The sequence below is a fragment of the Salvelinus namaycush genome, chromosome 9 (genome assembly GCF_016432855.1).
Source record: "Salvelinus namaycush isolate Seneca chromosome 9, SaNama_1.0, whole genome shotgun sequence".
Taxonomy (NCBI): Eukaryota; Metazoa; Chordata; class Actinopteri; order Salmoniformes; family Salmonidae; genus Salvelinus; species Salvelinus namaycush.
In genome coordinates this window covers 23,913,249-23,985,337 of record NC_052315.1, presented here as the reverse complement: position 1 = coordinate 23,985,337, position 72,089 = coordinate 23,913,249, and the positions used below count along the sequence as shown (strand labels likewise).

Here is a 72,089-nt window from a genome sequence, read left to right as displayed (position 1 = left end):
CAAACAGGCAGGATATAACCCCACCCACTTTGCCAAAGCACAGCCCCCACACCACTAGAGGGATATCTTCATCGACCAAATTACTAAACTAAGACAAGGCCGAGTATAGCCCACGAAGATCTCTCCCACAGCACAAACCCATTGGGAGGGGGGCGCCAACCCGAAGATCACGTCAGTGACTCAACCCACTCAAGTGACGCACCCCTTCTAGGGACGGCATGAAAGAGCACCAATAAGCCAGTGACTCAGCCCCTGTAATAGGGTTTGAGGCAGAGAATCCCAGTGGATAGAGTGGAACCGGCCATGCAGAGACAGCAAGAAAGTTTGTTGCTCCAGTGCCTTTCCGTTCACCTTCACACTCCTGGGCCAGACTACACTCAATCATAGGACCTACTGAAGAGATGAGTCTTCAATAAAGACTTAAAGGTCGAGACCGAGTCTGCGTCTCACATGGATAGGTAGACCATTCCATAAAAATGGAGCTCTATAGGAGAAAGCCCTGTCTCCAGCTGTTTGCTTAGAAATTATAAGGACAGTAAGGAGGCCTACGTCTTGTGACCGTAGCGTATGTACGGCAGGACCAAATCAGAAAGTTAGGTAGGAGCAAGCCCATGTAATGCTTTGTAGGTTAGCAGTAAAACCTTGAAATCAGCCCTAGCCTTAACAGGAAGCCAGTGTAGAGAGGCTAGCACTGGGGTAATATGATCAAATTGTTGGTTTCTAGTCAAGATTCTAGCAGCCGTGTTTAGCACTAACTGAAGTTTATTCAGTGCTTTATCCGGGTTGCCGGAAAGTAGAGTATTGCAGTAGTCTAACCTAGAAGTGACAAAAGCATGGATACATTTTTCTGCATCAGTTTTGGACAGAAAGTTTCAGATTTTTGCAATGTTACGTAGATGGAAATAAGCTGTCCTTGAAACAGTCTTGATATGTTCATCAAAAGTGAGATCAGGGTCCAGAGTAACGCCGAGGTCCTTCACAATTTTATTTGAGACGACTGTACAACCATCAAGATTAATTATCAGATTCAACAGAAGATCTCTTTGTTTCTTGGGACCTAGAACTAGCATCTCTGTTTTGTCCAAGTTTAAAAGTAGAACATTTGCCGCCATCCACTTCCTTATGTCTGAAACACAGGATTCCAGGGAGGGCAATTTTGGGGCTTCACCATGTTTCATCAAAATGTACAGCTGTGTGTCATCCCCATAGCAGTGAAAGTTAACATTATCTTTCCAAATGACATCACCAAGAGGTAAAATATATAGTGAAAACAATAATGGTCCTAAAACGGAGCCTTGAGGAACACTGACATTTACAGTTGATTTGTCAGAGGACAAACCATCTACAGAGACAAACTGATATCTTTCCGACAGATAAGATCTAAACCAGGCCAGAACTTGTCCGTGTAGACCAATTTGGGTTTCCAATCTCTCCAAAAGAATGTGGTGATCGATGGTATCAAAATCAGCACTATGGTCTAGGAGCACAAGGACAGATGCAGAGCCTCGGTCTGACGCCATTAAAAGGTAATTTACCACCTTCACAAGTGCAGTCTCAGTGCTATGATGGGGTCTAAAACCAGACTGAAGCATTTCGTATACATTGTTTGTCTTCAAGAAGGCATTGAGTTGCTGCGCAACATCTTTTTCAAAAATGTGTGAGAAGATTGGGAGATTTGATATAGGCCGATAGTTTTTTGGTTTGGCTTTTTCAAGAGAGGCTTTATTACTGCCACTTTTAGTGAGTTTGGTACACATCCGGTGGATAGAGAGCCGTTTATTACAGTTGAACTCGTAAGTTTACCTACACCTTCGCCAAATACATTTAAACTCAGTTTTTCACAATTCCTGACATTTAATCCTAGTAAAAAATCCCTGTCTTAGGTCAGTTAGTATCACCACTTTATTTTAAGACTGGTAAATGTCAGAATAATAGTAGAGAGAATGATTATTTCAGCTTTTATTTCTTTCATCACATTCCCAGTGGATCAGAAGTTTACATACACTCAATTAGTATTTAGTAGCATTTCCTTTAAATTGTTTAACTTAGGTCAAACATTTCGTTTAGCCTTCCACAAGCTTCCCACAGTAAGTTGGGTGAATTTTGGCCCATTCCTCCTGACAGAGCTGGTGTAACTGAGTCAGGTTTGTAGGCCTCCTTGCTCACACACCCCTTTTCAGTTCTGCCCTCAAATTATCTATAGGATTGAGGTCAGGGCTTTGTGATGGCCACTCCAATAACTTGACTGTGTTGTCCTTAACCTTTCTAGGACACACGTTCCGCTAGCGGAACCCCCCCCCAACATTCCGCTGAAAAGGCAGAGCGGGAATTCAAAAATATTTTCACACATTAACAAGTCCAATACAGCAAATGAAAGATAAACATCTTGTTAATCTACCCATCGTGTCCGATTTTTAAAATGTTTTACAGCGAAAACACAACATATATTTATGTTAGATCACCACCAAATCCAAAAAACACAGCCATTTTTCCCAGCCAAAGATAGAGTCACAAAAGCAGAAATAGAGATAAAATGAATCACTAACCTTTGATAATCTTCATCAGATGACACTCATAGGACATCATGTTACACAATACATTTATGTTTTGTTCGATAATGTGCATATTTATATCCACAAATCTCGGTTTACATTGGCGCCATGTTCAGAAATGCCTCCAAAATATCCGGAGTAATTACAGAGAGCCCTGTCAAATAACAGAAATACTCATCATAAACTTTGATGAAAGATACATGTTTTACATATAATTAAAGATACACTTGTTCTTAATGCAACCGCTGTGTCAGATTTTTAAAAAACTTTACGGAAAAAGCATACCATGCAATAATCTGAGACGGCGCTCAGAAATACACAATATTTCTCCGCCATGTTGGAGTCAACAGAAATACGAAATTACATCATAAATATTCCCTTACCTTTGATGATCTTTCATCAGAATGCAGTGCCAGGAATCCTAGTTCCACAATAAATCGTTGTTTTGTTCGATAATGTCCATTACTAGTGTCCAATTAGCTACTTTTGCTAGCACGTTTCGTTCACATGTCCAAACGCTGGCGCTGGTCCAGGCGAACTCGGACGAAACTTCAAAAATGTATATTCCAGGTCAAATAAACTGGTCAAATTAAGTAGAGAATCAATCTTCAGGATGTTGTTATCATATATATCCAATAACGTTCCAACCGGAGCATATGTTTTTGTCTACAGAGTAATGGAACGCATGGCGATATCATGAGTAATGCACGTAACCAGGAACTAGCAATCTGCCAGACCACTGACTCAAATAGCTGCCATCCGGCCCCACATCACACTAGAGGCTTCATTCCACGTTCTACTGACTATTGACATCTAGTGGAAGGCGTAGGAAGTGCGAACAGATCCATATCTTACTGGGATGTGTAACGCTTGTCGTAGTTGGAAGAAGAGGAGGACAAATGCGCAGCGTGGTAAGTGTCCATATGGTTTTAATACGAAGATAAATGAACACTGAACAAAAACAATCAAACGACAAACGAACACTCCTGGACGGTGAAACAAAAACCAGCACAGAAAATATAATCACCCACAAAACACAATGACTGACACCTGCCTCTGATTGAGAACCATACTAGGCCAAACACATAGAAATAGAACAATAGAACAAAACATAGAAAAAACAACATAGAATTCCCACCCCAACTCACGCCCTGACCAAACTAAAATAAAGACATAACAAAGGAACTAAGGTCAGCACGTAACATTACTCCCCCCCCCCCCCCCCCCCCACAAAGGTGCAGACTCCGGCCGCAAAACCTGAACCTATAGGGGAGGGTCTGGGTGGGCATTTACCGCGGTGGCGGGCTCTGGAGCGGGACGAGGACCCCACTCCACCATAGTCTCGGCCCACTTCTGTGACACCTTAGGAGCGGCGACCCTCGTCACCGACCCTGGATTGAACACCATAGTAAAGGGCACCACTGGACTGAGGGGCGCCTCTGGACTGACGGGCACCGCTGGACTGACGGGCGGCTCAGGCGGCTCCTGACTGAAGTGCGGCTCAGGCGGCTCCTGACTGAAGGGCGGCTCAGGCGGCTCAGGACAGACGGGCGGCTCAGGACAGACGGGCGGCTCAGGCGGCTCAGGACAGACGGGCGGCTCAGGCGGTTCAGGACAGACGGGCGGCTCAGGCGCCTCTGGACTGAAGGGCGGCTCAGGCGCCTCTGGACTGAAGGGCGGCTCAGGCGCCTCTGGACTGAAGGGCGGCTCAGGCGCCTCTGGACTGAAGGGCGGCTCAGGCGCCTCCTGACTGAAGGGCGGCTCAGGCGGCTCAGGACAGACGGGCGGCTCAGGCGCCTCTGGACTGAAGGGCGGCTCAGGGGCCTCTGGACTGAAGGGCGGCTCAGGCGCCTCTGGACTGAAGGGCGGCTCAGGCGGCTCTGGACTGAAGGGCGGCTCAGGCGCCTCTGGACTGAAGGGCGGCTCAGGCGCCTCTGGACTGAAGGGCGGCTCAGGCTCCTCTGGACTGAAGGGCGGCTCAGGCGCCTCCTGACTGAAGGGCGGCTCAGGCGGCTCCTGACTAAAGGGCGGCTCAGGCGGCTCAGGACAGACGGGCGGCTCAGGACAGACGGGCGGCTCAGGCGGCTCAGGACAGACGGGCGGCTCAGGCGGCTCAAGGCAGACGGGCGCTCAGGCGGCTCAGGACAGACGGGCGGCTCAGGCGGCTCAGGACAGACGGGCGGCTCAGGACAGACGGGCGGCTCAGGCGGCTCAGAACAGACGGGCGGATCTGGCCTGGAGACAGAACCTGGAGGGAGGAGACGGAGAGACAACCTGGTGCGTGGGGCTGCCACAGGACCCACCAGGCTGGGGAGACCTACAGGAGGCCTGGTGCTTGGAGGAGGCACCGGAAGGACCGGGCTGTGGGGGACCACTGGAGCTCTCCCTTAGGCTCAACTCCCACATTCGCCCGGCACGAGCGGAGCGCAGGCATAGGACGCACTGCACCCTCCCAGCGCCCCGGAGACACAGCACGCAGAGCCGGCGCAGGATACCCTGGACCGAAACGGCGTAACGGAGACCAGACACGCTGAGCAGGCACAATACGCCCTGGCTAGATGCCCACACTCGCATGACACTTTCGGGGGGCTGTCCTATAGCGCACCGGGCTATGGACACGTACTGGCGACACCGTGCGCTTAACCGCATAACACGGTGCCTGACCAGTAACGCGCTGCTTACAATAAGCACGAGGAGTGGGCTCAGGTCTCCAACCATACTCTGCCACACTCCCCGTGTGCCCCCCCTGCCTCTCGTGCCTGTTGCGCTGCCGTGTTCTTGTCACCAACTCCATTCTCCTGTATCCCTCCTCGCACTGTTCCAGAGAATCCCAGGCGGGCTCCGGCACTCTCCCTGGATCGATGGACCACCTCTCTATTTCCTCCCAGGTTGTTACATAGTCCAGATTGCACTGCTCCAATTTACCACGCTGCTTGGTCCTTGGTTGGTGGGTGATTCTGTAACGCTTGTCGTAGTTGGAAGAAGAGCAGGACCAATGCGCAGCGTGGTAAGTGTCCATATTGTTTTAATACGAAAATATAATCACCCACAAAACACAATGAAAAACAGGCTACCTAAATATGGCTCCCAATCAGAGACAACGAATGACACCTGCCTCTGATTGAGAACCATACTAGGCCAAACACATAGAAATAGAACAATAGAACAAAACATAGAAAAAACAACATAGAATGCCCACCCCAACTCACGCCCTGACCAAACTAAAATAAAGACATAACAAAGGAACTAAGGTCAGAACGTGACAGGATGTGAATAGACGATGAGTTTAACATCAACCAGCCCCAGAATTTCCTCTTCCTGTTTGGAAGTTTGCCTGCCATATGAGTTCTGCTATACTCATAGACATAATTAAAATAGTTTTAGAAATTTCAGAGTGTTTTCTATCCAATAGAAATAATAATATGCATATATTAGCATCTGGGACAGAGTTCACTACGGGCACCAATTCATCCAAAAGTGAAAATGCTGCCCCATATCCCTAAAAAGTTAAGCCATTTTGCCACAACTTCGGAAGTATGCTTGGGGTCATTGTCCATTTGGAAGACCCATTTGCGACCAAGCTTTAACTTCCTGACTGATGTCTTGAGATGTTGCTTCAATATATCCCCATACTTTTCCATCCTCATGATGCCATCTATTTTGTGAAGTTCACCAGTCCCTCCTGCAGCAAAGCACCCCCACAACATGATGCTGCCACACCCGTGCTTCACGGTTGGGATGGTGTTCTTCGGCTTGCAAGCCTCCCTCTTTTTCCTCCAAACATAACGATGGTCATTATGGCCAAACAGTTCTATTTTTGTTTCATCAGACAAGAGGACATTTATCCAAAAAGGACAATCTTTGTCCCCATGTGCAGTTGCAAACTGTAGTCTGGCTTTTTTATGGCGGTTTTGGAGCAGTGGCTTCATTCTTGCTGAGCAGGCCTTTCAGGTTATGTCGATATAGGACTTGTTTTACTGTGGATATAGATACTTTTGTACCTGTTTCCTCCAGCATCTTCACAAGGTCCAATCCAAACAATTGTTGGAAAAATTACTTGTGGCATGCACAAAGTAGATGTCCTAACCGACTTGCCAAAACTATAGTTGGTTAACAAGAAATTTGTGGAGTGGTTGAAAAACGAGTTTTAATGACTCCAACCTAAGTGTATGTAAACTTCCGACTTCAACTGTATATACAGTGCCAGTCAAAGGTTTTGACACTTTTGGACACCTATTCATTCCAGGGTTTTTCTTCATTTTTACTGTTTTCTACATTGTAGAATAATACCAAAGACATCAAAAATATGAAATAACACATATGGAATCATGTACTAACCAAAAAAGTGTTTAACAAATCAAAATATATTTGATTTTTGAGATTCTTCAAAGTAGCCAGGCTTTTTTAAAGTGACCAGTGTTCCATTATTAAAGTGACCAGTGATTCCATGTCTATGTACATTGGGCAGCAGCCTCTAAGGTGCAGGGTTGAGTAACCGGGTGGTAGCTGGCTAGTGACAGTGACTAAATTCAGGTCAGGATACTGGGAGGAGGCCTGCTAGTGATGGCTATTTAACAGTCTCATGGTATTGAGATAGAAGCAATTTTTCAGTCTCTCGGTCCCAGTTTTGATGCACCTTTACTGACCTCGCCTTCTGAATAAGGCCCTTGATGATCTTTTTGGCCTTCATGTTACATCAGGTGCTGTAGATGTCCTAGAGAGCAGGCAGTGTACCCCCAGTGATGCGTTGGTGTAATGACACAAGGCGAGACCCAGATGCAGACACAGGAGGCAGATGGTTGGAGTTTAACTTTTTATGGCTGCAGGGGCAGTATTGAGTAGCTCTGATTAAAGGTGCCCATTTCAAACGGCCTCGTACTCAATTCTTGCTCGTACAATATGCATATTATTATTACTATTGGATAGAAAACACTCTCTAGTTTCTAAAACCGTTTGAATTATATCTGTGAGTCAAACAGAACTCATTTGGCACAAACTTCCTGACCAGGAAGTGGAAAGTCTGAAATCGATGCTCTGTTCTACTTCCTGCCTATACATGGGCATGATACGTAAGAGTATACGTGCACTTCATACACCTTCCCCTGGATGTCAAGAGGCGGTGAGAGAAGAAATTTCGTGTTTATCTTGGTCTGAAGTGGAATAAATCCTCTTTGTATGACGTGTCCCTCATTTCCGGTTTTCTAGAGAGCGCGCAGGGGGACATGGATTTGCCTTCTGTTTAGCTGCCGTTATAGTCGACTAATATCTCCGGCTTTGATTTTATTTGATACATGTGACCATATCATCGTAAAGTATGTTTTTTCAATATAGTTTCATCAGATTATTGAAAATTTTTCGGGAGTTTTGCCGTGTTCCGTTCTCTTCCGTTTGTTGACATGGAGAGCGTCGTGCCACCTGGCTAGTGTGCTTGCTAATTGAAGAGGGAAAGTTGCCGTTCTAAATCCAAACAACGATTGTTCTGGACAAAGGACACCTTGTCCAACATTCTGATGGAAGATCAGCAAAAGTAAGAAACATTTTATGATGCTATTTCATATATCTGTCGTACATGTGAACTAGTCGTGGGCGCCCAACGTTTGGGTACTCTAGCTATACCGAAGCTGCATATCGTAATGAAGTTATTTTTAGAATTCTAACACTGCGATTTCATTAAGAACTAATGGATCTATCATTTCCTATACAACATGTATTTTGTAGTTATGTTTATGAATAGCTATTTGGTCAGAATATGTGTGTCAGAAAAAGTGTCAGGAAAAATCCGGACGTAGTGGGAAAAAGTAGCTAAGTTAGCACAATGTGTAACCATTGATTTCAGCTCTAAATATGCACATTTTCGAACAAAACATAAGTGTATGTATAACCTGATGTTATAGGACTGTCATCTGAGGAAGAAAATCAAGGTTAGTCAAAAATTATATATCTTTTGCTTGTTTGTTACGATCGCTTACTTTTGCTACTGGGAAATTGCTTTTGTTTTTGGCTATTGTGGTAAGCTAATATAACGCTATATTGTGTTTTCGCTGTAAAACACTTAATAAATCGGAAATATTGGCTGGAATCACAAGATGCCTGTCTTTCATTTGCTGTACACTATGTATTTTTCAGAAATGTTTTATGATGAGTATTTAGGTATTTGGCGTTGGTGTCTGTAATTATTCTGTCTGCTTTCGGTGCAATTTCTGATTGTAGCTGCAATGTAAACTATGATTTATACCTGAAATATGCACATTTTTCGAACAAAACATAGATTTATTGAATAACATGTTATAAGACTGTCATCTGATGAAGTTGTTTGTTGGTTAGTTTGGTTGGTTCTTGGTTAGTTAGGTTGGCTTTGTGCATGCTACCTGTGCTGTGAAAAATGTCTGTCCTTTTTTGTATTTGGTGGTGAGCTAACATAAATATACGTGCTGTTTTTGCTGTAAAACATTTTAAAAATCGGACATGTTGGCTGGATTCACAAGATGTGTACCTTTCATTTGCTGTATTGGACTTGTTAATGTGTGAAAGTTAAATATTTAAAAAAAAATATCTTTTGAATTTCGCGCCCTGCACTTGAGCTGGCTGTTGTCATAAGTGTACCGATGTCGGGCTTGCAGCCATAAGAAGTTAATGAACAACATTCTTACATAGGTATTCATCTTGTCCAGATGGGATAGGGCAGTGTCCAGTGCGATGGCAATTGCATCGTCTGTGGATCTTTGGGGCTGTATGCAAATTGCAGTGGGTCTAGGGTGTCAGGTAAGGTGGAGGGGATATGATCCTTAACTGGCCACTCAAAGCACTACATGAAGACAGAAGTGAGTGCTACGGGGTGATAGTCATTTAGTTCAGTTACTTTTGCTTTCTTGGATACAGGAACAATTGTGGACATCTTGAAGCAAGTGGGGACAGTAGACTGGGATTGGGAGAGATCGAATATGTCCGTAAACATTCCAGCCAGCTGGTCTGCGCATGCTCTGAGGATGCGGTTAGGGATGCTGTCTGGGCTGGCAGCCTTGCGAGGGTTAACACGCCTAAATGTCTTACTCAAGTCGGCCACGGAGAACGAGAGCTCACAGTCCTCAGAACCGGCCCGCGTCGGTGGCACTGTGTTATATTCAAAGCAGGCGAAGAAGGTGTTTGTCCGGGAGCAAGGCGTCGGTATCTGCGACGTGGCTGGTTCACCCTTTGTAATAAGTGATTGTCTGGAGTCCCTGCCACATACATCTTGTGTCTGAGTTTTTGAATTGCAACTTCACTTTGTCTCTGTACTGACATTTTGCCTGTTTGATTGCCTTATGGAGGACATACAGTAACTGCACTGTTTGTATTTGACCATATCCCTAGTCACCTTGCCGTGGTTAAATGCGGTGGTTCGCGCTTTCAGTTTTGAACAAATGCTGCGATCTATACACGGTTTTTGGTTTGGGTAGGTTTTAATAGTCATAGTGGGAAAAACATCCCTATACACTTCCTGATGAACTCAGTCACAGTCTCAGTGTGTACGTCACTGTTATTCTCAGAGGCAACCCGGGAACATATGTGACTCGTTTCAGGAAACTAGGCGTATGTTGCATGTCACTACTTCACAGGAGCGGCCTTTGAACGTAAACATAATTTTTTTATCAAAATGCTTTTTTTGGCAGAAATACCTTCTGGAACATTTGAACTTTCATGTGCATTAATAACATACTTGTATTGCATCCATAAATACAAATAAAATGGTTAAATTACGAGCCTAGTTGGTTTAGCCAAGAAAAATCCAGGAACCTTCCTGTTAGCCATGATTGGCTGAGATAATGGATGGGCTGGAGTTTGGATTGGTCTGCTATGTACAGTAGCATGCTTCTGTCTATAACGTGAGCTTTTCAGTATCTGTTGACAGTCCTTTTTACCGCATCATTTTTTAAAGATATAACGTTAGCCATCAAAAATGACGAAAGTTTTGCCACTTTCTCAACAACATCGATGCCCTGAATTTCGCAGGCACTATCGACAGATCAGTTGGAAAAAGGGATGGGTTACTTTCTGCACACGCCACGGTCAGTGTGAACCGGATTGACGTGACACAACGATGGCCAAACAAGATGTAGCTACAAACAAAGGTTTCAGTCTGCCGTGAAGCATTCATCCATGTAAGAGTCTAGCTACCTTTTCAGATATAAGTTTCTAATTTTTCAGAAAGTCATTTTTATTGCAAGTTAAAGCGTACTGTTAGTTAGCTAGCAAACGTTAGCTTCCTTGCTCGCTAGCTAACGTTACGTGTATGATCTGTGTAGTAATATTATTCAAATCAGAATACCATTTGCATTGCTAGTGATAGCCTAATGTTAGCTAGCTAAGATTGAACCTTGTTTGTTATCTTTAGCTACCTGCAGATTTATACTACAGCTATGACAATATTTGTATTGGTAGTAGTATGAGTTGGTATTATGCCAGCTCATTGTTTAGCTAGCTAGCTACCTAGCTACATACATTCTTAAACAAAATACTCCACTTCGGACAGATTATTACATGACCCATCAAATTAGCAAGGTGTGTCTGGGGGTGATTACGGCCATCTATTGTATTTCATAAACATGTGTACATGTCTTGACAATAGTGGCCCGTCCACTGGTTATAGCATTTCCTTCACTTGACCCATCAATTTAGACAAGTGTGTGTCGAGTAAGCGTCAGCTAATAATTATAAAATATTTATAAAATATTTTTATCTGGACACTGTTTTTGATATTGCTACTATGCAAGTAACCACTTCACAGTACCGTTTACACCTTCTGTATACTTTGCATGTGACAAATAAAAGTAGATTTTATTTGATATAGCGTGTGTTTACCACATGGCCTCACATGTGAATCCTTAAAGAGATGGATGGGGCTAAGGCTTAAGAGGGTGTGAACGATGCTGAATGGGTGTAAACCAAGAAGAGCTGTCCAGTGTACCAAAACATTCAAGGGCCATTTTCTCAAAAGTGCGGTTACAAGTTTATCAGGATATGCAGGGGGACACGGGAAGTGACGGGAAGGTAGTGATGTCATTTTGATGAGTGCTGGTAGTTATGGTAATGATGATCCAATGGGGAGTAATATAGTGATACAGTTACAGTTTGAGTAAGGGATAATGAATGATGTACCATGCTGCTATATAGGAATATAGGAATATCTCCCTCTCTCTCTCTTTCTCTCTCTCAGAGTAGAGCTGAGGCCATGGTATGCTACTGTGGGGCTGATTGCCTGCTCAGCACCAGTCCTTTTCCTCAGGCTAGTGGTGGTAAGAAAGCGATCACGCTGCTTGTGGTATAACATAGTAACATGATTTAAAGGGACACTGATTAATAACAGGTACACCTGGGCTGACTCAAGAGTCTGCGCATACAGTAAAAACATGCAAATATGTGAACACACACACACACTCAAACACAAACACACACAAGCATCCACACCCGCACAAACATATACACTCACTCTCTCTCTTTCTCCCTCTCTTTCTCTCTCTCTTACACACACATGCAGATGGATACCCCATGCCCTTGACTCCTATTTAGAGATGAATGTTAATCAAATACACCTGGTATATCTAGATGTCTGCCACCACCTTAAAGTATTATAACATACGTTTTTTTCCCCCAAGATGTCGTAGCAGTCTGTTTTGACTTGTTTTATATTTTTTATCTCAATTTCCATCTACGGACTGAACATACCCGCTCCACCCAATGTGGTACGGATCTGCTAGCTAGTAGTCAGTTAGCCACTGCTAGTGGTTATCACCGTTAACTCGGACATCAGCCAGCCTCAGCCTGGTCAATTCGGGACAGTCTGCACAGCGTAATATCAACCCAGAGCATATCGAACTGCTTTTTCTCTACCACATCTCCGGATTCATACCGCAAGCTTTGAACCTTTACACCGGATCATCGCAGCTAGCTAGCTGCTATCTGAGTGGCTACTCCTGGCTAACGCCTCTGTCCCGAAGCAAGCACCAGTTAGCCTGGTGCTAGCCTCAAGCTAGGCCCATCTCCCGGCTAGCCTCGAGCTAAGTACATCTCCCGGCTACAATACCTCTTTTGCCAATTGGCCTGGACCCTTTTACTGCGGACATGGCGCCCCGCCAATCCATCACGACTGGTCTGTCGACGTAACCGTCCGAGGGGGTTTCAACAGCTTCTTCCGTTGTGACGTCCCCCAGAGGCCCATCTGCTAACCTGCTATCCCCGGCCCGCTAACTGTCTGAATCACCGTGTCTCCAGCTCGCCTAGCTATTCACTGGACCCTATGATTACTCGGCTACACATGCCTCTCCATTGCTGTTTTGGTTAGTGATTATTGTCTTATTTCACTGTAGAGCCTCCAGCCTTGCTCAATATGCCTTAGCTAGCCCTTTTGTTCCACTCCTCACACATGCGGTGACCTCACCTGGCTTAAATGGTGCCTCTAGAGACAAAACCTCTCTCATCGTCACTCAATGCCTAGGTTTAACTCCACTGTACTCACATCCTACCATACCCTTGTCTGTACATTATGCCTTGAATCTATTCTTCCTCGCCCAGAAATAAGCTCCTTTTACTCTCTGTTCCGAACGCACTAGATGACCAGTTCTTATAGCCTTTAACCATACTCTTATCCTACTCCTCCTCTGTTCCTCTGGTGATGTAGAGGTTAACCCAGGCCCTGTAGCTCCCAGCACCACTACCATTCCCCAGGCGCTCTCATTTGTTGACTTCAGTAACCATAAAAGCCTTGGTTTCATTTATGTTAACATTAGAAGCCTCCTCCCTAAATTTGTTTTATTCACTGGTTTAGCACACTCCGCCAACCCGGATGTCCTAGCCGTGTCTGAATCCTGGCTTAGGAAGGCACCCAAAAATCCTGAAATTTCCATCCCTAACTATAACATTTTCCAACAAGATTGCAACTCCGCCCCCATTGGCATTTCTATCTACTGCATAGATAGCCTGCAGCGTTCTGTCATATTATCCAGGTCTGGGCCCAAACAATTCGAGCTTCTACTTTTAAAATCCACCTTTCCAGAAACAAGTCTCTCACCGTTGCTGCTTGTTATAGATCCCCTTCAGCCCCCAGCTGTGCCCTGCACACCATATGTGAATTGATTGCACCCCATCTATCTTCAGAGTTCGTACTGTTAGGTGACCTAAACTGGGATTAACACCCCGGCCATCCTACAATCTAAAATAGATGCCCTCAAACTCAAAAAGTATCAAGGAACCTACCAGGTACAACCCTATATTCGTAACCATGGGCACACTCTTAGATATCATCCTGACCAACTTGCTCTCTAAATACACCTCTGCTGTCTTCAACCAGGATCCCAGCGATCACTGCCTCATTGCCTGTGCTCATAATGGGTCCGTGGTCAAACAACCACACCTCACCACTGTCAAACGCTCCCTACAACACTTCAGCGAGCAGGCCTTTCTAATCGACCTGGCCCGTGTGTCCTGGAAGGATATTGCCCTTATTCCGTCAGTAGAGGATTCCTGGTTGCTCTTCAAAAGTGCTTTCCTCTCCATCTTAAATAAGCATGCCCCATTCAGAAAATGTAGAACTAAGAACAGATATAGCCCCTGGTTCACCCCAGACTTGACTGCCCTTGATCAGCACAAAAACATCCTATGGCGTTCTGCATTAGCATCGAATAGCTCCACGCGATATGCAACTTTTCAGGGAAGTCAGGAACCAATATACTCAGTCAGTTAAGAAAGCTAAGGCTAGCTTTTTCAAATAGAAATTTGCATCCTCTAGCACTAATTCCAAAAAGTTTTGGGACACTGTAAAGTCCATGGAGAATAAGAGCACTTCCTCCCAGCTGCCCACTGCACTGAGGATAGGAAACACTGTCACCACCGATAAATCTACGATAATCGATCATTTCAATAAGCATTTTTCTATGGCTGGCTATGCTTTCCACCTGGCTACCTTTACCCCAGCCAACATCTCAGCACCCCCTGCAGCAACTTGCAAACCCCCCCCCCCCCCCCGTTCTCTTCTCCTTCACCCAAATCCAGACGGCTGATGTTCTGAAAGAGCTACGAAATCTGGATCCCTACAAATCAGCTCGGCTAGACAATCTGAACTCTCTCTTTCTAAAATTATCCACCGAAATTGTTTCAACCCCTATTACTAGCCTATTCAACCGCTCTTTCGTATCTTCTGAGATCCCCAAAGATTGGAAAGCTGCCGTGGTCATCCCCCTCTTCAAAGGGGGAGACACTCTAGACCCAAACGGTTATAGACCTATATCCATCCTGCCCTGCCTTTCTAAAATATTTGAAAGGCAAGTTAACAAACAGATCACTGACCATTTCGAATCCCATCGTACCTTCTCCACTATGCAATCTGGTTTCTGAGCTGGTCATGGGTGCACCTCAGCCACGCTCAAGGTCCTAAACGATATCATAACCGCCATTGATAAATGACAGCACTGTGCAGCCGTCTTCATCGACCTGGCCAAGGCTTTCGACTCTGTCAATCACCGCATTCTTATCGGCAGACTCAATAGCCTTGGCTTCTCAAATGACTGCCTCGCCTGGTTCACCAACTACTTCTCAGATAGAGTTCAGTGTGTCAAATCGGAGGGTCTTTTGTCCGGACCTCTGGCAGTCTCTATTGGGGTGCCACAGGGTTCAATTCTCGGGCCTCCTCTTTTCTCTGTATACATCAACGATGTCGCTCTTGCTTCTGGTGATTCACTGATCCACCTCTACGCAGACGACACCATTCTGTATACATCTGGTCCTTCTTTGGACACTGTGCTAACAAACCTCCAAACGAGCTTCAATGCCATACAACACTCCTTCTGTGGCCTCCAATTGCTTTTAAATGCTAGTAAAACTTAAGTGCATGCTCTTCATCCGATTGTTGCCAACACCCTCCCACCCGACTAGCATCACTACTCTAGACGGTTCTGACTTAGAATATGAGGACAACTACAAATACCTAGGTGTCTGGTTAGACTGTAAACTCTCCTTCCAGACTCACATTTAGCATCTCCAATCCAAAATTAAATCTAGAATCGGCTTCCTATTTCGCAACAAAGCCTCCTTCACTCATGCTGCCAAACATACCCTCGTAAAACTGACTATCCTACTGATCCTTGACTTTGGAGATGTCATTTACAAAATAGCCTCCAACACTCTACTCAGAAAACTGGATGCAGTCCATCACAGTGCCATCCGTTTTGTCACCAAATCCCCATATACTACCCACCACTGCAACCTGTATGCTCTCGTTGGCTGGCCCTCACTACATATTTGTTGCCAAACCCACTGGCTCCAGGTCATCTATAAGTCTTTTCTAGGTAAAGCCCCGCCTAATCTCCGCTCACTGGTCACCATAGTAACACCCACCCATAGCACGCGCTCCAGCAGGTATATTTCACTGTTCACTGTTCAAAGCCAACACTTCCTTTGGCCACCTTTCCTTCCAGTTCTCTGCTGCCAATGACAGGAACGAATTGCAAAAATCACTGAAGCTGGAGTCTTATATCTCCCTCTCTAAATTTAAGCATCAGCTGTCAGAGCAGCTTACCGATCACTGTACCTGTCCACAGCCAATCTGTAAATAGCACACCCAACTACCTCATCCCCATATTGTTACTTATCCTCGTGCTCTTTTGCACCCCAGTATCTCTACTTGCACATCATCATCTGCACATGTATCACTCCAGTGTTAATTGCTAAATTGTAATTATTTCTCCTTTATGGCCTATTTATTCACCCTACCTCCCTACTCTTCTACATTTGCACACACTGTACATAGATTTTTCTATTGTGTTATTGACTGTATGTTTGTTTATGTGTAACTCTGTGTTGTTGTTTTTGTCGCACTGCTTGCTTTATCTCGGCCAGGTTGGAATTGTAAATGAGAACTTGTTCTCAACTGGCCTACCTGGTTAAATAAAGGTGCATTTAAAAATAAAAATAAATAAAAACGTGTTATGAGTTTCTGCAAGCAGATTGTGGAGTGGTGGAATCAAACTCAGTAACCCCTTTAGGATGATTACAGCATTATCATTTCTAGCACTGTTTATATAATGCCCTGATTTGATCCTGAGGAGACGAGAGACAGGAAACACTAGCTGGCTGACTGGAAGATGAGCCATCAGCCACAGAGTTCATGTTTCGCTCTCAGGTTCTCACTCAGGCATGTCTATCTCATTACAGGCAACATTAGACACAGGAGTAGGATAGGGGATCAAAATAGAGCATCTTGATACAGACAAAGCACTGAGTACATTAACCTTATACAGCGAGCACATGAGAATGTTCCTCATTAATTTACGTTAATTGACTTGTAGATCTAAACCTGTGGAGAGGATCCTCTATTGCCTTCTGATTCAAGCATATGATCAGTATAATGATCAGTATAAATCCTATATATATGCAGTGCCTTCAGAAAGTATTCACAAACCTCAACTTTTTTCAAATTGTGTTGTGTTACAGCCTGAATTTAAAATGTATAAAATTGACATTATGTGTCACTGGCCTACACACAATACCCCATAATGTCAAAGTGGAGTTATGTTTTTAGAAATTTTCACAAATTAATAAATTTGAGTCAATAAGTATTCAACCCCTTTGTTATGGCAAGCCAGGGAGGCTTCGCCTTTCAGCAGTACAATAACCTTACAGTTTTGACTTAAGTTGGCTTGAAAATCTAAGGCAAGACTTGAAAATGGCTATCGAGCAATGATCAACAACCAAGTTGACAGAGCTTGAAGAATTAATTAAAAATGTTAATATTTTATTTAACCTTTCATTATCTCGGCACGTCAGTTATTAAGGTTCCGCATCTTTTTTGCAATTTTCGCCTAAAATGACATACCCAAATCTGACTGCCTGTAGCTCAGGACTTGAAGCAATGATATACATATTCTTGATATCGTTTCTTAATACTGAGATGCAGTGCCTTAGACAGCCGACCCACTTAAAACATGATAACATGCAAATATTGGACAATCCAAGTGTGCAATACTCTTAGAGACTTACCCATAAAGACTCATAGCTGTAATCACTGCCAAAGTTGATTCTAACTCATAGCTGTGAAAAGTTATGTAAATGAGATATGTCTGTATTCCATTTTCAATACATTTGCAAAAATTTCTAAAAACATGTTTTCACTTTGTTATAATGGTGTAGTGTCTGTAGATGGTGAGAAAAAAATATTTCATCCATTTTGAATTCAGGCTATAACATCATGTGGAAAAAGTCAAGGTGTATGCACTGTAATTGAAGGATTAGTGAGTATGATGAGGATGTGCATCTTGAATATTATGTGATGAGTGTAAGATAGTCTATTTGTGAGGAGCTGACTCAGATGCCTGACTGTATATTTAGCATCAGAAACGGGTGGTATTTGTAGCCATCTTGTTGGAGGGCTTTCCGGTCCAGTCGCTTGAGAGGCACACAGGGAGAGGAAAGTGGGGAGGCAGGAAGGACTGTCTGGGCTGAGACTGAGGCTAAGGCTGCAGTCTACCAAGCGAGGCCATGGCCCGTATTGTATTCCCTTTTATGCTCAAAGAGATTTTGATGTCGGCAGGGAACCTTGTTGATAGAGCCTCTTCAGCCTCCAATATCAATATTTCACACTGAGCAGTGTGTCAGACTTTTTCTATTCGCCTGTTTCACCCCAACAAAAAGCTTTTCTGATTTACGTTTTGATGACAGGTTTTGACTACAGGTTCAGGTCTCAGGTGACTGGCAACTACAGTTGAAGTCGGATGTTTACATATACTTAGGTTGGAGTCATTAAAACTCATTTTTCAACCACTCCACAAATTTCTTGTTAACAAACTATAGTTTTGGCAAGTCGGTTAGGACATCTACTTTGTGCATGACACAAGTCATTTTTCCAACAATTGTTTACAGACAGATTATTTCACTGATAATTCACTGTATCACAATTCCAGTGGGTCAGAAGTTTACATACACTAAGTTGACTGTGCCTTTAAACAGCTTGGAAAATTCCAGAAAATGATGTCATGACTTTAGAAGCTACTGATTGACATAATTTGACTCAATTGGAGGTGTATCTGTGGATGTATTTCAAGGCCTACCTTCAAACTCAGTGCCTCTTAGCTTGACATCATGGGAAAATCAAAAGAAATCAGCCAAGACCTCAGGAAAAAAAATTGTAGACCTCCACAAGTTTGGTTCATTCTTGGGAGAAATTTCCAAATGCCTGATGGTACCACGTTCATCTGTACAAACAATAGTACGCAAGTTTAAACACCATGGGACCACACAGCCGTCATACCGCTCAGGAAGGAGACGCGTTCTGTCTCCTAGAGATGAACGTACTTTGGTGTGATAAGTGAAAATCAATCCCAGAACAACAGCAATGGACCTTGTGAATATTCTGAAGGAAACAGGTACAAAAGTATATATATCCACAGTAAAACGAGTCCTATATCGACATAACCTGAAAGGCTGCTCAGCAAGGAAGAAGCCACTGCTCCAAAACCAGCATAAAAAAGACAGACTACGGTTTGCAACTGCACATGGGGACAAAGATTGTACTATTTGGAGAAATGTCCTCTGGTCTGATGAAAGAAAAATATAACTGTTTGGCCATAATGACCGTCAGTATGTTTGGAGGAAAAAGGGGGAGGCTTGCAAGCCGAAGAACACCATCCCAAACGTGAAGCACGGCGGTGGCAGCATCATGTTGTGGGGGTGCTTTGTTGCAGGAGGGACTGATGCACTTCACAAAATAGATGGCATCATGAGGATGGAAAAGTATGGGGATATATTGAAGCAACATCTCAAGACATCAGTCAGGAAGTTAAAGCTTGGTCGCAAATGGTTCTTCCAAATGGACAATGACCCCAAGCACACTTCCGAAGTTGTGGCAAAATGGCTTAAGGACAACACAGTCAAGGTATTGGAGTGGCCATCACAAAGCCCTGACCTCAATCCTATAGAAATGTTGAGGGCAGAACTGAAAAAGCGTGTGCGAGCAAGGAGGCCTACAAACCTGACTCAGTTACACCAGCTCTGTCAGGAGGAATGGGTCAAAATCCACCCAACTTATTGTTGGAAGCTTGTGGAAGGCTACCTGAAACGTTTGAACCAAGTTAAACCATTTAAACGCAATGCTACCAAATACTAATTGAGTGTATGTAAACTTCTGACCCACTGAGAATGTGATGAAAGAAATAAAAGCTGAAATATATCATTCTCTCTACTATTATTCTGACATTTCACATTCTTAAAATAAAGTGGTGATCCTAACTGACCTAAAACAGGGTATTTTTACTAGGATTAAATGTCAGGAATTGAGAAAACTGAGTTTAAATGTATTTGGCTAAGGTGTATGTAAACTTCCGACTTCAACTGTATATCCCCTGGGAGCACTGATCTGAATGAGTCTTTATGAATAATACACGTGATTATCAAATAATGGGTGGCGTGGTCTGCTATTTACCTGGGAGCTAATTAAATGTCCGGATGGTAATAACATAATACTGTAGTTAATTTATAATTACCCTTTGTTAATTAGCATTGTTTCTATAGCATTAGTTAGATCAAGTGCCATGTCCCATTTGTCAGATTATCACACAATGTTGTGTAACATTTGTCTGAGGCCCTTTGAACTGTATCATCTGTTCTCTGAGTCAGGCTGAGCTAATAGAAGAAGGCAATTACAGTGCCTCCAGCTAGCAGGGCTCCTGCAGTAGCCCGCCTGACTCCATCCTCTTAATCTGTCTATTCACACAAATCTGCTTTGAGGGCAATTAGCCTGATATAACCTGGAGATGGATCAAACGTATGTCAGTCAGAGTGTGGATCTTTGGGCTGCCAAGGGCTTTTCAGAGATGACTGCACTCGTACACAGCGCCTCATGGCTCATCAGACCCCTGCTGTCCCAGCATGCTCGCTGTTCCGATCTCATCTCCCCAATGCTGGGGATTATGGCCTAATCCCTGGACTGGTTTTTTTTATATCAAAACTAGGATCGCTGTTCTGCCGACGTCACCGGCTACAGTCCCTCTAATGAGGACACCCACAGTGCACGGCTGAGAGAGCAGGGGGCCACCGTGGAACATAATCATTTAGGCGTGTGTGTGTGTTTGGTTTTACTATCCTTGTTGGGACCAGAAGTCTTCATTAGGATAGTAAATCAAGGACAATTCGGACAAGTAGGGACATTTCTCTGGTCCCAACAAGGAAAAAGGCCTTTTTAAGGCTTAGGGTAAGGGTTACAATTAGGGTTAGGGTTAGAATTAGGTTTGGGGTTAGGTTTAGGTTAAAGTTAATGTTATGTTTAGGGTTAGGGGTTAGGGAAAATAGGATTTTGAATGGGAATCAATTGTTTGGTCCCCACAAATCTAATAAAAAAATGTGTGTGTGTGTTTGCCCATATCTCTTTCTCTGCAGGTGTATGGAGCTACCATCCAGTTCTATGAGCCATACCCAGAGGAGTGGCTGAGCACGTATGAGTCTGTTTGTTTGTGTTTGGTGGATGGGCAGAGTGGTGGAGATTGCATAATGGTCAGACAGAATGAAAATGAGAGGTATTGTGATGCATATAATCTATTCAATCATGTTGTTTGCGTTGCTATTTCCCTTTGTCACAAAATGCTGACATGAAATGTACAGTGTATGCATGATTAATCTCATGTTTCCTATACGAACAACCCTAGGCATACAGTGACGGAGGGTACAATAAGCTGTGCCTGGGTCACTGTCTGTCTTGCCCACTCTTACTTCTCATCTCTCCCACTAATGTATCCACTCCTCAACTCAGCCTGTCAACCATAAGGATTGATACATAAGTGCTTGCTTGTTTTAGAATGATGATAATGAACTTTCTCAAGGATAAAGTGGGTGTGGGTATAATTGGTGCCACAATTTGTTTGTAAAACTGCACTTAGTGCATGCATAGAATATTACATGAGTCTGGTGATTGAGGATCATGTGAGTGTTTGCATGATGCCGATGTACTGTTGATTAGGTGATCTGATCTGAAGATGCGTACTGTACATCACAATGAGTGTCTGGATGTTATTACTCTGAGGTGTATGATAGCAACATGATGAGGTGTGTTTGGTTGGCGAGATCACTGTATTAGATGTAAGTAGGCTAAGCAATCCATAATATACACTGAGTGTACAAGACCTTCCTAATATTGAGTTTCACCCTTTTTCCCCCTCAGAACAGACTCAGTTGGGGCATGGACTACAAGGTGTTGAAGGTGTTCAACAAGAATGCTAGCCCATGTTGACTCCAATGCTTCTCACTATGTCAAGTTGGCTGGATGTCCTTTGGGTGGTGGACCATTCGGGAAACCCAGCAGCGTTGCAGTTCTTGAAACACTCAAACCAGTGTGGCTGGCACCTACTACCACTACCGTTCAAAGTCCCTTAAATATTTAGTCTTGTCCATTCACTCTCATCAAGCTAACGGAGTTAGTCCCAGATGAGATTTCCAATGGAGCCCTCTTTGTCTGTAGAGGTAAATTAACGTTTCCAGCGGTGTAGAAGCTGTATCTACTACGCTTTGTTTCGGGACAAACTGGTTCACACAGAGTTCAAATTGTTTGCTTACCGAGGATTATAGGCTTGAGGTGGCTTCCTTGATCACGCAGATAGTCAGTCTACGTAAGAAACTGGGTAAAACAAAGGTTAAATATAATAAATAAAGGTTCAATAAAAAATATAATAAAAAGCACAGTGGAATGTTTACCTTTTCTATGCCAGTGGCTGGACGGCGTTCACGCATGTATGATGCTTTTCTGTCTTGTCGTTTGTCGTTATTCGACTGGCCGTTGTTGCCCGGAATTCATTCGCCAGGGGAGCTATCTCTTGCCTCTCCTCCCCCATCTGATAGCGGAGTCAAAGGAGCACAGCAAGAGGATCATGGCAATCAACGATGGTCGCATGTCACGAGCCGTGGAAGCCGAATGACAGTGGCCTGCCGCAAAGCAGCCTACCCTCCCAACGAGAGGCATGGAGCAGATACAAACAATGAATAGTTTTGCCGCCCTGGAGCCTGATCTTCCTGCACCTTCGTCGCTGGGGGTACCTGTCCTGCGGTCGCTGTGCCTACTCCGTCCCCTACGATTTCGAAGTCGAAATCGGCAACCATCCGTCCCTGCTCTGGATCGAGGGGGGCTTCTTCATCAGTCGGAGGCCTGCACCATCCTGGGAAGCATGGGAGTGGGCAGATTTCCTCGTCCTTTTTTGGGGGGGAAGAAATGTGACTCCATGGTAAGAAATGTGACTGTTCCTGGTGCAAAAACAATGTCCTATCCCGGGGCTTGAGTAAATTACATTACTAAGCTGCTCCCGAATGTACTACGCCAGGACATGGACATCGATTATATCGTAGTCCACGTGGGTTTTAATGACATTATGAAGGGCAGCTTTAATCAGTTGAAACTGGATTTCAAAGAGCTGATTGCCTCTCTGCTAGACACTAATAAAAGACCCATCATATCTGGCCCTGGGTCCTCTCTGAATCGTGGCATTAAACGCTTTAGCAGGATTCTTTCTCTTCACAACTGGCTATGTGATTATTGCAGCTCAATGGGTATAACTTTTGTTGACAATTTCGATACCTTTTGGAAACAAAACACTTTTTATAAGGAGGATGGGATCCAACCAAATAATTTGGGTTCCTGGATCCTTTCACATCATTATAAAGTTCTGTTGAAACAATGACTTATCAATGACCCAAACCCAGCTCAGTTAATCCCTACCATTGTGTTGCTGAGTCCTCATAATGCTTTAGCAAATGTACATTGTACCAGGGGCATTGGTAGACACAATGTATGTAACCTAATGTATGTCCCTCAAACTGCCCTGAATGCCTCTGCTGATCCTACAGCTATTGTATGCAGCAATCACGTGTCTATGAACCAAATGTATGCTGTTAGCACTGAGGCGGTGTGCCCTAGTAGGAAGTCCACTGTGTGCAGTTCACTCTGCACTAACATAAATAACATGAGAATATCTACTTCTGCTAACCTTCCCAGTAAAGCAATGAAAACAAGAAAGCATCCCAGAAAAGTGCTCAAAATAGCTCATGTTAACATGTGTAGTTTAAGGTTCATACATATTAATAAACTGCTAAAAACAGATTACATTCATATTCTGACTCTGAAACTAATTAAGACAATACCTTTGATGATACGATGGTACCAATACAAGGTTATAACAGAAACGACAGAAATGCCAGTGGTGGAGGTGTTGCTGTTTAGATTCAGAACCACATTCCTGTAAAGATTAGAGAGGATCTCATATTAAATAGTGTTGAAGTAATATGGCTACAGGTTCATCTGCTTCCCCTAAAGCCCAATCGTGTGGGAAGCTGCTATAGACCACCAAGTGCTAAAAGTCAGTATCTGGATAACGTGTTAAATGCTTGATAATGTATGTGATATCAACAGAGAGGTATATTTTCTGGGTGATTTAAATATTGACTGGCTTTCATCAAGCTGCCCACTCAAGAAAAATCTTCAAACTGTAACCAGTGCCTGCAAACTGGTTCAGGTTATCAGTCAACCTACCAGGGTAGTTACAAATAGGACAGGAATGAAATCATCATCATGTATTGATCACATCTTTACTAATGCTGCAGAAATGTGCTTGAAAGCCGTATCCAGATCCATCGGATGTAGTGATCACAATATAGTAGCCATATCTAGGAAAACCAAAGTTCCAAAGTCTGGGCCTAATATAGTGTATAAGAGGTCATACAATAAGTTTCATAGTGATTCCTATGTTGTTGATGTAAAGAATATTTGTTGGTCCATGGTGTGTAATAAGGAGTAAACAGACGTTGCACTTGACACATTTATGAAATTGCTTATTGCTTAATTGCTTCAAAACTCATGGATTGATGTGAAATTTAAAAACTGTATGGTTGAGAAGAATGAGGCAAAAGGAATGGCAAATAAGTGTAGCTACTGCAAATTGAGAAATCATGTGACTAAACTGAATAAAAAGAAGAAGAAACTACACTATGAAACAAAGATAAATGACATAAAGAATGATAGTAAAAAGCTTTGGAACACCTTAAATGAAATTTTGGGAAAAAAGGCAAACTCAGCTCCATCATTCATTGAATCAGATGGCTCATTCATTACAAAACCGACTGATATTGCCAACTACTTTAATGATTTTTTTTATTGGCAAGATTAGCAAACTTAGGCATGACATGTCAGCAACAAATGCTGACACTACACATCCAAGTATATGTGACCAAATTTTGAAAGACAAGAAATGTAATTTTGAATTCCGTAAATCAACAATGACAAGCCACCGGGGTCTGAAAACTTGGATGGAAAATTACTGGGAATAATAGCGGGCGATATTGCCACTCCTATTTGCCATATCTTCAATTTAAGCCTACTAGAAAGTGTGTGCCCTCAGGCCTGGAGGGAAGCAAAAGATATTACGGTACCTAAAAATAGTAAAGCCCTCTTTACTGGCTCAAATAGCCGACAAAGCAGCCTGTTATCAACCCTTAGTAAAGTTTTGGAAAAGAATGTGTTTGACCAGATACAATGCTATTTTACTGTAAACAAATTGACAACAGACTTTCAAATCGAATCAAATTTTGTTAGTCACATACACATGGTTAGCAGATATTATTGCGAGTGTAGCAAAACGCTTGTGCTTCTAGTTCTGACAGTGCAGCAATATCTAACAAGTAATCTAGCAATTCCACAACAACTACCTAATACAAACAAATCTAAGTAAAGGAATGGAATAAGAATATATTCACATAAATATATAGATGAGCAATGACCGAGCAGCATAGCAAGTTGCAATAGATGGTATAAAATACAGTATATACATATGAGATGAGTAATGGAATGGACATGTACATGTACATGTAAACATTATTAAAGTGTCATTATTAAAGTGACTAGTGATCCATTTATTAAAGTGGCCAATGAGTTCAAGTCTGTATATAGGCAGCATCCTCACTGTTTTAGTGATGGCTGTTTAACAGTCTGATGGCATAGAGATGCTATTTTTCAGTCTCTCGGTCCCAGCTTTGATACACCTGTACTGACCTCGCCTCCTGGATGGTAGCGGGGTGAACATGCAGTGTCTCGGGTGGTTGTTGTCCTTGATTATCTTTTTGGTCTTCCTGTGACATTGGGTGCTGTAGGTGTCCTGGAGGGCAGGTAGTTTGCCCCGGGTGATGCGTTGTGCAGACCGCACCACCCTCTAGAAAGCCCTGCGGTTATGGGCGGTGCAGTTTCCATTCCATGGCGGTGTGTCAGCTCGACAGGGTGCTCTCAATTGTGCATCTGTGAGGGTTTTAGGTGACAAGCCAAATTTCCTCAGCCTCCTGAGGTTGAAGAGGCGCTGTTGCGCCTTCTTCACCACACTGTCTGTGTGGGTGGACCATTTCAGTTTGTGCATGATGTGTACGCCGAGGAACTTAAGACTTTCCACCTTCTCCACTGCTGTTCCATCGATGTGGATAGGGGGGTGCTCCCTCTGCTGTTTCCTGAAGTCCACGATCATCTCCTTTGTTTTGTTGACGTTGAGTGAGAGGTTATTTTCCTGACACCACACACCGAGTGCCCACACCTCCTCCCTGTAGGCTGTCTCATCGTTGTTGGTAATCAAGCCTGCTACTGTTATGTCGTCTGCAAACTTCATGATTGAGTTGGAGCTGTGCATGGCCACGCAGTCATGGGTGAACAGGGAGTACAGGAAGGGGCTGAGCATACACCCTTGTGGGGCTCCAGTGTCGAGGATCAGCGAAGTGGAGATGTTGTTCCCTACCTTCACCACCTGGGGGCGGCCCATCAGGAAGTCCAGGACCCAATTGCACAGGGCGGGGTTGAGACCCAGGGTCTCAAGCTTAATGAGGAACTTGGAATATACTATGGTGTTGAATGCTGAGCTGTAATCAATGAGCAACATTCTTACATAGGTATTCCTCTTGTCCAGGTGGGATAGGGCAGTGTGCAGTGTGATGGCGATTGCGTCGTCTGTGGACCTATTGGGGCGGTACGCAAATTGAAGTGGGTCTAGAGTGGAGGTGATATGATCCTTGACTAGGCTCTCAAAGCACTTCATGATGACAGAAGTGAGTACCAATGGGCAATAGTCATTTAGTTCAGTTACCTTTGCCTTCTTGGAAACAGGAACAATGGTGGCCATCTTGAAGCATGTGGGGACAGCAGACTGGGATAGGGAGAGATTGAATATGTCCGTAAACACACCAGCCAGCTGGTCTGCGCATGCTCTGAGGACGCGGCTAGGAATGCCGTCTGGGCCGGCAGCCTTGCTGGGTTAACACGTTTTTTGTCTTACTCACGTCGGCCGCGGAGCAGGAGAGCCCACCATCCTTGCTAGTGGGCCGCGTCAATGGCAATGCATTATTCTAAAAGCGGGCAAAGAAGGTGTTTAATTTGTCTGGAAGCAAGACGTCGGTGTCCGGGACATGGCTGGTTTTCTTTTTGATTGTCTGTAGACCCTGCCATATACGTCTCGTGTCTGAGCCGCTGAATTACGACTCTACTTTGTCTCTATACTGACATTTTGCATGTTTGATTGCCTTGCGGAGGGAAAAACCACACTGTTTGTATTCGGCCATATTCCCAGTCAAATGCGGTGGTTCGCGCTTTCAGTTGTGCGCGAATGCCGCGATCTATCAACGGTTTCTGGTTCGGGTAGGTTTTAATAGTCACAGTGGGTACAACATCTCCTATGCTCTTCCTTATAAACTCACTCACCGAATAAGCGTATAAATCGATATTATTCTCTGAAGCTACCCGGAACATGTCCCAGTCCGCGTGATCAAAACAATCTTGAACGGCGGATTCCCGATTGGTCAGACCAGCTTGAAGTAACCCTGGATTGTAACCTGTCATGGTCAAACATATTGATACAACAGTAGCTAAGATGGGGAGAAATCTGTGCATAATAAAGCGTTGCTCTACCTTCTTAGCAACACTATCAACAAAGCAGGTCCTACAGGCTCTAGTTTTGTCGCACCTGGACTACTGTTCAGTCGTGTGGTCAGGTGCCACAAGGAGGAAAATTCCAATTTGCTCAGAACAGGGCAGCACGGCTGGCCCTTGGATGTACACAAAGAGCAAACATTAATAATACTCTATGCATGTCAATCTCTCCTGGCTCAAAGTAGAGGATAGATTGACTTCATCACTAGGTAGCCTAGTGGTTGGAGCATTGGGCCAGTAACCGAAAGGTTGCTGGAACAAATCCCACAGCTGACAAGGTAAAAATCTGTTGCTCTGCCCCCGAGCATGGCAGTTAACCCACCCTTCCCCAGGTGACGAAGGCGTGGATGTTGATTATGGCAGCCCCCCGCACCTCTCTGATTCGGAAGGGTTGGATTAAATGCAGAAGACACATTTCAGTTGAATGCATCCAGTTGTACAACTGACTAGGTATCCCCCTTTCTCTACTTGTATTTGTGAGAGCTATTGACATGTTGAAAGCACCAAGCTGTCTGTTTAAATGACTAGCACACAGCTCAGACATTCATGCATACCTCACAAGACATGCCACCAGAAGTCTCTTTACAGTCCCCAAGTTCAGAACAGACTATGGGAGGCGAACAGTACTACATAGAGCCATGACTACATAGAACTCTATTCCACATCAGGTAACTGATTCAAGCAGTAGAATCAGATTTAAAAAACAGATCAAAATACACCTTATTGAACAGCGGGTACTGTGAAGCAACACAAACATAGGCACAGACACATGCACACATATGCACTATACACACACGTACACATGGATTTCGTGTTGTAGATATGTGGTAGTGGAGTAGGGGCCTGAGGCACTTAGTGTGTTGTGAATTCTTTAATTAATGTATTGTAACGTTTTAAAATTGTATAGCTGCCTTAATTTTGCCGGACCCCAGGAAGAGCAGGTGTAGCAGTGTGATGTTGTTCCCCTAGATTATGCACCAAGTTGCACACAAGGACCAATTCAAATAGGCCAGGTCAAGAGGGGATGTTAATAATTTGATAATAATAATAATAATTCAGTGTATTTTTAAAATTTAATTACAGCTGCATAGCTAATGTTATTATTTGGTGTACAAACACTTTTTCATATCAATATTGTACATACAAAAGTTTGTAAAAGTTTGTAAAAGATTGTAAAAGTTTTGTATATTTTGGTTTGGCCCATCGCGGGTTATCTGTATTTCCGTACCCCCTTATTGTTCTCTTTTGCCTGACCTTAGTTATGTTGTTCTTGGCTCCGAAATTGTTCAATATAAAACCGTGGTAATGTTACACAATGTGCTGTTTGTTATGCAACCATAAGTTTGTTACAATGTGGACAATGAGTACTTGGGACAGTGTTTGAGTGAGTGTCCATGTGCTTGCGCAGGTGCCTGAGAGCTATGACTGCGCCAAGGGCTAAAATATTGTGTGTTGTCTCTTCGTGTGCAGGTATCTCTTATATTTTGTCCGAATTATGTTCTATATCATTTTACTTGTATTGTATGGTGTGCTGTTGTGCACTGAATGTGTCCACGTAGCACCTGTTATTTCTTTTTAGCGCTCTCTTTTGCCTGACATTCGGCTAGCAAGGTGCCTGAGAGCTATGACTGCACCAAGGGCTAAAATATTGTGTGTTGTCTCTTCGTGTGCAGGGCAAATAAAAATTATTCAACCAGCAGACCTCCAGTTGTGGCAGTGTCCTAATTAAAAGTACATAACGCAGAACGAACCACGCTACACAGGCAGCATGTAACGGCTCTCGTTTGTAGAAGCTGACCAAGGCGCAGCGTGGTAGGCGTACATTGTATTTTTATTGACGACACCAAACAAAATAACAAAGACAAAAAAACGAAAGCGCACAGTTCTGTCAGGCTCAGATACTAAACAGAAAACAAGATCCCACAAAACCCAAAAGGAAAATGACAACTCATATATGATCTCCAATCAGAGACAACGATAGAGAGCTGCCTCTGATTGGGAAACAAAGAAATAGAAAACAGAGAACTTTCCCACCCGAGTCACACCATGACCTAACCAAACATAGAGAATAATAAGGATCTCTAAGGTCAGGGCGTGACACAGCAGCTTCCATGGCAGCAGCTAATGGGGATCCATAATAAATACAAATACAACAATACAAATACCTACCCTTCATCTACACTGATTGAAGTGGATTTAACAGGTGACATTAACCTCTCTTGGGTATGTGAGACGTTAGCGTCCCACCTCTTCAACAGCCAGTGAAACTGCTGGGCGCCAAATTCAAATACAGAAATACTCATTATAAAAATTCAGAAAACAAAACATATTTTACATAAGTTTAAAGATTAACTTCTTGTGAATCCAACCACGGTGTCAGATTTAAAAAATGCTTAACGGTGAAAGCATACCTTACGATTATTTGAGAACATAGCCCACTAGACAAATCATTACAAACAGTAACCATCCAAGTAGAACAGTTACACAAGTCAGAAATAGAGATAAAATTAATCCCTTACCTTTGATGATCTTCATATGGTTGCACTCAGCAGACATTCATTTACTCAATAAATGTTCCTTTTGTTAGATAAAGTCTCTTTATATCCAAAAACCTCAGTTTTGTTCGCGCGTTTTCTTCAGTAATCTACAGGCTCAAACGCAGTCAAAACAGGAAGACAAAAAAATCAAAAATTGTATCCGTAAAGTTCATAGAAACATGTCAAACGATGTTTATATTCAAACCTCAGGTTGTTTTTAGCCTAAATAATCGATAATATTTAAACCGGACAATAAAGTCGTCAATTTAAAAGGTAAACAAGAAACGCACTCTCTCGGTCTCGCGCATGAAAAAGCTCTGTGACACTTTAGGGTCCACTCATTCAGACTGCTATTACTTCTTCATTTTTCAGAATACAATCCTGAAACAATTTCTAAAGACTGTTGACATCTAGTGGAAGGCATAGAAACTGCAATTTGAGTCCTAAGTCAATGGATACTGTAATGGCATTGAATAGAAAACTACAAAAACAAAACAAAAAAAACTTCCTGAATGGATTGTTCTCAGGTTTTTGCCTGCCAAATCAGTTCTGTTATACTCACAGACACTATTTTAACAGTTTTGGAAACTTTAGAGTGTTTTCTATCCACATCTACCAGTTATATGCATATCATATCTTCTGGGCCCGAGAAGCAGGCAGTTTAATTTGGGCATGCATTTCATCCAAAATTCCGAATGCTGCCCCCTACCCTATTAATAAGGGATTATAGCTTTCACCTGATTTCATCTGGTCAGTCTATATCATGAAAGAGCAGGTGTTCCTAATGTTTTGTACACTCAGTGTATGTTTCTGTGAATAAATCTTTGGTAGACTTTTGACTTCTTGCTGTTTTGTGATGATCATGCAGTGTTTCCTGTACAATAGGTAATAGTTTTCAGGTTGGCCCTGTAAGGGAGCAGTGCTGATACACTGACTAATGACTACACCAACTGTACTAGTCATGATGTTTGTAATAAAGACATGTCTTAAAACTTCAGTGGTCAGACATGATCAAATCCTTTACCAAATTCACAACATTGACCATGTTCAGTACCACCAATGTTGCGGTAAGACATGATGAAACCCTTTAGCAGAATTCGTCACATTGACCTTAGCCTTTAGAATGGTTTAAAAATATCATAATAACACTTATCTTATATTTTACAAGAGCATACCTATAGGTGTATATTAAACTCATGCCTAGTAGTATCAGACTGTGTAGCTGATTCCCCACTGCGACCGTAATCCACCGCTGCATAAAAACATAATTGGGATCGAAATGATCCGCGCTCGCAGCTGGGAGGTTTGAAGAGTGTAAAAGCAGCAGAGCAGCTTGCTAGTTACGGGATGTTAAAGGTTAACTCGGCTCCATAGTTTGTCAGTCGAACAAAACTACTGTATCTGATAACGCAACAATACGTTGGGATAGCTTACATACTTTATTTTTTGCTGGGGCTGTGTGGCACAAGAGGGCATCGAATCTTTCCCGTGGTATTACCGTAGCAATTCGCAGTAAAGGGAAAGGCAATATTTATTACTCAAAGTTAGGCTTTGTTAGGTGACTTGGTAAGGGAAAGTCACTTACGTTACTCACGATGCTCACCTAGCCTACTCTTCGCAAACTTGAAGTACCCTACCCGTAACGTAACACATCTGTGCAGTGCGCGCGCATCGCACAGCCTCTGCAGTACGGATCTGTAACGGGACACTCAGCTCGAATCATTTTCTCTCTTCGTATTTTGAAGAGTTTTTAATCGAGTTTACAGGTTGGGACACTGTACAACATGTGGCAGCTGATATATTTCGGTGAGACTTGTGTGACTGATATTGAATGATCAGACGGACTGACAACTAGAGAGGTGATCAGCTGCTCTCTTCACTAATATGGTACGTGACAAGTTTCTGTAGTCTTCATTCTTATTATTCAACGTTCACTATCGAATAATGTAGGCCTATATTCGTCATGATCATTGCGCTTCTATTGAAGTTTAATGTCAACTACTAATCTGATCATAATATTTAGAAAATATTGATATTATTGTGATAGAATAGCAAGTAGCCTAGATTTGATATAAAGCCTAGATTAGATCAATTGGAATAACCAAAACAGCTATTAGAGCTGTTCCTAGCAGCAACCATATATCTGAATGAGTAGTTAGAGCAGCCTCCCCTGTTTAAAATTGTGTACCATATTGTACAGTGATGGCCAACGCTTTAGTGGGACGTTGAAGACAACAAGACAAGGAATGATTAAGCACATAGCCTACCGGTATGCTTTATAATAAAACATGAAAGGTTATTATGTGTTCCATAAAATACTCTTAACTGTAGTCTATATTAGCCTAGTATTGCCTTCCTGTGATTAGTTTTGACATAAACTGTCACGAAGACTACATGATTCTTCTACATGAAGCTGTTTCATTAAATGCCAGGCAAAGGGTTTGTAGTGGACCAACAGCGGATGGCAACTTCATTGCGTTTACAGATGTAGGATCCTAATTTGGTCACCCTGCTGCAGGATTATTTTCATGCTGTAGCAAACAAGCTCAAATTAAGATCCTATATCTGTACCTCCTGTCTGTCACTAGTGAGAGCAGTGGAGGGAATGTTCCTGCTGATGTCACTGCGCCGCTAAAACACTTCCTTCAATTAACTTTCCACTAGGCAAAGCAACCAACACTCCGACAGGAATACTGTATTACCAGTGATTCTATTAATAAACAGTTTATAATTCTCTCTTCCCCCACCACGATCTAAATGAAACACATTGACAGCAGTGATTTATTAAGGGCTCAATTCAATCCGTAACGCAGAAGTTCAGCGCTATAGCACGATTCATATTTGTTCTAGCATTAGTGGAGACTGCATTCATGGTAAACGCTGCATATATCAGCTCAATCGGAACATACCTTTTTGCGATGTGCATTGAATCGAGCACTGAATCCCTTATGTAAAGCTAGAGGATGTACATTAAGTAGCCCACCCCTGATTTGGACTATTATCCACAGGCTATTATTCACGTTCCTAGCGTTCTCTAAGGAATTGGCTAATAGCCTTACCCCACATGATAAGGATCGGCCCATTTTCTTTCAATTTTTGCCTAAAATGACATACCCATATCTAATTGCCTGTAGCTCAGGACCTGAAGCAAGAAAATTCAGATTCTTGATTCCATTTGAATGGAAACACTTTGAAGTTTGTGGAAATGTGTTATTAATGTAGGAAAATATAACACATTAGATCTGGTAAAAGAAAATACAAAGGAAAAAAAATATCTTTGAAATGCAAGAGAAAGGCCATAATGTATTATTCCAGCACAGGCACATTTTATATTTTGGCCACGAGATGGCAGCAGTGTATGTGCAAAGTTTTAGACTGATCCAATGAACCATCATGTTTCTGTTCAAAATGTTGTATCAAGACTGCCCAAATGTGCCTACTTGGTTTATTAATACATTTTCAGGTTCATAACTGTGCACTCTCCTCAAGCAATAGCATGATATTATTTCACTGTAATAGCTACTGTAAATTGGACAGTACAGTTAGAGTAACAAGAATTTAAGCTTTCTGCCAATATCAGATATGCCTATGTCCTGAGAAATGTTCTTGTTACTTACAACCTCATGCTAATCACATTAGCCTAAGTAAGCTAAACTGTTCCATGGGGGGCCCACTGATCCTGTTGTTAAAATGATTGTGTAATTTTATACCCCAATTAATATTTGCAGTGGTTGCGGCGTGAAAAGCACCCCACTGTGCAGAAAATATAAAAAGTAGTCAGATCAGTGTCATAAATATCTTGAGAAAAGAGAATCCCTGTCCAGGGTTGGAACTGGTTCAGAGATCAGAACCTAAAACCAGAAAGTAAAGAAATGATTTGAAGAACAGAACAAAAACTGGAAATTAAAGTGATCTATACTGTTCCTGTCACGTTGGTATAAAGGAATCGGGAGACAGGCACAGGAATGCGTAATAGGGGTTTTTATTTCCCAAATTACAGCGTGCCGTGTAAAGGCACGGGGACGAAGACCAAACAAATACGTACACCAAACACAGAGTTGAGACGCAAACAAAAAAGCGAGGAGTACCTCGAATAAATACACAATCGCACAATGATTATCACACAGGACGAGACCCGTAATCATCTGCACAATACACGTGGCACAAAAGCCAAAACAACACAGGACAGGTACTCGCACGACCAACGGACATTGGAACAATAATCGACAGGACAATGGTAACAAAGGACACGCTTATACAATTACTAATCAAATGGGAATAGGGACCAGGTGTGCGTAATGACAGTTCCGGAGGGATCCGTGACAGTTCCGGAACAGAACCGTTATTTTAAAGCATGAAAACATGTTAATAACGCTATTTTACATTCCAGGCATTTTTTTCCAGTCCTCAAAAAATCTCAACAAAGCGCCTATGCAAAGCCCTCACTCTGTCACTAATAAACTTATTCCAGCATCTGCCTGTCAGCTGGAAATGTTGCCAGTGGGTGTGCGTGTGTGTGTAGGATACTTGCCCCTCCCCTCCGAAGCATAGGTTACTGTAGCCTACTGACAACGTTACAAGGGTAATTCAGAAATTATGGAGATATGTTTAATTAGAGAATAATGGATTGTCTTTTTCAATGCTAAATAAGGATACTATGGTTATCACGTTTCACATTGGATTTATTAACTACAAAATGGTAAGACGTGTTTTTAATTCTAGTGCTGCTGTACAAGCTTGTTAGCTAGCTAACTGGTGAAGTAATTTAATGTTGAGCTAAATGTAAAATGTATACATATATATTTCAGAGGTTTAGAAAGGAACAGAAAGGAACAATATAAACCAGTACTTTTTTTGGGTTCGAACCGGTTCAGAACTTTATTTTGCTGGTTGGAATGGAATGGAACGAAAAAAAGAATGGTTCTGTTCAGAACGAAAAACAATTGGAAAATAATTTTTGTTCCAGCCCCTAGTTGAAACAGACATGACCAGAGAGCGCCACAAATATCTCAAGCTTAATCCTCAGCTTCACTGATCCTCACATCTGCCTTGCAGTCTGTTGTCTGATGTGTCTGTCAGTCTCTGGACTAGAAATGTACAGCAGAGAAGGAGAAGCCTATACCACTGCAGTCTAACTGAGGTTTGATGTTCTTCTTCCCCTCTCCTATCAGTGTCTGCATGACGCCACCTGCCTGGGACCCTCTTGATCCTGCTGCAGAGCCTGAAGGGATACACCTGTCCCCCAGCCCCCCGATGCCCAACTCCCAGACTAGCCACTGAGCTCCCAATGTGACCAGCCCAGCCGGCCACCCACCCGGTGCCGCCATGCCCATCATCAGCAACGCAAACCACGACTTCAGCAACCTCTCGGCCAGCGATGACAGCAGCCTCGACGCCATCTTCACCCAGATCCCAGAGACGGAGTCGGTCAAGGGGGTCTACTATCAGAGGGCCCAGTTCATTCGACGACCAGAGGACCTGCTGTCAGTTGATCACGGCCTGCTAGCGGTCATCAACGTGGGGGGCAACCGATACACCTTCCCCTGGAGCACGCTGGAGCAGTTCCCCCTTACCCGGCTGGGACGGCTCTGTGGTCTCAGCAGCCCAGAGGAGATTGCCGGCGTGTGTGATGACTATGATGAGACGCGGCGGGAGTTCTTCTTTGACCGCAGCCCCTCGGCCTTCCGCGTCATCCTCAACTTCCTGGCGGCAGGGAAACTGCGCATGCTGAGGGAGATGTGCGTGCTGTCGCTCCACGACGAGCTGCTCTACTGGGGCGTGGAGATGACCTACATGGAGCGTTGCTGTAAGAGGAAGATGTACACGCGCATCGAGGAAATGAATGAGCACGAGAGGCAGGAGGAGGAGCAGAGGCAGAGGCACGCCCTGCTGCGCCCACCAGTTGAGGAGACACGCTACCGCAAGTTCATGAACCAGCTGAGGGATATGGTGGAGAACCCCCAGTCTGGATTGCCAGGGAAGATCTTTGCCTGCCTGTCGGTGGTGATGGTGGCTGTGACCGTAATAAGCCTGTGCATCAGCACCATGCCGGACCTCAGGGAGGAGGAAGACAGGGTGAGTGAGGCCAACCCCTGCTACCCCCAGCCAATGATATATATACACTAGATTTCTGACAGGAAGCACTGATTTGAAGCCACCGCACCTCCATCTTGGCAGTCCCCCACCATTGTAAAACATTATATTATAAAAAATATATATTATGAAAAAATATAAATTCCCCTGAGGTAATAATTTTTTTTTTTATAATGTTACTGTCCCCACTACAACAACAAAAATACTTATATACATTTAATTGAAATACTGTAGAATTACATGAATTCCTGTGGAGGACTGCTTTTCCTGGGGAGTGCCAATATGGCCAACCGGTGGCTTCAAAGCCTCTCATTGGCCAGTACATAGCATCAGCAATGGGTACATAGCATTAGGGTTTATATACATAATTTCCCCCAACACATAAACAATGACCACTGCAGTGCCATCAAGGCTGTAGCTTTATAAATATCCACCAAGATAACTCACATTTGTCACCCTTCCTGGAGTGTGTGTGTGTGTGTGTGTGTGTGTGTGTGTGTGTGTGTGTGTGTGTGTGTGTGTGTGTGTGTGTGTGTGTGTGTGTGTGTGTGTGTGTGTGTGTGTGTGTGTGTGTGTGTGTGTGTGTGTATGCCTGCATGTGTGTGTCATTTTCCTAATGTTTAGTGATTAAGGATGCTTAAAGCCACAGTGATTTATCCTCACAGCAGATATATTCTTAGCGACTGAGTGAGTGATCATGAACCACGATGATCAATATGCTGGCCACAGCACAAACAGGGCATAAACAAGCTCAGAAATTACTTCTCACTTTATTATCCTGCACCCAATGTCAGCGTGCATGCACACGTGTGTGTGTGTATGTGTAGGTGTATTTGTGTGCATGCGTGTGTGCAGTATTTGTATACTTGTTGTTGTGTTTGTGTGTGTTCTAACTGATTAACTTTCTGCACTTCTCAGTTGGGTGCATACAGTATAATACAGCTAAATTGGTCTTTCAGACACTGACCACCAAAAGTTGAATGCATGACACGCTCTCTTTCACACACATACATTAACATACGCTCTGTTGCCTCAGGTATATTGTCTGTGCCTGTGGAGGTGTTCCCTAACTTAGTGTGCTCTCCCATCTGTGTCTGCTCATAGCAGCAGGGAATATTGAAGGCAGCCCAGCCAGACCTCCCCAATGTCAGTAAACACTAGGGGATAATGAACAGGGCCCCACCAGACCTTTCCAATGTCAGTAAACACTAGGGGATAATGAACAGGGCCCAACCAGACCTTTCCAATGTCAGTAAACAATAGGGGATAATGAACAGGGCCCAACCAGACCTTTCCAATGTCAGTAAACACTAGGGGATAATGAACAGGGCCCAACCAGACCTTTCCAATGTCAGTAAACACTAGGGGATAATGAACAGGGCCCAACCAGACCTTTCCAATGTCAGTAAACACTGGGGGATAATGAACAGGGCCCAACCAGACCTTTGCAATGTCAGTAAACACTAGGGGATAATGAACAGGGCCCAACCAGACCTTTCCAATGTCAGTAAACACTAGGGGATAATGAACTGGGCCCAGCCAGACCTCTCCAATATCAGTAAACACTGGGGGATAATGAACTGGGCCCAGCCAGTCCTCTCCAATGTCAGTAAACACTGGGGGATAATGAACAGAGCCCAGCCAGACCTCCCTAATGTCAGTACACATTGAGGGATAATGAACTGGGCCCAGCCAGACTTCTCCAATGTCAGTAAACACTGGGAGATAATGAACTGGGCCCAACCAGACCTCTCCAATGTCAGTAAACACTGGGGGATAATGAACTGGGCCCAGCCAGACTTCTCCAATGTCAGTAAACACTGGGAGATAATGAACTGGGCCCAAACAGACCTCTCCAATGTCAGTAACCACTGGGAGATAATGAACTGGGCCCAGCCAGACTTCTCCAATGTCAGTAAACACTGGGAGATAATTAACAGAGCCCAGCCAGACCTCCACAATGTCAGAAAACACACACAGCTAACAGCACCGCAACCACAGCGTTGCAGTGGGTGCACAGGGGCCCATTTCCATAGACACTGGAGCTCTATGGGAAAAACAATCACATTCTCACGGCAGGAATCACGCTCACATTCATATCATAGTATTTTCTGGCAGGGGCCCCAGTATTGGAAAGAGAGAGGGAGAGTGTGTCAACTTTGTGTGTGTTTTTATTTTTTGTGTGTGTGTGCTAACTTGTGTGCGTGCGTGTGTGGTGTGTGTCCGTTCATGCCTGACGTACCTTATGTGTGAGTGTGGTGTTTTGTTTGTTTGTCTATCTGGTAAAAGATCCACAGTCTCAGTTATATTTCAAATAAGATCCTGGTTGAAGACAGCAGAGGTGTATTTAGAGGGCAAGTTGGTCAGGATGATTTCTAAGAGTGTGCCCATGGTTACGGATTTAGGGTTGTACCTGGTAGGTTCCTTGATAATTTGTGTGAGATTGAGCGCATCTATCTTAGATTGTAGGATGGCTGGGGTGTTAAGCATGTCCCAGTTTAGGTCACCTAACAGTACGAACTCTGAAGATAGATGGGGGGGCGATCAATTCACATATGGTGTCCAGGGCACAGCTGGGGGCTGAAGGGGGTCTATAACAAGTGGCAACGGTGAGAGACTTGTTTCTGGAAAAGTGGATTTTAAAAGTAGAAGCTCGAATTGTTTGGGCTCAGACCTGGATAGTATGACAGAACTCTGCAGGCCATAGTAGATTGCAACTCCACCTCCTTTGGCAGTTCTATCTTGCTGGAAAATGTTATAGTTAGGGATGGAAATTTCAGGATTTTTGGTGGCCTTCCTAAGCCAGGATTCAGAAACGGCTAGGACATCCGGGTTGGCAGCGTGTGCTAAAGCAGTGAATAAAACAGACTTAGGGAGGAGGCTTCTAATGTTAACCTTTTCTCAATAGGGGGTGCTGTTTTCACTTTGTAAAAATTCATTCCCAAATTAAACTGCCTCGTACTCAATTCTTGCTCGTACAATATGCATATTATTATTATTATTGGATAGAAAACACTCTCTAGTTTCTAAAACCGTTTGAATTATATCTGTGAGTAAAACAGAACTCAAGTTGGAGCAAACTTCCTGTCAGGAAGTGAGAAATCTGAAATCAGGCAATCGGTTCCAGGGTCAGTTTATTAATTTACATGTATTCTATTGGTCGACATGCACTGCATACGCCTTCCCCTAGATGTCAGCAAGCAGTGAGAATTGGAATGGAGTTGCTAGGCAGATCTGAGGCCATATAAATGGTCTTGGAACGTGGGGTGCACTCTTTTCAACGTTCGCCATGACGCGAGACAGACCTCAGGATGGCATTCTGGAAAGCTCTCGTTATAGGCCTTAGATATATCCGGCTCTGATTTTATTCGATATAGGTGTTAAAGACATCATAATGTAGTTATTTTAAACCGAGTTATATCAGTTTATATCAGTATATTGCGATTTTCGGATATTTCTTTGTGCTGCGTTATAGTGAGTTGGGCACGTCTGGGCCACATAGCTAATGTTTGCTGCTAATTCCTAAGTTGAAGACGGCAATCTACAACTGAGCAACGATGATTCTGGACAAAGGACAACTTGCCCAAGATTCTGATGGATGCTCATCAAAAAGTAAGAACTATTTATGAAGTTAATTCGTTGTTCTGTTGAAAAATGTTGACCTACTATTCCGCCATTAATTTCGGTGCGGTCTCGCTTTAACGCACGCTGTATGTCGTAGTAACGTTAATTTTAAAAATCTAACACAGCGGTTGCATTAAGAACTAATTGTCCAACCTGTATTTTTTAGTCAAGTTTATGATTAGTTATTGATTAGATTAGGTGCCTCTCCCAAGATTTCTCCCGACATTTTCTTTGCAGCTTGGCTACTATTCTCATTGTATAACCACGATTTGTGCCGCTAAATATGCACATTTTCGAACAAACTCTATATGTATTGTGTAATATGATGTTAGAGGACTGTCATCTGAAGAAGTTTGAGAAGGTTAGTGAAAAAATTAATATCTTTTGCTGGTTTATTCGTTATCGCTATTGTTGGCTTGAATCAATGCTGTTGTGTGGTTGGCTATTGTAGTAAGCTAATATAATGCTATATTATGTTTTCGCTGTAAAACACTTAAAAAATCGGAAATATTGGCTGGATTCACAAGATCTTTGTCTTTCATTTGCTCTACACTGTGTATTTTTCATAAATGTTTTATGATGAGTATTTAGGTAATTCACGTTGCTCTCTGTAGTTATTCTAGTTGCTTTGGTGAGAGTTGTGATGGTGGCTGCAATGTAAAACTATGATTTATACCTGAAGTATGCACATTTTTCGAACAAAACATATGCTATACAATAAATATGTTATCAGACTGTCATCTGATGAAGTTGTTTCTTGGTTAGTGACTATTTATATCTTTATTTGGTCGAATTTGTGATAGCTACCTATGCAGTAAAAAAATGGTGGGAAAAAAAAGTTGTGTCTTTTGCTATCGTGGTTAGCTAATAGAAATACATATTGTGTCTTCCCTGTAAAACATTTTAAAAATCAGAAATGATGGCTGGATTCACAAAATGTGTATCTTTCATCTGGTGTCTTGGACTTGTGATTTCATGATATTTAGATGCTAGTATTTACTTGTGGCGCTATGCTAGGCTATGCTAGTCAGCTTTTTTACTGATGAGGGTGCTCCCGGATCCGGGATTGTGACCAAGTAGAAGTTTTAACATGCATGAAACCAGTGCTTTTACGGTTACAGAAGTCAACAAATGAGAGCGCCTGGGGATTGGGAGTGATGCTGGGGTCTGCAGGGGTAAACCTCTATATCACCAGAGGAACAGAGGAGGACTAGGATAAGAGTACAGCTAAAGGCTAAAAGATCTGGTTGTCTAGTGCGTTCGGAAACAGAGAGTAAACAGAGCAGATTTCTGGGCTAAGGCATATTGAGCAGGGCTAGAGGCTCTACAGTGAAATAAGACAAAAATCACTAACCAAACAACAATAGACAAGGCAAATGTACATTTTGGAGAGGCGTGTGTAGCCATGTGATCATAGGGTCCAGTGCATAGCTAGGCGAGCTGGAGGCACGCCGATTCAGACGGCTAGCAGGCCGGGGCTAGCAGGCTAGCAGATGGGTCTCAGGGGGATGTCGCAACGGGAGAGCCTGTTGAAACTCCCTCGGACGGTTACGTCGGCAGACCAGTCGTGATGGATCGGCGGGGCTCCGTGTCAGCAGCAAAGGGTCCAGGCCAATTGGCAAAATAGGTTTTGAAGCCCAGGAATTGTCTGATGGATCTCTTCGGCTAGCCGGCAGATGGGCCTAGCTCGAGGCTAGCTCATGGCTAACTGGTGCTAGCTTCGGGACAGAAACCCCCTCGGACGGTTACTTCGGCAGACCAGTCGGGCTGGATCAGCGGGGCTCCGTGTCGGCAGCAAAGGGTCCAGGCCAATTGGCAAAAGAGGTCATTGAAGCCCAGGCGTTGTCTGATGGATCTCTTCAGCTAGCCGGGAGATGGGCCTAGCTCGAGGCTAGCTCCAGGCTAACTGGTTCTTGCTTCGGGACAGGGACGTTAGCCAGTAGTAGCCACTCGGATAGCAGCTAGCTAGCTGCGATGATCCGGAGTAAAGGTTCAGAGCTTGCGGTAGGAATCCTGAGATGTGGTAGAGAAAAGCAGTCCGATATGCTCTGAGTTGATATCGCGCTGTGCAGACTGGCAGGAATTGACCGGGCTGAGCCTGTCAGATGTCCGAGTTAACGATGATGACCGCTAGCAGTGGCTAACTGACTACTAGCTAGTAGCTAGTTAGCTGGCTAGCTTCTGAAGGGGGTTCCGGTTCTAACGTATAAAAAATTGCAGATCCGTACCACATTGGGTGGGGCGGGTATGTTCAGTCCGTAGATGGAAATTGAGATAAAAAATATATACGAAATATATACGAAGAAAAAGCGATATATTTTCACGGGACGGGACACGACAATCAAAACAGACATCCCACTGCTACGCCATCTTGGATTTTTTCAGTATAGTAGTTACCCCTTATTCTTTAAAAAAATCCCTTTAAGCTCTGTCAAGATGATTTTTGATCATTGCTAAACAGCTATTTTCAAGACTCGCCATAGATTTTCAAGCAGATTTAAGTCAAAACTGTAACTAAGCCACTCAAGAGCATTCAATGTCACCTTGGTAAGCAACTCCAGTGTATATTTGGCCTTGTGTTTTAGGTTATTGTCTGTTGGAAAGCAGACTGAACCAGGTTTTCCTCTAGGTTTTTGCCTGTGCTTATAGCTGTATTCCATTTCTTTTTATCCTAAAACACTCCCTAGTCCCTGCCGATGGCAAGCATACCCATAACATGATGCAGCCACCACCATGCTTGAAAATATGAAGACTGATACTAAGTGATGTGTTGTGTTTGCCCCAAACATAAAGCTTTCTATTCAGGACATAAAGTTAATTTCTTTGCCACATTTTTACAGTTTTTCTTTACTGACTTATTGCAAACAGGATATGTGTAAATACACATTTTTATTCTGTACAGGCTTCCTTCTTTTCACTCTGTCATTTAGGTTAGTATTGTGGAGTAACTACAATGTTGTTGATCCATCCTCAGTTTTCTCTTATCACAGCCATTATTCTCTGTAACTATTTTAAAGTCACCATTTGCAGTATTGCTTAAGGCACTGATTCCGACCCGAGTTAATCGAGCGTAAAAGGAACGTAATTCCATTTTTATACACCTTTCTCTTTTCTCTCTATGCGTATTCTGACCTTGAACTTTTAAGCTTGAGAATAGCATGCTATTCACCCGCTATTCGTTCGAGGTGGAGATCTAAGAGTTGAAGGTGTGGCGGAGGTGTGTCTACAGATAAGCTGTATTCTGACCTTGACTTAAAACCTCACTAGGGTACGCTAGCGTCCCACCTGGCCAACATCCAGTGAAATTGCAGAGCGCCAAATTAAAAAACAGAAATACTCATTATAAAAATTCATAAAACATACAAGTGTTATACATCGGTTTAAAGATTAACTTCTTGTTAACTTCTAGTTCCTCCCAAACCCGGATCCGGGAGCACCCCCACCAGTAAAAAAGCTGACTAGCATAGCCTAGCATAGCGTCACAAGTAAATACTAGCATCTAAATATCATTAAATCACAAGTCCAAGACACCAGATGAAAGATACACATCTTGTGAATCCAGACATCATTTCTGATTTTTAAAATGTTTTACAGGGAAGACACAATATGTAAATCTTTTAGCTAACCACGTTAGCAAAAGACACAATTTTTTTTACTCCACCAGTTTTTTACTCCATCAGTAGCTATCACAAATTGGACCAAATAAAGATATAAATAGCCACTAACCAAGAAACAAATTCATCAGATGACAGTCTGATAACATATTTATTGTATAGCATATGTTTTGTTAGAAAAATGTGCATATTTCAGGTATAAATCATAGTTTACCATTGCAGCCACCATCACAACTCGACTAGAATAACTACAGAGAGCAACGTGTATTACCTAATTACTCATCATAAAACATTTCTTAAAAATACACAGCGTACAGCAATTGAAAGACACAGATCTTGTGAATCCAGACAATATTTCAGATTTTCTAAGTGTTTTACAGCGAAAACACAATATAGCGTTATATTAGCTTAGCACAGTAGCAAACCACACAACAGCATTGATTCCAGCCAAACATAGCGATAACGTATTCACCACCAAAATATATTAATTTTTTCACTAACCTTCTCAGAATTCTTCAGATGACAGTCCTGTAACATCATATTACACAATGCATATAGAGTTTGTTCGAAAATGTGCATATTTAGCGGCACAAATCGTGGTTATACAATGAGAAAAGTTGCCAAGCTGCCCAGAAAATGTTGGGCGCCATCTTGGAGAGTCACCTATTCTAATCAATAAATAATCATAAACTTGACTAAAAAATACAGGGTGGACAGCAAATGAAAGACAAATTAGTTCTTAATGCAATCGCTTTGTAACATTTTTAAAATTAACGTTATTGCGCAATACATCGTGCACTAAAGCAAGGCTACACTGAAATTAATGGCGGCTTATGCATTTAACATTTTTCAACAGAACAACGATTTATCACCATAAATAGTTCTTACTTTTTGATGACCTCCAATCAGAATCTTGGGAAAGGTGTCCTTTGTCCAGAACAATCGTCTTTTGGTTGAAAGCTGTCCTCTTGTCCTGTCGAAATAGCCGCTAACGTTCGGCATGTGCCGGAAAGGTGTCCAACTCTTGAAAGCGCGTCACAAAGAAATGCCAGAAAATCGCAATAAACTGATATAAATTGCTATAAATCGGTTTAATTTAACTACCTTATGATGTCTTTAACAACTATAACGAATAAAAACATGACCGGAGATATAGAACTGGCAAAACGAAAGCTTGGCAGGAGGCCACTCTGATGTCCCTACTGCGCCAGGCGCAACGTTGAAAAGGACGGTACTTCCGCTCCAGGGTCTTATATAAGGTCCCAGATTGCGCAATCCACTCCATTCAAATTCTCCCCGCTTACTGACATCTAGAGGAAGACGTATGCAGTGCATGTAGCCCGATGGCTTACATGGGGACTTATAAACTGACCTCAGAACAGGGACCTCGATTTCTGAAATCTCACTCCCTGACAGGAAAAGTGCTGCAGAATGAGTTCTGTTTCACTCAGAGAAATAATTCAAACGGTTTTAGAAACTAGAGAGTGTTTTCTATCCAATAGTAATAATAATATGCATATTGTACGAGCAAGAATTGAGTACGAGGCAGTTTAATTTGGGAACACATTTTTCCAAAGTCGAAATAGCACCCCCCATAGGCTCAAGAGGTTAATCCAACCACGGTGTCAGATTTCAAAAAGGCTTTACGGCGAAAGCATACCATGCGATTATCTGAGAGCAGCGCCCAGCAGACAAATCATTACAAACAGTAACCAGCCAAGTAGAGGAGTTACACAGTCAGAAAGAGTGATAAAATTAATCACTTACCTTTGATGATCTTCATATGGTTGCACTCACAAGATTCCCATTTACTCAATAAATGTATGTTTTGTTCGATAAAGTCCATGTTTATATACAAAAACCGTTTTGTTTGCGCGTTTTGTTCAGTAATCCACAGGCTCAAACGCAGTCACCACAGGCAGACGAAAAATCCAAATAGTATCCGTAAAGTTTGTGGAAACATGTCAAACGATGTTTATAATCAATCCTAAGGTTGTTTTTAGTCATAATAATCAATAATATTTCAACCGAACAATAACATCGTCAATATAAAAGGTAAACAAGAATGGCGCGCTCTTGGTCGAGCGCATAAAAAAGCTCTGGGACACTGTAGTGTCCACTCATTCAGAGAGGTCTTACTCCCTCATTTTTCAGAATACAAGCCTGAAACAATTTCTAAAGACTGTTGACATCTAGTGGAAGCCATAGGAAGTGCAATTTGAGTCCTAAGTCAATGGATACTGTAATGGCATTCAATAGAAAACTACAAACATAAAAAAATCCCACTTCCTGGATGGATTTTTCTCAGGTTTTCACCTCCCAAATCAGTTCTGTTATACTCACAGACATTATCTTAACAATTTTGAAAACTTTAGAGTGTTTTCTATCCAAATCTACAAATGATATGCATATCCTAGCTTCTGGGCCTGAGTAGCAGGCAGTTTACTTTGTGCACGCTTTTCATCCGGAAGTGAAAATAGTGCCCCCTACCCTAGTGAAGTTTTAACGAGTTAATTCCCTCATAATTCCCCCACCTTTACGTGGAAACCATGAAGGAAATTCAAGGAAACCATGAATAAGGTTAATACCTCTACCACTTCTCTCTCCCGGATCCGGGATCCTCCTCATCAAAAAAGCTGACTAGCATAGCCTAGCCTAACGGGACAGGGATATCATATAATATAATTTTCATGAAATCACAAGTCCAATACAGCAAATGAAAGATAAACATCTTGTGAATCCAGCCATCATTTCCGATTTTTAAAATGTTTTACAGCGAAAACACAATATGTATTTCTATTAGCTAACCACAATACCCAAAGACTCAACCGCATATTTTCACCATGTTTCTACCGCATAGGTAGCTATCACAAAACCGACCAAATAGAGATATAATTAGTCACTAACCAAGAAACAACTTCATCAGATGACAGTCTTATAACATGTTATACAATACATGTATGTTTTGTTCGAAAAATGTGCATATTTGAGGTATAAATCATAGTTTTACATTGCAGCTACCATCACAAATAGCACCGAAGCAGCCAGAATAATTACAGAGAGCAACGTGAAATATATAAATACTCATCATAAAACATTTATGAAAAATACATGGTGTACAGCAAATGAAAGATAAACATCTTGTGAATCCAGCCAATATTTCCGATTTTTTAAGTGTTTTACAGCGAAAACACAATATAGAATTATATTAGCTTACCACAATAGCCAAACACACAAATGCATTTATTCACCGCAAAAGGTAGCAATCGCAAAAACCAGCAAAAGATATAAAATTAATCACTAACCTTGAACAACTTCATCAGATGACAGTCTTATAACATCAGGTTATACAATACACTTATGTTTTGTTCGAAAATGTGCAGATTTAGAGCTACAAATCCTGATTATACATTGTGAATACGTAGCATCGATTCACCAGAATCTCCAGAGATATTTTGGACACTCACCTAATCTGACCAAAGAACTCATCATAAACTTTACATAAAAATACTTGTTGTATGGCAAATGAAAGATACACTGGTTCTTAATGCAACCGCCGTGTTAGATTTTAAAAATAACTTTACCATAACAAACAGCTTGCATTATTGCGAGACAGCGCTCGCCAAAACGGCAGAGAATAGGAATCAACATTTTCCACAGAAATACGAAATAACATCATAAATTGTTCTTACTTTTGCTGAGCTTCCATCAGAATCTTGTACAAGGAGTCCTTGGTCCAGAATAAATCGTTGTTTGGTTTTAGAATGTCCTTTCCTTCTGTCGAATTCGCGCCACAATGCTAGCCAATGTTGATAACATTCCCATTTTCTCTCGACGCAAAGAACGGAAAACTCCAAAAGTCCCAATAAACGTTGAATAATCTGATAAAACTCGGTTGAAAAAACCTACTCTACGATGTTATTATCACATGTATCAAATAAAATCAGAGCCGGAGATATTCGCCGTGTAAACCGAACGCTTATCAGAAGACAATATCGAGGTGCTTCGCGCGCCTTGGTAGACAAAGGATATTCCTGACCTGCCACTCCAAAAAGCTCTTGTTCGACCTCAGATCAAGCTAGACACCCCATTCCACCTTCCACTGCCTGTTGACATCTAGTGGAAGGCGTATGAAGTGCATGCATATCGATAAATATAAGGCAATTGAATAGGCAGGCCCTGAAACAGAGCCTCGTTTTCAGATTTTTCACTTCCTGCATGGAAGTTTGCTGCAAAATGAGTTCTGTTTTACTCACAGACATAATTCAAACAGTTTTAGAAACTTCTGAGTGTTTTCTATCCAATGGTAATAATAATATGCATATTGTATGATCTAGAAAAGAGTACGAGGCCGTTTCATTTGGGCACGATTTTTTCCAAAGTGAAAACAGCACCCCCCTATTGACAAGATTAAGCAAGTCTGCCGGTTCCAAGTGGAAAAAGCATTTTTCTTTTTCCCGATAGAAATAACAGCATTCTCCATGCAGTGTAATTAATAAATGGATGAGAGCTATTGATAAGAGCTAGGTAAATTAGTAATCCTTTTGGAGATTGGGATTGTAAATACACATAGCAATTGTTTTAGATTATTTTTTCCTTATGATCCCTGGAGAAGAATGTGAAACGAGCCATATGGAAGCAAACTGAAAATATCATATCAACATGACATGTATTGCGGCACTTTTCCATAGGGAAATAGGATACATATAGCTGTGCCATTATTCCGGATTTTAATTGTGTGCCCTCATCTTCTTTTTGCCCTCATCTCATGTTTTAATTATAGCCAATGCCCAAGCTTTTCTCTGTTTTGTTTTACAATTTGTGTCATGTTAAATATTATCCTCTATCGGGAGCCTTCGTGAGTAATACCCACATACATTTATAACTGTCACTTTAGTGTTAGTGTTCTTAAATTTGTAACTTACATTTTGCATCATTCCATTCTGTCTCTCTCCACGGTACCTTTTACCTTTCTTTCCTCAGTCACGCCATGTAAGTTGTTCCTGAGGGTCGTTAGCATTAGAGGATCTTATTAGGCTAACATTGTGCAATAATTAAGGACACGTACCCTATTTGAATCGTTATGGAACTCAGACCACACTTAGCAGGTTAAACCTGGAGCCTGGCGTGTGGTTCATGACAACTGGACTGTTTTTGTCATACAGTTCAAGGGTTAGTGAGAATTAGGGTAGATTTACAGGAATATTGTACACTTTTTTTCCACCTTCCAATATTTAATTAATCAAACTTGAAGATGACAACTTTCAGGATGAATCAAAAACCACTGTAATTTTATATACACCACCGTTCAAAAGTTTGGGGTCACACTAAATAACTCCTTGTTTTTTAAAGAAAAGCAAATTTTTTGTCAGTTAAAATAACATCAAATTGATCAGAAATACTGTGTAGACATTGTTAATGTTGCAAATTACTATTGTAGCTGTAAATGGAAGATTTTTTATGGAATATCTACATAGGCGTACAGAGGCCCATTATCAGCAACCATCACTCCTGTGTTCCAATGGCACGTTGTGTTAGCTAATGACTCATTGCGCTAACGCAATTTATCATTGCCGCTCAAAACGACCTCTAACTGCACATTTTTACTCCTGAACTTGTTTAGGCTTGCCATGTCAAAGGGGTTGAATACTTATTGACTCAAGACATTTCAGCTTTTACAATTCTAAAAACAAAATTCCACTTTGACATTATGGGGTATTGTGTGTAGATCAGTGACACACAATCTCAATTTAATAAATGTTTAATTCAGGCTGTAACACAACAAAATGTGAAAAAAGTAAAGGCGTGTGAATACTTTCTGAAGGCACTGTATATGTACAGGAACTATATGCGCAGTAACTACATGTACAGTAACTATATGTACATTAACTATATGTGCAGGAACTATATGTACAGTAACTATATGTACAGTAACTATATGCACAGTAACTACATGTACAGTAACTATATGTACAGTAACTATATGTACAGTAACTATATGTACATTAACTATATGTACATTAACTATATGTACAGTAACTATATGTACAGTAACTATATGCACAGTAACTACATGTACAGTAACTATATGTACAGTAACTACATGTACAGTAACTATATGTACATTAACTATATGTGCAGTAACTATTTATACAGTAACTATATGTACAGTAACTATATGTGCAGTAACTATATATACAGTAACTACATGTACAGTAACTATATGTACATTAACTATATGTGCCGTAACTATATATACAGTAACTGCACGTACAGTAACCATATATACAGTAACTACATGTACAGTAACTATATGTACAGTAACTACATGTACAGTAACTATATGTACAGTAACTATATGTACAGTAACTATATGCACAGTAACTACATGTACAGTAACTATATGTACATTAACTATATGTGCAGTAACTATTTATACAGTAACTGCACGTACAGTAACTATATGTACAGTAACTATATGTACATTAACTATATGTGCCGTAACTATATATACAGTAACTGCACGTACAGTAACCATATGTACAGTAACTACATGTACAGTAACTATATGTACAGTAACTATATGTACAGTAACTATATGCACAGTAACTACATGTACAGTAACTATATGTACATTAACTATATGTGCAGTAACTATTTATACAGTAACTATATGTACAGTAACTATATGTGCAGTAACTATATATACAGTAACTACATGTACAGTAACTACATGTACAGTAACTATATGTACAGTAACTACATGTACAGTAACTACATGTACAGTAACTATATGTACATTAACTATATGTGCAGTAACTATTTATACAGTAACTATATGTACAGTAACTATATGTGCAGTAACTATATGCACAGTAACTACATGTACAGTAACTATATGTACAGTAACTATATGTGCAGTAACTATATATACAGTAACTACATGTACAGTAAATGGTTGGGAGGCATACAATTCAGAATAGCTTTTTGCTGTTAGTAAATCCTTACAGTTTCTCTTAGAGAGTATGTTCCAACATATCATTTCATTTTGCTCTGTTGGCACCTCAGGCAATATAGTAAGACTAAGGAAAAGGCGAGCAATCCCTGATGTAGTTATGAAATACAAATGCGTAGTGTATAAAGTTAGCGAGAGTAAAGAGAGTAAGAGTATGGCTGTGTAAACCCTGAGCGAGGCCACAGCAGATAAATCAAAAAGCTAAACCCCAACAACACCCACAGGGCAAGAATGCTTTACCATACTCTGACCTCCACAACATAAATGTTGATTCACTCCCACACTGGCAGATTATGTTGGAATTTTTTGAATTATCATAACAAGCTATTTACATCTTCTTTCCTATGTCAGACAGCTATTGGCCTTTTCTCAACCATGTTGTTTATTCTGTCAGAAGATGAGGTTTTCAGACATTGCAGAGGAAAACATTTATTTTTGCAACACAGCGTGTGTACACTACAATATTTCTCTCTGATTCATGTCTTCTAACTGTGCTGCCCTGTGGCGCCAAGAAAAGTTTTTCAAATATGCTCCTCGTTTAATTCAGAGACTCAGACTGGGGGAGTAATTGAATGGTGGTTTTATGTTCTTATTAGATTTTTTTGCAGTATATTTGAGTGGATTCTATTTGCTGTTTAATAGCCTCCCTCTCAGGGAAGCATCGCTCCCAGGGCATTAATCAGGAGGCCAGTGTAAACCAGCCCTGCATCTCTCCCTTCCTGCAGAGCTGATGTTAAAGACTGTCTCTACTCAGAAACAGCCTACTATCACCTGCATTAGAGCACTCTCACAGTCACCATCTGATTAAGTTATAGACTTGAGTGTGAGAGACAGGGATGGTGTTATAACCCATTTATTAAGTGTTAGGAGCTATTTTCATGATCAGACAGGGTGGGGTGACAACCCATTTATTAAGTGTTAGGAGCTTTTTACATGATCAGACGGGGTGGTGTTATAACCCATTTATTAAGTGTTTGGAGCTATTTTCATGATCAGATAGGGTGGTGTTATAACCCATTTATTAAGTGTTTGGAGCTATTTTCATGATCAGACGGGGTGGTGTTATAACCCATTTATTAAGCGTTTGGAGCTATTTTCATGATCAGACAGGGTGGCGTTATAACCCATTTATTAAGCGTTAGGAGCTTTTTACATGATCAGACAGGGTGGTGTTATAACCCATTTATTAAGTGTTAGGAGCTATTTTCATGATCAGACAGGGTGGTGTTATAACCCATTTATTAAGCGTTAGGGCTTTTTACATGATCAGACGGAGTGGTGTTATAACCCATTTATTAAGCGTTAGGGCTTTTTACATGATCAGACGGGGTGGTGTTATAACCCATTTATTAAGTGTTAGGAGCTTTTTACATGATCAGACGGGGTGGTGTTATAACCCATTTATTAAGTGTTAGGAGCTTTTTACATGATCAGACGGGGTGGTGTTATAACCCATTTATTAAGCGTTAGGGCTTTTTACATGATCAGACGGGGTGGTGTTATAACCCATTTATTAAGCGTTAGGGCTTTTTACCTGATCAGACGGGGTGGTGTTATAACCCATTTATTAAGTGTTAGGAGCTTTTTACATGATCAGACGGGGTGGTGTTATAACCCATTTATTAAGCGTTAGGGCTTTTTACATGATCAGACAGGGTGGTGTTATAACCCATTTATTAAGCGTTAGGGCTTTTTACCTGATCAGACGGGGTGGTGTTATAACCCATTAATTAAGCGTTAGGGCTTTTTACATGATCAGACGGGGTGGTGTTATAACCCATTTATTAAGCGTTAGGGCTTTTTACATGATCAGACAGGGTGGTGTTATAACCCATTTATTAAGCGTTAGGGCTTTTTACCTGATCAGACGGGGTGGTGTTATAACCCATTAATTAAGCGTTAGGGCTTTTTACATGATCAGACGGGGTGGTGTTATAACCCATTTATTAAGCGTTAGGGCTTTTTACATGATCAGACAGGGTGGTGTTATAACCCATTTATTAAGCGTTAGGGCTTTTTACATGATCAGACGGGGTGGTGAAAATTATAGAAATGTTTTTTCCATCCTCCTCCTCACCATCTTTGCTCTGTCCCAGTGATGGAGCTAGCCAATACCAGTTGGCTGGCAGCCACTCACACTTGACCAGTGAAGAAGACTCATTGAGAGAAACCAGAAGGGTCAGGTTATTTTTTAGAGTTGGAGACTGTAGGACTTTGGTTTAGGACTACATGTTGTAGCCCTTATCTTAACTTTCCTAAACTGAGCTCTGTTTCTGTTTTGCTTCAGTCATTTGATTTCTACATATAAAACTCTTCAGCCCCATGCCTTTCTGGTGATTCATCTAAACGTAGGGATCCCATACACATGGCGGGTGATGGACAGGTGATAACAAGCCCATATATTACTTTTGTGAGTGTGTGTGTGTGCGCATGTGTGTGTCCTACATATTTACTTCAGTTTGCTGTGGTTTTCAGGACAGTCAGCAAACTTTGAACGCCAGTCCCTATGCATTATTTCTGTCCGGTTTCGACCTGTGTTTTTGAAGCGCTTATGCTCGTTTCTTTGTCCACATCCCATGCTCTCATTTTTCATTCTCTGAACGTAGACATACTCACTGAAACAAACAGTATCATTAATCAACAGCCTCATTTCACATGTAACAACATCAGTGAATTAAAGATTTTTTATGTTTTCTAAATTTGTATCGCTCTTTGTACTTTCCTCTATATCAAATGGTGTATAAACAAGTCTCCATCTTAACTTTCTGTCCCGGGCTGGGATGTGGAAGTCAAGCAGACTAGACTGGTGGATGGGGCTGCTGAGACAGGATAAGTAAACATATCTGTGGCTGACCCAATATACCTCGCTTCTACAAGAGGTGTTTATGAGTCTCTCTTATGAGTCACACGCACGCACGCACGCACGCACGCACGCACGCACGCACGCACGCACGCACGCACGCACGCACGCACGCACGCACGCACGCACGCACGCACACACACACACACACACACACACACACACACACACACACACACAGAGGCACTCAGGCCTGCTCAGTGTCTGCATGTCTGGGCTTAAGAGCTGAGATGGAGATGGAACAGGGGATTTAGCTCTCTATAGAGCTGTGAAGTGTCATAGAGGCGTGGAGGAATGAGGTACCGTGGAGAGAGACAGAGCTGAAATTGTGGGATGACTTATTTCTATAAGGAAGGACTATTATGGATATTACTGCCTATCTGGTCATACACTCAGTGTGTTAATGTGCTGTATGGTTGTCAAGTTGCGTTTAGATAAAGCATAAAAGCAGTATGAGTTTACTTTAATCTGTTAATATACAGCACATAACATATTTCTGCAGACAAGCTGTCATACACAGATGGATACTACAGTAGAATTAATAGTGGATGTACTGTGGTTTGAAGGCTTCCCTGGTCATGTGGACGCCCAAGACCGGCCCAGCCAGGTGTTGTTCCTCTGTGTTCAGTGAGACCTGTAGGGGAGACTGTGAGAGAGTTGTTCCCCATGTGTCTCCATCTCTCCCCCGGACCGTAGTCAACAGCACTCAGGTAGCCCCCTGCAGTGCTGCTGTCCCCAGCTAAGCAGAGCAGCACATCAGAATCCCATTCTGCCAGGAGCTAGACCGCAACCAAGTGCCTCATCTCTCTGTGAGCAGGGCGCCCAAATGCCCCGGTGGGGACAGAGAGTATGCGCGAGTATGTGTAAGTGTGTGTCTGTGTGTGTGTGTTGAAGAATAAAATCTAGGTGCTTGTTGAGCCTGAGTGTTTGTTTTTTGTGTTAAAAGACATAACTCTCTTCTAGAAGTGTGTTTCTATTTAAGGTACATAAAAAAGAGAACAGATGGTTCAGTCAGATAAGGCGCCTGCTCCTGCTGTTGCTACTGCTGTTGCTACTGCTGCATGCCATGGCAGAAATAGAGAGTTATGATGTGTGACGGGACCACATGCTTTCCATGTCACCTCATCTTTATCCATCCACTCATCCCACTTCTCACCCTGAACGCACCATTTTTCTCCTCCATTAAGACACAAAGGGCTGTTAGTGGGAAAGCTGTTCTCTCCTGTGGGACCCAGCCTGCCGAACCAGAGATATTGAGATAAATGCCTGTTAGGCTGGGTTACTATAAGCTCCGCTCCAGGTTAACACCACCCATATGTAGCTGGCACCTCAAAGTCTACACTACAGTGTCAGGAAAGTAGAGGCATAGTGTGTTTGTCTGCCTCATCTAGTGTACCCTGCGTCAAGACTGGATTATAAAGATTAAAGATTTGGGACTGTTTGTGTATCTGCGTGTGTGTGTGTGTGTGTGTGTGTGTGTGTGTGTGTGTGTGTGTGTGTGTGTGTGTGTGTGTGTGTGTGTGTGTGTGTGTGTGTGTGTGTGTGTGTGTGTGTGTGTGCCTATCTCCCAGTGTGTGAGTTATGTTTGAATCTGAGTCTAAGCACAAGTGAGTTAGTGGTCATGTAACAGTTTGGCATCTGGCTGTAGTTTTCCCTGTGTGTTATGCTACCCCAGGAAGTGAACAGACGAGTGGGGACATGATGAGACATTAGGGCATCCAAACCTCTGCTCCCCTTTGTGCTTCAGAGCTTGAAAAGTGAGCACAAGGTCACAGTGAAATATGTGTCCATTGGTGCACAGTATGATGAAGGTCCTGTTGAAGGTAAACATGATGGATGAACTGAATATAGTTTTGAACTGAATATTTCTGGTTTTTCCAGCTCCTCTCAAAAATGTGTCCTTTGCTGTGCCGGAGGCCCAGAGGCAGCTGGAGAGTGGGGTAGTTATAGGGATGATCCAGCATGATGATGAGCCTGGCAGCCTGGCAGCTCACTGCTGATATGAGAAGGAATGTAAAGAGAGACAGGGAGAAAGAATGAGAGAGAGATATAGTTAGGCAGGAAAGGAAGAGATAAAGTCACAGAGGCAGGAAGATGGAGGCTAGTGAAAGACAGTAGAGGCAAAAGCCAAGTTAGAGACCTTCTTCTAAGACGGATCAGCAGCCCCTGGTTTGTGATCTATCCTCTGTGCTGCCGGCCCTTTTTACTTTTCACTTATTTATATTGCAGTCTAACTTCAATAAGAGGAGCTTCCTCTTGTTCCTCAGTGTCTCTCTGCATAGAGACGCACACAGAAATATATGCACGAACGCACCCGCACACACACAGCTCTTTGACAATCTATCCACATAATGAACTCACAATCACATACTGTATGTGTAACAGTATTGCTTCCGTCCCTCTCCTCGCCCCTACCTGGGCTCGAACCAGGGACCCTCTGCACACAGCGCGCACCCCGCAAACTAGCTAGCCATTTCACATCGGTTACACTCACCCCCCTTTTGACCTCCTCCTTTTCCGCAGCAACCAGTGATCCGGGTCAACAGCATCAATCTAACAGTACAGCTTCCGTCCCTCTCCTCGCCCCTACCTGGGCTCAAACCAGGGACCCTCTGCACACGTCAAGAACTGATACCCACGAAGCATCGTTACCCATCGCGCCACAAAAGCCACGGCCCTTGCAAAGCAAGGGGAACACAACTACTTCAAGGTCTCAGAGCGTGTGACGTCACCGATTGAAACGCTATTAGCGCACACCCCGTAAACTAGCTAGCCATTTCACATCGGTTACATATGTACGCAGCCATAGACACATACAGTTATAATAGCAGACAAAACAAAATTTTGCTCCTGCCCTATATACTGTACATAGACTTGGAATCACTGGCCACTTTAACAATGGAACAATAGCCACTTTAATAATGTTCATATAATGTGTACATACTGGTTTACTCATCTAATATGTATATACTGTATTCTATTCTACTGTATTTTAGTCAATGCCACTCCGACATGGCTCAATCTAATATTTATATATTTCTTAATTCTAATATTTTACTTTTAGATTAGTGTTAATTGTTGTGAAATGCTAGATACTACTGCACTGTTGGAGCTAGGAACACAAGCATTTCGCTACAACTGGAATAACATCTGCTAAATATGTGTGTGACCAATTCAATTTCATTTGATTTGATGGTAATGGAGTTCATCCGGATCCATATCCTTGTTAGAGCTGCAGCACGTCTGAAGTACCTGAAGACAAGTGACAGAGCGAGAGAGAAGGACAAAATCATACAGTAAATCTGCTACATGGGCAATCACAAGATCAATACCACAAAAGGAGTTTTTACTCTTACAGTACTTAAGCTTCTCTTTCCCAGGGTAATGAGTCTGTGGGAGTCTTAACTGTGAAATGGACACTTGACTGTTTTTAGAGCTCTATTGTTATTGCCTCTTGTGTGAAGAGTTGGTCCTTCACAGAGAAATGTGCATAGTTTCACACAATGCTATACACACTAATCTCAGCACCTAGAACTGAATCAGCTAAGGGACGTACAAGAGACTATAAACACTAGGGGCTTTATTCAATCTGAACTTCAGCGATACAGATTGAATAGAGCCCTAAAGCAGTGCCGTCAGAAAGTATTCTCACCCCTTGACTTTTTCCACATTGTTGTGTTACCAAGTCAATAAAAATTTATTTAAATTTAAAAAAATTGTCAACGATCTAAGTGGAAGATCAATTCTACAAATAAATAAAAAACGAATGAAAAATAAAACACTAATATATCTTAATAAGATAAGTATTGAACCGCCTGAGTCAATACTGTACATTTTAGAATCACCTTTGGCAGTGATTACAGCTGTGAGTCTTTCTGAGTAAGTCTCTAAAAGCTGTGCACACCTGGATTGTACAATATTTGCACATTATTCTTTAAAACATTATTCCATCTCTGTCAAGTTAGTTGATTGATCATTGCTAGACAGCCATTTTCAAGTCTTGCAGTAGATTTTCAAGCTGTAACTAGACCACCCAGGAACAATCAATGTCATCTTAGTAAGCAACTCCAGTGTATATTTGTCCTTGTGTTTTGGGTTATTTTCCTGCTGAAAGGTGAATTTGTCTCCCAGTGTCTGTTGGAAGTTTTCCTCTAGGATTTTGCCTATGCTTGGCTATTCTGTTTCTTTTTATCCTGACTAGGGCAAGGACCATGCTTGAAAATATGTGGTACTCAGTGATGTGTACTCAGTGATGCCCCAAACATAACGCTTTGTATTCAGGACGAAAAGTTTTTGCCACATTTTTTGCAGTATTACTTTAGTGCCTTATTGCAAGCAGGATGCATATTTTGGAATATTTTATTAGTATTGTGGAGTAACTACAATGTTGTTGATGCATCGTCAGTTATCTCCTATCACAGACATGAAACTCTGTAACTGTTTTAAAATCACCATTGGGTTCGTGGTGAAATCCCTGAGCGGTTTCCTTTCTCTCCGGCAACTGAGATAGAAAGGGTGCATGTATCTTTGTAGTGACTGGGTGTATTGATACATTTATTTTATTTTATTTAACTTTTATTTAGGTCAGTTGAAAACATATTATTATTTACAATGACAGCCTACATGATCCAAAGTGTAATTAATAACACTAATAACTGCAACATGCTCAAAGGGATATTCAATGTCTGCTTTTGCGAACCACTTGGCTACTTTGCAAACCATTCTTTGCAAACCACACAGTCCATGTAACTTATTTTGTGACTGGTTAAGCACATTTTTACTCCTGAACTTTTTTAGGCTTGCGATAACAAATGGGTTGAATACTTATTGACCCAAGACATTTCAACTTGTACTTTTTTATTAATTTGTAAACATTTCTAAAAAATATAATTCCACTTTGACATTATTGGGTATTGTGTGTAGATCAGTGATACAATCTCAATTTAATCCATTTAAAATAAATCCTGTAATACAACAACATTTTGGAAAAGGTCAAGGCGTGTGAATACTTTCTGAAGGCACTGTAGATATAAGCTGTGAAGGCATGATAGGAGAGGTGGTGTCTGAGCAGAACCGTGTCTGTATATGCTTGGGCTACATGCTATGTTTAAGGAAGAGTCCACCAAGCAGAGGAGAGAACATCTCAGTTGATTATCCTATTTTATTCTCCTCACTCTATACCGTAGACTCTATAGCCATGTAAACAAAGGATTTAAATCATCATCTTTCTTTTGCTTAACGGGATACCTCAGGATTTTGGCAATGAAGACCTGTATCCACTTCCTCAGAGTTAACTTGTGGATACCATTTTAATGTCTCTGCGTGCAGTTTGAAGGAAGTTGCTAACTAGCTTTAGCGCAATTGCTAGTTAGCTTTAGCGCAATGACTGGATGTCTATGGTAACTGCTAGCATGCTAGTTGATTCCATAGACTTCCAGTCATTGCGCTAACGCAATTTATCATTGGCACTCAAAACGACCTCTAACTTCCTTCATACTTGATGCAGAGACATACAAATTGTATCCATGAGTTCATCTGACTTTGGGGAAGTAGATAAAGGGCTTCATTACCAATATCCCGAAGTATCCCTTCATTAATGGCTTAAAAACATGCATTGTACATGGTCAGAATTCTCTCCCTCTCTCTTACCGTCAGATGTTTCAAAAGTGGTTTTCCTGAATGGCAGCTGATTGGAATTATTCAGCTTAATAATTGTTTAGGTTTTGAACCAAAGCCTTGCAAATGAGTAGACAAATTTCACTCTAGTAAATGGGGTTCAATTGAGTGATAACTCCACTGCTATTCTGTTAGAAGCATCTCTGAGAAGGTTGCTAACCCTTTCTGAGGGTGGGTAAGTAAGCTGTTGTACATGGCAGGCATATTATTCAGTTGCAGCTGTTGGTTGTACAGTATGTTACTCTCATTTACTATTTTCAATTATTCTATTCCGTCACGCTACTTGTCACATTCTGACTTTGGAATTTTTCAATATTGATCATGATGATGTGTTGTTTTCCAGTCAGACTTTGGCAGCAGCCGGGTTGAATTGACTGATGCTGTTGAAATGAAATGTCATTGACATTTGGTACAGAACAAGTCAGTAAGATAAGGTCAGAGGGAGTGCATTAGCTGTGAGAAATGAACCATTATGCAGATGAGTGGGAGAGTGGCACTCTGCCTTAATGTGCTCAATGTCCCAGAGTGCAAGGCAGATTTACCTCTCAGCTCAGGTCAGCTCTCTAAATGGATAGAAGTAGAGGTCATCAGATCCTCAAAAAGTTCTACAGCTGCACCATTGAGAGCATCTTGACTGGCTGCATCACTGCTTGGTATGGCAACTGCTACAGAGGGTAATGTATACGGCCCGGTAAATCACTGGGGCCGAGCTACTGTACCTGCCACCCAGGACTTCTATACCAGTGGGTCAGAGGAAGGCCCTAGAAATTGTCAAAGACTCCAGCCACCCAGGTCATGGACTGTTCTCTTTTCTACCGCATGGCAAGTGGTACCGATGCACCATGTCTGGTACCAAAAGTACCCCCCAAGCCATAAGACTGCTAAATAGTTCACCAAATAGCTACAGAGACTATCTGCATTGACCCCCCGTTGCACTAACTCTTTTGACTCATCACAAACGCTGTTGCCTCACTTTACCCCTACCTATACCTTATCACTTTACCCCTACCTATATGTACATATCTACCTCAATTACCTCATACCCCTGCAAATCGACTTGCTACTGGTACCCTGTGTACTGTATATAGCCAAGTTATCGTTACTCATTGTGTATTTATTCTTACTTATGGAAGAGACCATAAGTAAGCATTTCACTGTTAGTCTTCACCTGTTGTTAGCAAAACTGACAAATAAAATGTGATTTGATTTGACATTATAAGGTAGACAAGTTCCAGAGGGTTAAGAAATGGGCAAGAGATGGACTGAATAAGGGAAAGGAAGAGTAAAGGTTAAAGTTCCATTAGTGAAGAAATATTCCCAGATCCCTGTACTAGAGGAAATATTCCCAGATCCCTGTACTGGAGGAAATATTCCCAGATCCCTGTACTAGAGGAAATATTCCCAGATCCCTGTACTAGAGGAAATATTCCCAGATCTCTGTAGTGTAGAAATGATTCCCAGATCCCTGTAGTGTAGGAAATATTCCCAGATCCCTGTACTGGAGGAAATATTCCCAGATCCCTGTACTAGAGGAAATATTCCCAGATCCCTGTACTGGAGGAAATATTCCCAGATCTCTGTACTAGAGGAAATATTCCCAGATCCCTGTACTAGAGGAAATATTCCCAGATCTCTGTAGTGTAGAAAATATTCCCAGATCCCTGTAGTGTAGGAAATATTCCCAGATCCCTGTACTGGAGGAAATATTCCCAGATCCCTGTACTGGAGGAAATATTACCAGATTCCTGTACTAGAGGAAATATTCCCAGATCCCTGTACTAGAGGAAATATTCCCAGATCCCTGTACTAGAGGAAATATTCCCAGATCTCTGGAGTGTAGAAAATATTCCCAGATCCCTGTAGTGTAGGAAATATTCCCAGATCCCTGTACTAGAGGAAATATTCCCAGATCTCTGTAGTGTAGGAAATATTCCCAGATCCCTGTACTGGAGGAAAGATTCCCCAGATCCCTGTACTGGAGGAAAGATTCCCCAGATCCATGTAGTATAGGAAAAATTCCCAGATCCCTGTAGTGTAGGAAATATTCCCAGATCCCTGTAGTGGAGGAAAGATTCCCAGATCGCTGTAGTGTAGGAAATATTCCCAGATCCCTGTAGTGTAGGAAATATTCCCAGATCCCTGTAGTGGAGGAAAGATTCCCAGATCGCTGTAGTGGAGGAAAGATTCCCAGGTCCCTGTAGTGGAGGAAATATTCCCAGATCCCTGTAGTGGAGGAAAGATTCCCAGGTCCCTGTAGTGGAGGAAAGATTCCCAGGTCCCTGTAGTGGAGGAAAGATTCCTAGGTCCCTGTAGTGTATGAAATATTCCCATATCTCTGTAGTGGAGGAAAGGTAAAGTCCTACAGAGAGAAGGACAAATCTCCCCTCCAGTGGCCAGATGCATGATAGCCTGTGAGAGCTGGAGGGACAGTGACTAACCTCTCTACACAGAGGCCAATAACCCTACAGCAGGCCATGGGTTAGAGCAGCCCTGACTCTACCACCACTGCCCTGAAAAGGAAGGCAGGAGACACACACAGGAAGATAACACTGACTTTACACTTGACTTTACACCATTCCAGTCACTCCCAGTAGGCCTTGGAGCATGCATGCCTTTTAATTGTATTCTCCATTGGCCCGTAGAGGGGGTACACACACTTGACAGGGGATTAATGGCAAACACACATACAAAAGAAACGCATCATGAATTGGAAACATGCAAATATACAATATGACCTATTTAGCTCCGTATCACAACGTGATTGAAATTTAAAGGCAATGTTCCCGTGTTAGCGGAGACTGCATTTACTGCAAACGCTGCATATGTCAGCTCAATCGGAAATTACCTTTAAATTTATATTGCACAATCTGTAACGCTTCAGCGTGGGCGGCAGGTAGCCTAGTGGTTAGAGAGTTGGGCCAGTAACCGAAAGGTTGCTAGATTGAATCCCCGAGCTGACAAGGTAAAAATCTGTCATTATGCCCCTGAACAAGGCAGTTAACCCACTGTTCCTAGGCCGTCATTGTAAATAAGAATTTGTTCTTAACTGACTTGCCTAGTTAAATAAAGGTTAAATGAAAAATAAATAAATAAAAACATTGAATAGAGCCCCTAGACCCCCGCTCTGAGACAGAGAGAGAGAGAAACTATACATACCTCGCCCTAAACATCAGCGCCACAGGTAACTTCCACAAAGCTGTGAACGATCTGAGAGACAAGGCAAGAAAGGCCTATGCCATCAAAAGGAACATAAAATTCAACATACCAATTAGGATCTGGCAAAGAATACTTGAATCAGTTATAGAACCCATTTCCCTTAATGATTGTGAGGTCTGGGGTCCGCTCACCTACCAAGAATTTACAAAATTGGACAAACACCAAATTGAGACTCTGCAGGAAGAATTCAGCAAAATTCGTGTACAATGTAAAACACCAAATAATGCATGCAGAGCAGAATTAGGCCGATACCCGCTAATGATCAAATCCAGAGCCGTTAAATTCTACAACCACCTAAAAGGAAGTGATTCCCAAACCTTCCATAACAAAGCCATTACCTAGAGAGAGATGAACCTGTAGAAGAGTCCCCTAAGCAAGCTGATCCTGGGGCTCTGTTCACAAACACAAACAGACCCCACAGAGCCCCAGGACAGCAACACAATTAGACACAACCAATTTATGAGAAAACAAAAGGATAATTACTTCACACATTGTAAAACATTTACAAAAAAACAGAGCAAACTAGAATATTATTTGGCCCTAAACAGAGAGTACACAGAGGCAGAATACTTGATTAGATACACATATTTCCCTCAGATTACACAGACCCACAAAGAATTCGAAAACAAACCCAATTTTGATAAACTCCCATATCTATTGGGTGAAATACCAAAGTGTGCCATCACAGCAGCAAGATTTGTGACCTGTTGCCACAAGAAAATCGCAACCAGTGAAGAACAAACACCATTGTAAATACAACCCATATTTATGTTTATTTATTTTCCCTAATGTACTTTAACTATTTGCACATAATATGACATTTGAAATTTCTTTATTCTTTTGGAACTTTTGTGAGTGTAATGTTTACTGTAATTGTTTTTGTTTATTTCACTTTTGTTTATTATCTATTAAACTTGCTTTGGCAATGTAAACATATGTTTCCCACTCCAACAAAACCCCCTTAAATTGAAATTGATTTGAGAGAGAGAGAGAAATTAGGGCGAGAGATGTGTGAGAAGGAGAGAAAGTGGGGGAGGAAGGTGATAAATGAGAGGGTGTTTGTGTGAGGGATGAGACAGGGAAAGTGTGTGTGTGTGTGTGTGTGTGTGTGTGTGTGTGTGTGTGTGTGTGTGTGTGTGTGTGTGTGTGTGTGTGTGTGTGTGTGTGTGTGTGTGTGTGTGTGTGTGTGTGTGTGTGTGTGTGTGGGATGGTGGGAGAAAGAGGAGTAGGGAGAGAGGAAGAGGAATGGAAGCCAGCCAGGGAGTGAGTAAGGGATGAGAGCAGGGGCTGATGGGTGAGAGGAACAGAGGAGTGTGTGTGTGTGTGTGTGTGTGTGTGTGTGTGTGTGTGTGTGTGTGTGTGTGTGTGTGCGTGCGTGCGTGCGTGCGTGCGTGCGTGCGTGCGTGCGTGCGTGCGTGCGTGCGTGCGTGCGTGCGTGCGTGCGTGCGTGCGTGCGTGCGCGTGTGTGCGTGTGTGTGCGTGCGCCTGCGTCTGTGATCTGCGTAGCTGGCTGGGGATAGTATTTTTACTGGCCTATGAGTGTTTAATTACCTGCCCCTCTCAAGGCAGTTAAAGGGAATTCTGGCCTGTTTGTCTTTTGTGTTCGTGTTCAGAGTGTGTCGAATTAATCTTTGATCCTGCCTAATGAATTGATTGCTTCCCACTTATCTATCAGTGTAGCATGTAGAGTAGGTGTAAGCTGATATATTAATTACTAGATGGTTATCTAACCCACTGATATCTGTCCCTCCCCTTGTGTGTCCTTCTCTCTTTCTTCCACTTGACCGCTGTCTACCTACTCCTCTCTCTGTTTTTCCGATTCTCCCTCTCTGTCCCCTTTCCTCTCTCTCACCCCCCCCCCCCCCCCCCCCCCCAAATTCTCTCTTTCTCTCTCTCTCTGTGTCACAGGGTGAGTGTTCTCAGAAGTGTCGCAATATGTTCATTGTGGAGACAGTGTGTGTGGCCTGGTTCTCCCTGGAGTGGATCCTGCGCTTCATCCAGGCTCGCAGCAAGCTGGAATTCATCCGTGGGCCCCTCAACGTCATTGACGCCATGGCCATCTTGCCCTACTACGTGTCCCTGGTGGTGGATGAGGATGACCCGGCCATGGACCATGAGAAGGCTGGAGGGACCAGCTACCTGGACAAGCTAGGCCTGGTGCTGCGGATCCTTAGGGCTCTAAGGATCCTGTATGTGATGAGGCTGGCCCGTCACTCTCTGGGCCTGCAGACCCTGGGCCTAACGGTGAGGAGGAGCACCAGAGAGTTTGGCCTGCTGCTGCTCTTCCTGTGTGTGGCCGTCACCCTCTTCTCCCCGCTGGTCCACCTGGCTGAGAGTGAGCTGACCGGAGTCGAGGACTTCAGCAGTATCCCTGCCTCCTATTGGTGGGCCATCATCTCCATGACGACGGTGGGCTACGGAGACATGGTGCCACGTAGCATCCCGGGCCAGGTGGTGGCGCTGAGCAGCATTCTGAGTGGCATCCTCATCATGGCCTTCCCTGCCACCTCCATCTTCCACATGTTCTCTAAGAGCTACCAGGATCTCAAGCGGGAGCATGACCGCCTGTTTAAGGAGGAGTGTGCGGCGGCAGCGGCTTTAGCGGCAGCCAGCGGGGAGGGCCAGGAGGGGAGCGAGGACTTCCCGCCCCCAGGGCTGCGCCACATGTGTCCAGACACGGAGAGCACTTGCTCTCTGGAGTCCTTGCTGGAGAATGGTGTTGAGGCTAACCAGCGTAGCCACAGCCCCAGGTTGCCAGCAGGAGCCTTTTAGACAGTCAAACAGGCCTCACCTGTCCCGGCCCACACACTGGGGACAGGGAGGCCTCAGCAGGCTCACTCATCATAGACTTAATAGATGATGCAGTAAAATATCCAATCCAAAGTCATTTTTTCTCTCCATTGCTGTCTTTCTCTCTCCGAAAATATTGCGTAGTTCACTCACCACATACTTGTTTTCATTTTAGTTTCAATCTCTGTCTGAGATCAGAAGGTCCAGAAGGACAAATGGAAGCCGTAGCCACCTGTCTACCCTAGACATCTGTACTGAGCTCAAGTGATTTTATTTTTGAGAGGCTTTAAAAGCTGTACTTAAAAGACCTCAGATATCATACTGGATGGTTCAGACTCTCCCGTGCTGGATAAATCCTCTCTCTTTAGCTGCAACAAATGCAAAGATACACACAGACTACCCTGGATTTGGCTGCTTGAGTGTTTGGAGTCACGGAGATGGAGTTATTTGCCACCACACGCTTCGACAAGCAGTGATCATAGAGCTTTTATAATCTGCTTGAGAAAGAGAGCCATGTGTGTAGAATGAACTTTGTAAGGCTCTAAATAAAAACACAAGTGATCTCAACTACGCAGTTGTCGTTGTTTCTTGTCTTTCTGGGAAGATATATGGGTGATTCTACAGAAGTGGTACAAATTGCAGTTCCACCCCCAAAAAAACTATAAAACATAATAATTAAGTATCCAAACATAGGCCATTTACTTATATTAGAAATGTTCTAATTAAATCCAAGGCAATAAGAAACATATTGTTAATTTATACACCAATTTCTATTGAGTTGTGGCCCTCCCAAACCCTAACTCATATACTTCATGTTTGAATATAAAGCAATTAATGATTTTGTGATTGTTTTAACAATATTATTTCATTAGAACATCTTCAGTTGTTATTATTACGCTGAAACATAGTTATCTAACTAGTCATCTTGTTTATTTTTAAACATCAATCTCCAAAAAATGCTGTCCCACCTTTTGATGTCACTACCGAAAGACACACATTAAAAGAATGAATGTGTCTTAAGCCACACCCCTACAAATATCACCAGGTGATGGGATTGCACCCCTCTACAACATGTTTGTCTGCAAACATTTTGGAGAAAATGATTGATCAAGTTGGTAAATCTTCATGTATTTTTAAGAAGTGTCACTGCCAAGGTTATTGTGGTTGTGTTTTTATATTTGACATTTTATTTCTATTCGTTTTAAGATTTTTATTTGAAATTCAGTTTAGTAATCAGTTTTCAGATCTGATTTACAAATTTTTATTTAGTTTGTTTTATAAAAAAATGTATATTTCATTTTTATATTATTTAGTTTAAGTTTTAGTGTATGTGTGGGAGGCTAGAAGCCATATGTGTTGTATAGTTTTGGTGATGTCACTTCTTGCCACTGTGGGGCAGTAATGCTTAAGGTGATGGGTCAGGTTGTAGGTTACGTTATGTTTAAATGTAGACTCATTGAGATGACGTAGACGCACCAAGTAAACAGTAGTAGTGGGTCAATTTCCTCAACAACCAGGAGTGTTGAAGCGCAAGGCTAAACCTCTCCGCTGTTTTGGTCTCGTAGCTACCACATTGTAGCAGAGTACTCTGTGTGAGAGCAAAGTCTTACATCACGCTCATCTCAATGGGGGTGTTCCTCTGCTCAGACGTTGCTGACACCTGCCAGTTCTTACAACACCTGGATAGGTATTTTACGTAACAGCTAACCCCATCATGGTCATGTTCCCCTACTCAGACTTTATATGCATCAACCAATGGTTGCATGCCCGGTCATTGACTATGCAGTCGGGCACCAGACTGCTATGCCATATGATGTGGTAGCTGATACAAATAATCATTTTCTAGGCGTTGTAAGATCTGTCATGCATCAGCAACGTCTGAGCAGAGTAACACGACCTACATGTTATAGCAGTCTGGTACCCGACAGCACAGTTGATGACGTGGTATACAACCATTTGTTAAAGCATGCAACGTCTGAGCAGGGGAACGTGGGCGCTTTCCACTGCTTAGAAGTTGCATGCATCAACCAATGGTTGTGTGCCACGTCATCGATTGTGTCATCAACTGACAGATTGCTACAACATATGATGTGGTTAGCTCATAGATAAAATACCTATCCAGGCGTTGTAAATCTGTCAACGTCTAAGAAGTGGAACACGAACAATATCTGTTGTGCTTCTCATGGCAACGTCATCTCTCTGAGTCTACCTTTAAATTAAAGTCAATCTCAATGTGACCTGCCAGAATCAGAAGCTTGAAAACCCTCTAATATTGTTTTGAATTTGCTTTATGATCCAATCCTCTCCAATCACACAAGACTCTTGTAAACTTATAATTATTTGAATATGGCCAGCCTATTATTTACAAATATGTAAGACGTTATAGAATGTAACATACTTGCACAGTTGGCATATTACCCTTACACTGTAAATCCATCTGTATAGCTGGGCATTGAGATTGTAATTTGAGTAGTGAGTCATTGTAATCATAATGGTTCATTTGGACATATTAGCTGTGTAAAAAAAAAAATGTACCCCCTTTTTCTCTCCAATTTCTTGATTACAATCTTGTCTCATCGTTGCAACTCCACAACGGGCTCGGGAGAGGTGAAGGTCGAGTCATGCGTCCTCCGAAACATGACCCGCCATGCCGTGCTTCTTATCACCTGCCCGCTTAACCCGGAAGCCAGCTGAACCAATGTGCCAGAGGAAACACCGTTCAACTGACGAGCGAGGTCAGCCTGCGGGCGCCCGGCCCGCCACAAGGAGTCGCTAGTGTGCGATGAGCCAAGTAAAGCCCCCCCAGCCAAACCCTCCCCTAACTCAGATGATGCTGGGCCAATTGCACCCTATGGGACTCCCGGTCACGGCCGGTAGTGCCTCCTGAGTGGCGCAGCGTTCTAAGGCACTGCATTGCAGTGTTGCGGTGTCACTACAGCCTGGGATTGAACCCATGCTGTAGTGACACCGCAACACTGCAATGCAGTGCCTTAGAACGCTGCGCCACTCAGGAGGCACTAGCTGTGTCTTTTAACTGCACTGGTGGATGGATGCCTCTTAGCATGCACAAAACCTAGCTATAAAGATGCTTTTAGCAATACAGCTCATTAAGTATTGCTCTATAAGGATATTGACATATCATTTCTTCAGATGAATTGGTCTATCAAAAGTCATCATTCATGTCTAAAGCCCCAGTCATTGATACTATTGTTCCTCACTCTCTGGACTCTTGGAACAATTTGGGTATGTCAGCAGCCACTCAACCAGATCTCTATCCCTGTCCACAATGCCCTAGCAAAACCCAAGCCTACTTAATGGTAATAGCGCTCACTGTTGTCCCTAGTGGCAGGTTTGGAAATCATCTCCCGACGTCCTGGGTACCTGGACAGACGTCCAATTTCAACGTGGATCTTAAGTGAAAAGTCAAGCTACTTGGGTATTAATCGATGGGAGTTCTGCTTCTTTTAATGACTGCATTAACTGTCCAGTTGTGCCGTCTCATTTGGTGGCTGGCATTGATCCAAACCATAAGGTATATAACACCAGATGTATATGAAAAAATCATAGGAATTGTATCACCCATGTGCACACAATACCCCATAATGACAAAGTGAAATCATGTTTTTAAGCATTTTTGCACATTTATTTCAAATGAAATACAGAAATATCGAATCTACGTAAGTATTCACACCCCTGAGTTAATACATGTTAGAATCCCAAAAAACTCCCTAGTCCTCCTTGCCAATGAAAAGCATACCCATAACATGATGCAGCCACCACCATGCTTCAAAATATGGAGAGTGGTACTCAGTGATGTGTTGTGCTGGATTTGATGAAAACATAAGGCTTTGTATTCAGGACATAAAATAAATGTATTTGCCACATTATTTTGCCGTTTTACTTTAGTGCCTTTTTGAAAACAGGATGCATGTCTTCGAATATTTGTATTATGTACAGGTGTCCTTCTTTCCACTCTGGAATTTAGGTTAGTATTGTGAAATAACTACAATATTGTTGATCCATCTTCACTTTTCTCTAATCACAGGCATTTAGCTTGTCTGGTAGGCTCGCGTCACTCGGTAGCTCACGGCTGGGTTTCTCTTTGTAGTCCCTAATAGTTTTAAAGCCCTGCCACATCTGACGAGCGTCAGAGCTGGTGTAGTAAGATTCAATCTAAATCCTGTATTGTCTGTTTGATGGTTCATCTGAGGGCGTAGAAGGATATCTTATAAGCATCCTGATTAGTGTCCCACTCCTTGGAAGCGGCAGCTCTAGCCTTTAGCTTGATGCAGATGTTCCATGTAATCCATGGCTTCTGGTTCGGATATGTACGTACGGTCACTGAGGGAATGACGTCGTCGATGCACATATTGATGAAGCCAATGACTGAGGTGATATACTCCTCAATGACATTGGATGAATCCCGAGAAAATATTCCAGTCTGTGCTAGTAAAACAGTCCTGTAGCGTAGCATCTGCGTCATCTGACCAAAAGGCCTTGTGTGCATGGTTAAGTGACAGATCAATGTGTATGTTTTATACCGAACAGAAATAATGTTACTGTAGAGAAGGCTAGACTGAGTGCTATATAAAAGCCAAGTGACTTGTCCACATGCCATATCACGTTTAGACCAGCTTGGGTTGTTATTATGAGGAGAAGTTGACAATAGACTCCTGACATCTGACAAGGTAAGTAAGTTAAAAGGTTTGTCTGATCTTCTTGGGGAAATGCATCAAATGCATCCAAATCAACCATTAAAAACCTATTTGAGATTGCAATTAAAAAGAACGGTCATAACCATGTCATAATATGTCATAACAGCCGACACAACTTGTCATAACATGTCATAATATTTTCATAACACTGTCATATATGTACACCTGTTGTTACATACAGTATTTAGTTATTTTCTGGCTGGTTATGACACCTACATAAGAGTAGGTCAAAACCCACATTTATTTAAATTTGTTTTTTCCCTGCCAAGAAGTTTCCTTTTCAATTGAAAGTTTGTCTCTTAAATCCTTAGTTTAAAAAAAAAATTAATTCTTTACAGTCATGTTTTTTTCATCATATTTTAAATCTCTTTTAGAAAATACACTTTATGGCACTGTCATGATGCTTCATGACCGTCTGTGTCACTTTACTTGGACTAAGAAAATACACTTTATGACTGTCAAGAAGAATTATGACCATCATAATCATATTAGCCAGATATGCCTATCACGTACATGCACATACAGTTGAAGTCGGATGTTTACATACACTTAGGTTGAAGTAATTAAAACTTGTTTTTTCACCAATCCACAAATATCTTGTTAACAAACTATAGTTTTGGCAAGTCGGTTAGGACATCTACTTTGTGCATGACACAAGTAATTTTTCCAACAATTGTTTACAGACAGATTATTTCACTTATAATTCACAGTATCACAATTCCAGTGGGTCAGAAGTTTACATACACTAAGTTGAATGTGCCTTTAAACAGCTAGGAAAATTCAAGAAAATGATGTCATGGCTTTGGAAGCTTCAGATCGGCTAATTGACATCATTTCAGTCAATTGGAGGTGTACCTGTGGATGTATTTCATGGCCTACCTTCAAACTCAGTGCCTCTTTGCTTGACATCATGGGAAAATCAAAAGAATCAGCCAAGACCTCAGAAGAAAAATTGTAGACCTCCACAAGTCTGGTTCATCCTTGGGAGCAATTTCCAAACGCCTGAAGGTACCACGTTCATATGTACAACCAATAGTACGCAAGTATAAACACCATGGGACCACGCAGCCATCATACCGCTCATGAAGGAGACGAGTTCTGTCTCCTAGAGATGAACGTACTTTGGTGTGAAAAGTGCAAATCAATCACAGAGGAACAGCAAAGGACCTTGTGAAGATGCTGGACAAAAGTACAAAATTATCCATATCCACAGTAAAACGAGTCCTATATTGACATAACCTGAAAGTCTGCTCAGCAAGGAAGAAGCCACTGCTCCAAAACCGTCATAAAAAAAGCCAGACTACGGTTTGCAACTGCACATGGGGACAAAGACCATACTTTTTGGAGAAATGTCCTCTGGTCTGATGTAAAAAAATATATAACTGTTTGGCCGTAATCACCATCGTTAAAAGAGGGAGGCTTGCAAGCCGAAGAACACCCTCCTAATCGTGAAGCACGGGGGTGGCAGCATCATGTTGTGGGGGTGCTTTTCTGCAGGAGGGACTGGTGCACTTCACAAAATATATGGCATCATGAGGAGGGAAAATTATGGTGATATATTGAAGCAACATCTCAAGACATCAGTCAGGAAGTTAAAGCTTGGTCACAAATGGGTCTTCCAAAGGGACAATGACCCGAAGCATACTTCCAAAGTTGTGGCAAAATGGCTTAAGCACTCTTATGTAGGTATTTTAGCACTCTTATGTAGGTGTCATAACCAGCCATAAAATAACGCATTATATGTCACAACAGGTCTAAATACAGTACCAGTCAAAAGTTTGGACACACCTACTCATTCAAGGGTTTTTCTTTATTTGTACTATTTTCTACATTGTAGAATAATAGTGAAGACATCAAAACTATGAAATAACACATATGGAATCATGTAGTAACCAAAAAAGTGTTAAACAAATACAATTATATTTTACATTCTTTAAAGTAGCCACCCTTTGCCTTGATGACAGCTTTTCACTCTCTTGGCATTCTCTCAACCAGCTTCATGAGGTAGTCACCTGGAATGCATTTCAATTAACAGGTGTGCCTTGTTCATTTGTTGAATTTCTTTCCTTCTTAATGCGTTTGAGCCAACCAGTTGTGCTGTGAATGAGTAGCTGTGTCCAAATTTTTGACTGGTACTGTATATGTGTCATTACAGTGTTATGACCATATTATAGCAGGTTATGACAAGTTATGCTAGCTGTTATGACACATTATGACATGGTTATGACCGTATCGTAACGTGTTATGACGCTGGGTATCAAGTAAAGTGTTACCAAAAAAACTGTGCTTAGCCTATAGTATATACTTAGTTAAACAAAGGTTGACAAGTTTGGTCAAGATTTGAGGTAAATACAGTTGAAGACACACATACAGGAGCAGGTACACTAGCTGAGTACTTCATGATGATCTCATTGGGATGGATCTCCTGATCAACCCTCTCATTCA

The 72,089-nt window shown here is 42.3% G+C and overlaps 1 protein-coding gene across 1 annotated transcript; it reads left to right on the top strand.

The window, feature by feature from the left end:
- The first annotated feature begins 35,366 nt into the window (after nucleotides 1-35,366).
- Nucleotides 35,367-64,911, top strand: LOC120053207 (potassium voltage-gated channel subfamily G member 4-like). Its single transcript, XM_039000363.1, has 2 exons — nucleotides 35,367-36,116; nucleotides 64,048-64,911. Exons 1-2 carry the CDS (start codon nucleotides 35,367-35,369, stop codon nucleotides 64,909-64,911), a joined length of 1,614 nt encoding a protein of 537 aa, XP_038856291.1.
- Nucleotides 64,912-72,089: the final 7,178 nt, after the last annotated feature.

Excerpts from the sequence above, each read along its gene's own strand:
- LOC120053207 (XM_039000363.1), top strand. The coding sequence starts at position 35,367 with ATGCCCATCATCAGCAACGCAAACCACGACTTCAGCAACCTCTCGGCC. Across the intron at positions 36,117-64,047 it reads TCAGGGAGGAGGAAGACAGG|GGTGAGTGTTCTCAGAAGTG; the intron begins GTGAGTGAGGCC and ends TCTGTGTCACAG.